The following is a 72089-nucleotide window of genomic DNA, read 5'->3' on the forward strand; positions in this document are numbered from 1 at the left end:
TCCACAGACACTGACTCTCACTGGGGTACAGTTCCACAGACACTGACTCTCACTGTGGTGCAGTTCCACAGACACTGACTCTCACTGGGGTACAGTTCCACAGACACTGACACTCACTGGGGTACAGTTCAACAGAGAATGACTCTCACTGGGGTACAGTTCCACAGACAATGACTCTCACTGGCGTACAGTTCCACAGACACTGACTCTCACTGGGGTACAGTTCCACAGGCAATGAATCTCACTGGGGTACAGTTCCACAGACACTGACTCTCACTGGGGTACAGTTCCACAGACACTGACTCTCACTGGGGTACAGTTCCACAGACACTGACTCTCACTGGGGTACAGTTCCACAGACACTGACTCTCACTGGGGTACAGTTCCACAGACACTGACTCTCACTGGGGTACAGTTCCACAGACACTGACTCTCACTGGGGTACAGTTCCACAGACACTGACTCTCACTGGGGTACAGTTCCACAGACACTGACTCTAACTGGGGTACAGTTCCACAGACACAGACTCTCACTGGGGTACAGTTCCACAGACATTGACTCTCACTGGGGTACAGTTCCACAGACACTGACTCTCACTGGGGTACAGTTCCACAGACACTGACTCTCACTGGGGTACAGTTCCACAGACACTGACTCTCACTGGGGTACAGTTCCACAGACACTGACTCTCACTGGGGCGCAGTTCCACAGACACTGACTCTCACTGGGGTACAGTTCCACAGACACTGACACTCACTGGGGTACAGTTCCACAGACACTGACTCTCACTGGGGTACAGTTCCACAGACACTGACTCTCACTGGGGTACAGTTCCACAGACACTGACTCTCACTGGGGTACAGTTCCACAGACACTGACTCTCACTGGGGTACAGTTCCACAGACACTGACTCTCACTGGGGTACAGTTCCACAGACACTGACTCTCACTGGGGTACAGTTCCACAGACACTGACTCTCACTGGGGTACAGTTCCACAGACACTGACTCTCACTGGGGTACAGTTCCACAGACACTGACTCTCATTGGGGTGCAGTTCCACAGACAGTGACTCTCACTGGGGTACAGTTCCACAGACACTGACTCTCACTGGGGTACAGGTCCACAGACACTGACTCTCACTGGGGTACAGTTCCACAGACACTGACTCTCACTGGGGTACAGTTCCACAGACACTGACTCTCACTGGGGTACAGTTCCACAGACACTGACTCTCACTGGGGTACAGTTCCACAGACACCAACTCTCACTGGCGTACAGTTCCACAGGCACTGACTCTCACTGGGGTACAGTTCCACAGACACTGACTCTCACTGGGGTACAGTTCCACAGACACTGACTCTCACTGGGGTACAGCTCCACAGACACTGACTCTCACTGGGGTACAGTTCAACAGACACTGGCTCTCACTGGGGTACAGTTCCACAGACAATGAATCCCAGTGTGGTACAGTTCCACAGACACTGACTCTCACTGGGGTACAGTTCCACAGACACTGACTCTCACTGGGGTACAGTTCCACAGACATTGACACTCACTGTGGTACAGTTCCACAGGCACTGACTCTCACTGGGGTACAGTTCCACACACACTGACTCTCACTGTGGTACAGTTCCACAGACACTGACACTCACTGGGGTACAGTTCCACAGACACTGACTCTCACTGGGGTACAGTTCCACAGACACTGACTCTCACTGGTGTGCAGTTCCACAGACACTGACTCTCACTGGGGTACAGTTCCAGAGACACTGACACTCACTGGGGCGCAGTTCCACAGACACTGACTCTCACTGGGGTACAGTTCCACAGACATTGACTCTCACTGGGGTACAGTTCCACAGACACTGACTCTCACTGGGGTACAGTTCCACAGACACTGACTCTCACTGGGGTACAGTTCCACAGACACTGACTCTCACTGGGGTACAGTTGCACAGACACTGATTCTCACTGGGGTACAGTTCCACAGACACTGACTCTCACTGGGGTACAGTTCCACAGACACTGACTCTCACTGGGGTACTGTTCCACAGACACGGACTCTCACTGGGGTACAGTTCCACAGACATTGACTCTCACTGGGGTACAGTTCCACAGACACTGACTCTCACTGGGGTACAGTTCCACAGACGCTGACTCTCACTGGGGTACAGTTCCACAGACGCTGACTCTCACTAGCGTACTGTTCCACAGGGACTGACTCTCACTGGGGTACAGTTCCACAGACACTGACTCTCACTGGGGTACAGTTCCACAGACACTGACTCTCACTGGGGTACAGTTCCACAGACACTGACTCTCACTGGGGTACAGTTCAACAGACACTGACTCTCACTGGGGTACAGTTCCACAGACAATGAATCCCAGTGGGGTACAGTTCCACAGACACTGACTCTCACTGGGGTACAGTTCCACAGACACTGTCTCTCACTGGGGTACAGTTCCACAGACACTGACTCTCACTGGGGCGCAGTTCCAGAGACACTGACTCTCACTGGGGTACAGTTCCACAGACACTGACTCTCACTGGGGTACAGTTCCACAGACACTGACTCACACTGGGGTACAGTTCCACAGACACTGACTCTCACTGCGGTACAGTTCCACAGACACTGACTCTCACTGGGGTACAGTTCCACAGACTCTCACTGGGGTACAGTTCCACAGACACCAACTCTCACTGGCGTACAGTTCCACAGGCACTGACTCTCACTGGGGTACAGTTCCACAGACACTGACTCTCACTGGGGTACAGCTCCACAGACACTGACTCTCACTGGGGTACAGTTCAACAGACACTGGCTCTCACTGGGGTACAGTTCCACAGACAATGAATCCCAGTGTGGTACAGTTCCACAGACACTGACTCTCACTGGGGTACAGTTCCACAGACACTGACTCTCACTGGGGTACAGTTCCACAGACATTGACACTCACTGGGGTACAGTTCCACAGGCACTGACTCTCACTGGGGTACAGTTCCACACACACTGACTCTCACTGTGGTACAGTTCCACAGACACTGACACTCACTGGGGTACAGTTCCACAGACACTGACTCTCACTGGGGTACAGTTCCGCAGACATTGACTCTCACTGGGGTACAGTTCCACAGACACTGACTCTCACTGGTGTGCAGTTCCACAGACACTGACTCTCACTGGGGTACAGTTCCACAGACACTGACACTCACTGGGGCGCAGTTCCACAGACACTGACTCTCACTGGGGTACAGTTCCACAGACATTGACTCTCACTGGGGCGCAGTTCCACAGACACTGACTCTCACTGGGATGCAGTTCCACAGACACTGACTCTCACTGGGGTACAGTTCCACAGACACTGACTCTCACTGGGGTACAGTTCCACAGACACTGACTCTCACTGGAGTACAGTTCCACAGACACTGACTCTCACTGAGGTACAGTTCCACAGACACTGATTCTCACTGGGGTACAGTTCCACAGACACTGACTCTCACTGGGGTACAGTTCCACAGACACTGACTCTCACTGGGGTACTGTTCCACAGACACTGACTCTCACTGGGGTACAGTTCCACAGACACTGACTCTCACTGGGGTACAGTTCCACAGACATTGACTCTCACTGGGGTACAGTTCCACAGACACTGACTCTCACTGGGGTACAGTTCCACAGACGCTGACTCTCACTGGGGTACAGTTCCACAGACACTGACTCTCACTAGCGTACTGTTCCACAGGGATTGACTCTCACTGGGGTACAGTTCCACAGACACTGACTCTCACTGGGGTACAGTTCCACAGACACTGACTCTCACTGGGGTACAGTTCCACAGACACTGACTCTCACTGGGGTACAGTTCCACAGATAGTGACTCTCACTGGGGTACACTTCCACAGACACTGACTCTCACTGGGGTACAGTTCCACAAACACTGACTCTCACTGGGGTACAGTTCCACAGACACTGACTCTCACTGGGCTACTGTTCCACAGGCACTGACTCTCACTGGGGTACAGTTCCACAGACACTGACTCTCACTGAGGTACTGTCCCACAGACACTGACTCTCACTGGGGTACAGTTCCACAGACACTGACTCTCACTGGGGTAAAGTTCCACAGACACTGACTCTCACTGGGGTACAGTTCCACAGACACTGACTCTCACTGTGGCACAGTTCCACAGACACTGACACTCACTGGGGTAAAGTTCCACAGACACTGACTCTCACTGGGGTATAGTTCCACAGACACTGACTCTCACTGGGGTATAGTTCCACAGACACTGACTCTCACTGGGGTACAGTTCCACAGACCCTGACTCTCACTGGGGCACAGTTCCACAGACACTGACTCTCACTGAGGTACAGTTCCACAGACACTGACTCTCACTGGGGTACAGTTCCACAGACACTGACTCTCACTGGGGTACAGTTCCACAGACACTGACTCTCACTGGGGTACAGTTCCACAGACACTGACTCTTACTGGGGCGCCGTCCCACAGACACTGACTCTCACTGGGATACAGTTCCACAGACACTGACTCTCACTGGGGTGCAGCTCCACAGACACTGACTCTCACTGGGGTACAGTTCCACAGACACTGACTCTCACTGGGGTACAGTTCAACAGACACTGACTCTCACTGGGGTACAGTTCCACAGGCACTGACTCTCACTGGGGTACAGTTCCACAGACACTGACTCTCACTTGGGTACAGTTCCACAGACACTGACTCTCACTGGGGTACAGTTCCACAGACACTGACTCTCACTGGGGTACAGTTCTACAGACACTGGCTCTCACTGGGGTACAGTTCCACTGACACTGACTCTCACTGGGGGACAGTTCCACAGACACTGACTCTCACTGGGGTACAGTTCCACAGACACTGACTCTCACTGGGGTACAGTTCCACAGACACTGACACTCACTGGGGCGCAGTTCCACAGACACTGACTCTCACTGGGGTACACTGGGGCACAGTTCCACAGACACTGACTCTCACTGGCTACAGTTCCACAGACACTGACTCTCACTGGGGTACAGTTCCACAGACACTGACTCTCACTGGGGTACAGTTCCACAGACACTGACTCTCACTGGGGTACAGTTCCACAGACACTGACACTCACTGGGGCGCAGTTCCACAGACACTGACTCTCACTGGGGTACAGTTCCACAGACACTGACTCTCACTGGGTTACACTTCCACAGACACTGACTCTCACTGGGGTACAGTTCCACAGACACTGGCTCTCACTGCGGTACAGTTCCACAGACACTGACTCTCACTGGCTTACAGTTCCACAGACACTGACTCTCACTGGGGTACAGTTCCACAGACTCTCACTGGGGTACAGTTCCACAGACACTGATTCTCACTGGGGTACAGTTCCACAGACACTGACTCTCACTGGGGTACAGGTCCACAGACACTGACTCTCACTGGGGTACAGTTCCACAGACTCTCACTGGGGTACAGTTCCACAGACACTGATTCTCACTGGGGTACAGTTCCACAGACACTGACTCTCACTGGGTTACAGTTCCACAGACACTGACTCTCACTGGGGTACAGTTCCACAGACTCTCACTGGGGTACAGTTCCACAGACACTGATTCTCACTGGGGTACAGTTCCACAGACACTGACTCTCACTGGGGTACAGGTCCACAGACACTGACTCTCACTGGGGTACAGTTCCACAGACACTGACTCTCACTGGGGTGCAGTTCCACAGACACTGACTCTCACTGGGGTACAGTTCCACAGACACTGACTCTCACTGGGGTACAGTTCCACAGACACTGACTCTCACTGGGGTACAGTTCCACAGACACTGACTCTCACTGGGGTACAGTTCCACAGACACTGACTCTCACTAGGGTACATTGCTGGGGGTAAATATTCACACAGTGCACCTGTCACTCACACAAATACGCACATATAAATACTCTCCATGTTGATACAGTTTCTGTATGAACCCTCAGTAAATAAAGACTTGTTTTTTGATTGCTATCGAATTGCTGTGTCTTTTTTCGACAGGGGACTGTTGCAGTTTGAGTTAAAAGCATCCAAAAAATCCGTCTCCCCGCTCTGTCCCAGACTGAGTGTCTGCCCTCGCTCAGTCTCCCTGCTCTGTCCCAGACTGAGTGTCTGCCCTCGCTCCGTCTCCCCGCTCTGTCCCAGACTCAGTGTCTGCCCTCGCTCCGTCTCCCTGCTCTGTCCCAGACTCAGTGTCTGCCCTCGCTCCGTCTCCCCGCTCTGTCCCAGACTGAGTGTCTGCCCTCGCTCCGTCTCCTCGCTCTGTCCCAGACTGAGTGTCTGCCCTCGCTCCGTCTCCCCGCTCTGTCCCAGACTGAGTGTCTGCCCTCGCTCCGTCTCCCCGCACTGCCCCAGACTGAGTGTCTGCCCTCGCTCCGTCTCCCCGCTCTGTCCCAGACTGAGTGTCTGCCCTCGCTCCGTCTCCCCGCTCTGTCCCAGACTCAGTGTCTGCCCTCGCTCCGTCTCCCCGCACTGCCCCAGAATGAGTGTCTGCCCTCGCTCCGTCTCCCCGCACTGCCCCAGACTGAGTGTCTGCCCTCGCTCCGTCTCCCCGCACTGCCCCAGAATGAGTGTCTGCCCTCGCTCTCTGTCCCTACCTGTGAGTTCCGTTGGGATTTAGTGCGTGGTCACGGAAGGTACCGGAGTTGCGATGCTGAGCCACGCTGTCATTTATCTTTTTTCTCCTCCGCAGACAATTTTGGTTTTTTTTACGCTTATTCACTCTCGGGATGTGGGCGTCACTGGCGAGGCCGGCACGTATTGCCCATCCCTAGTTGCCCTGAGAAGCTGGTGGTGAGCCGCCTTCTTGAACCGCGGGTTGTGCATTCGATACAAACTGAGTGATCACTTCAGAGGGCAGTTAAGAGTGAATTACGTTGGGTGAGAGGCGATCTTATCGAAACATATAAGATTGTGAGGGGGCTTGATCGGGTGGATGCGGTGAGGATGTTTCCACTGATGGGTGAGACTAGAACTAGGGGGCATAATCTTAGAATAAGGGGCTGCCCTTTCAAAACTGAGATGAGGAGAAACTTCTTCACTCAGAGGGTAGTAAATCTATGGAATTTGCTACCCCAGAGAGCTGTGGAAGCTGCGACATTAAATAAATTTAAAATGGAGATAGACAGTTTCCTAGCTGATAAGGGAATTAGGGGTTACGGGGAGAGGGCAGGGAAGTGGACGTGAGTCTAGATTCAGATCAGCCATGATCCTATTGAATGGCGGAGCAGGCCCGAGGGGCCGTATGGCCTACTCCTGCTCCGGCTTCTGATGTTCTTATGTGTGGGTCTGGAGTCACGTGTAGGCCCAGACCGGGTAAGGACGGCAGATTTCCTTTCCTAAAGGGTCATGAGTAAACCTGTTGGGTTTATCCGACCGATTCATGGTCACTTTTACTGAGATCAGCTTTTTATTTTCAGATTTTTTCCAAATTCACAAACGGCCGAGGGTGGGATTTGGACCCATGCTCCCTCGATTTTTAGTCCAGTTACAAAACCGCGACACTACGGAACTGAGGCTTCAGTCGCCTCCGAGCTTTGTGGCCACCAGGTGCCCCTCCTACCCTCTGACCTTTGACAGGGAGTTCACAGGACATCGGACCAGACAGAGCAATAGAGCCAAGCCAACCCAGCCCTCTCGATGCCCTGTCGGGGTCACTCAATGGTTTCAGGGGTTCAATTGTGAGGCCGGTTTGCAGAAACTTGATCTGTATTTCCTCGAGTTTAGAAGATTAAGGGGTGATCGTATCGAGGTGTTTAAGATGATTAAAGGAGTTGATGGGGTCGAGAGAGAGAAACTATTTCCTCTGGTGGGGGGAGTCCAGAACAAGGGGGCAGAACCTTAAAATTAGAGCCCGGCCGTTCAGGGGTGATGTCAGGAAGCACTTCTTCACACAAAGTGGGGTGGAAATCTGGAACTCTCTCCCCCAGAGAGCTGTTGAGGCTGGGGGTCAATTGAAGCTTTGAAGACTGAGATCGAGAGATTCTTGTTGGGTCAAGGGATCGAGGGATACGGAGCAAAGGCGGGTAAATGCGGTTAAGGGACAGATCAGTCATGGTCTGATTGAATGGTGGAGCAGGCTCGAGGGGCTGAATCACCTCCTCCTCTTCCTGTGTAACAGGCTCGAGGGGCTGAATGGCCTCCTCCTCTTCCTGTGTAACAGGCTCGAGGGGCTGAATGGCCTCTTCCTGTTCCTGTGTAACAGACTCGAGGGGCTGAATCACCTCCTCCTCTTCCTGTGTAACAGGCTCGAGGGGCTGAATGGCCTCCTCCTCTTACTGTGTAACAGGCTCGAGGGGCTGAATGGCCTCCTCCTCTTCCTGTGTAACAGGCTCGAGGGGCTGAATGGCCTCTTCCTGTTCCTGTGTAACAGACTCGAGGGGCCGAATGGCCTCCTCCTGTTCCTGTGTAACAGACTCGAGGGGCTGAATGGTCTCCTCCTGTTCCTGTGTAACAGGCTCGAGGGGCTGAACGGCCTCCTCCTGTTCCTGTGTAACAGGCTCGAGGGGCTGAATGGCCTCTTCCTGTTCCTGTGTAACAGACTCGAGGGGCTGAATGGCCTCCTCCTGTTCCTGTGTAACAGGCTCGAGGGGCTGAATGGCCTCCTCCTGTTCCTGTGTAACAGACTAGAGGGGCTGAATGGCCTCCTCCTCTTCCTGTGTAACAGGCTCAAGGGGCTGAATGGCCCCCTCCTGTTCCTGTGTAACAGATTCGAGGGGACTGAATGGCTTCCTCCTGTTCCTGTGTAACAGGCTCGAGGGGCTGAATGGCCTCCTCCTGTTCCTGTGTAACAGACTCAAGGGGCTGAATCACCTCCTCCTCTTCCTGTGCAACAGGCTTGAGGGGCTGAATGGCCTCCTCCTCTTCCTGTGTAACAGGCTCGAGGGGCTGAATGGCTTCTTCCTGTTCCTGTGTAACAGACTCGAGGGGCTGAATGGCCTCCTCCTCTTCCTGTGTAACAGGCTCGAGGGGCTGAATGGCCTCTTCCTGTTCCTGTGTAACAGACTCGAGGGGCTGAATGGCCTCCTCCTGTTCCTGTGTAACAGACTCGAGGGGCTGAATGGTCTCCTCCTGTTCCTGTGTAACAGGCTCGAGGGGCTGAACGGCCTCCTCCTGTTCCTGTGTAACAGGCTCGAGGGGCTGAATGGCCTCTTCCTGTTCCTGTGTAACAGACTCGAGGGGCTGAATGGCCTCCTCCTGTTCCTGTGTAACAGGCTCGAGGGGCTGAATGGCCTCCTCCTGTTCCTGTGTAACAGATTCGAGGGGACTGAATGGCTTCCTCCTGTTCCTGTGTAACAGGCTCGAGGGGCTGAATGGCCTCCTCCTGTTCCTGTGTAACAGACTCAAGGGGCTGAATCACCTCCTCCTCTTCCTGTGTAACAGGCTTGAGGGGCTGAATGGCCTCCTCCTCTTCCTGTGTAACAGGCTCGAGGGGCTGAATGGCTTCTTCCTGTTCCTGGGTAACAGACTCGAGGGGCTGAATGGCCTCCTCCTGTTCCTGTGTAACAGGCTCAAGGGGCTGAATGGCCCCCTCCTGTTCCTGTGTAACAGATTCGAGGGGACTGAATGGCTTCCTCCTGTTCCTGTGTAACAGGCTCGAGGGGCTGAATGGCCTCCTCCTGTTCCTGTGTAACAGACTCGAGGGGCTGAATGGCCTCCTCCTGTTCCTGTGTAACAGACTCGAGGGGGCTGAATGGCCTCCTCCTGTTCCTGTGTAACAGACTTGAGGGGCTGAATGGCCTCCTCCTGTTCCTGTGTAACAGGCTCGAGGGGCTGAATGGCCTCCTCCTGTTGCTGTGTAACAGTTTCGAGGGGCTGAATGGCCTCCTCCTGTTCCTGTGTAACAGACTCGAGGGGCTGAATGGCCTCCTCCTGTTCCTGTGTAACAGACTCGAGGGGGCTGAATGGCCTCCTCCTGTTCCTGTGTAACAGACTCGAGGGGACTGAATGGCCTCCTCCTGTTCCTGTGTAACAGGCTCGAGGGGCTGAATGGCCTCCTCCTGTTCCTGTGTAACAAGCTCGAGGGGCTGAATGACCTCCTCCTGTTCCTGTGTAACAAGCTCGAGGGGCTGAATGGCCTCCTCCTGTTCCGAATTACTCAGGGTATGGGTTTGATCAGGAATCTGGGGCAACAGGGATTGAAAACCTTGAACCCCAATAAAATTCCCCCAGCCAGTGACAGCAGGCAAAACACGCGCAGAATAAAGAAGGAAGGAGATTTTCATTGTGTATGCCGCTTTTAATCGTGAAGTACACCATTTAAGGACAATCGCCATGGATCACGATGAGGTACGAGTCAGAGGAACTCATGGAACAGCTGCTTCGATCAACAAAGAGCCTGGCCTGGAAAAGACAGATGTTCAGCACAACCTGAACTTAAATTCTGCTCCTAAACAAGGGAGCTGCTTCCCTTGGGAGCAGAGGAGACTTCGAGGTGATTACATTGCAAAATACGGGATATAGGGAGAAGGTGGGTAGGTGGGGTTGGGGGATATGGGGAGAAGGTGGGTAGGTGGGGTTGGGGATATGGGGAGAAGGTGGGTAGGTGGGGTTGGGGAATATGGGGAGAAGGTGGGCAGGTGGGGTTGGGGATATGGGGAGAAGGTGGGTAGGTGTGGTTGGGGGATATGGGGAGAAGGTCGGTAGGTGGGGTTGGGGATATGGGGAGAAGGTGGGTAGGTGGGGTTGGGGATATGGGGAGAAGGTGGGTAGGTGGGGTTGGGGATATGGGGAGAAGGTGGGTAGGTGGGGTTGGGGATATGGGGAGAAGGTGGGGTTGGGGGATATGGGGAGAAGGTGGGTAGGTGTGGTTGGGGATATGGGGAGAAGGTGGGTAGGTGGGGTTGGGGGATATGGGGAGAAGGTGGGTAGGTGGGGTTGGGGATATGGGGAGAAGGTGGGTGGGTGGGGTTGGGGATATGGGGAGAAGGTGGGTCGGTGGGGTTGAGGGATATGGGAAGAAGGTGGGTGGGTGGGGTTGGGGATATGGGGAGAAGGTGGGTAGGTGGGGTTGGGGATATGGGGAGAAGGTGGGTAGGTGGGGTTGGGGATATGGGGAGAAGGTGGGTAGGTGGGGTTGAGAGATATGAGGAGAAGGTGTGGGGTTGGGGATATGGGGAGAAGGTGGGTGGGTGGGGTTGGGGATATGGGGAGAAGGTGGGTAGGTGGCATTGGGGGATATGGGGAGAAGGTGGGTAGGTCAGGTTGGGGATATGGGGAGAAGGTGGGTGGGTGGGGTTGGGGATATGGGGAGAAGGTGGGTAGGTGGGGTTGAGGAATATCAGGAGAAGGTGTGGGGTTGGGGATATGGGGAGAAGGTGGGTGGGTGGGGTTGGGGATATGGGGAGAAGGTGGGTAGGTGGGGTTGGGGATATGGGGTGAAGGTGGGTAGGTGGGGTTGGGGGAAGTGGGGAGAAGGTGGGCAGGTGGGGTTGGGGATATGGGGAGAAGGTGGGTGGGTGGGGTTGGGGATATGGGGAGAAGGTGGGTAGGTGGGGTTGGGGATATGGGGAGAAGGTGGGTAGGTGGGGTTGGGGATATGGGGAGAAGGTGGGTAGGTGGGGTTGGGGATATGGGGAGAAGGTGGGTAGGTGGGGTTGGGGATATGGGGAGAAGGTGGGTGGGGTTGGGGATATGGGGAGAAGGTGGGTAGGTGGGGTTGGGGGATATGGGCAGAAGGTGGGCAGGTGGGGTTGGGGATACGGGGAGAAGGTGGGTGGGTGGGGTTGGGGATATGGGGAGAAGGTGGGTGAGGTTGGGGATATGGGGAGAAGGTGGGTGGGTGGGGTTGGGGATATGGGGAGAAGGTGGGCAGGTGGGGTTGGGGATATGGGGAGAAGGTGGGTAGGTGGGGTTGGGGGATATGGGGAGGTGGGCAGGTGGGGTTGGGGATACGGGGAGAAGTTGGGTGGGTGGGGTTGGGGATATGGGGAGAAGGTGGGTGAGGTTGGGGATAAGGGGAGAAGGTGGGTGGGAGGGTTGGGGATATGGGGAGAAGGTGGGTAGGTGGGGTTGGGGATATGGGGAGAAGGTGGGTGGGGTTGGGGATATGGGGAGAAGGTGGGTGGGTGGGGTTGGGGATATGGGGAGAAGGTGGGTAGGTGGGGTTGGGGATATGGGGAGAAGGTGGGTCGGTGGGGTTGAGGGATATGAGGAGAAGGTGTGGGGTTGGGGATATGGAGAGAAGGTGGGTGGGTGGGGTTGGGGATATGGGGAGAAGGTGGGTGGGTGGGGTTGGGGATATGGGGAGAAGGTGGGTGGGTGGGGTTGGGGATATGGGGAGAAGGTGGGTAGGTGGGGTTGGGGATATGGGGAGAAGGTGGGTAGGTGGGGTTGGGGATATGGGGAGAAGGTGGGTAGGTGGGGTTGGGGATATGGGGAGAAGGTGGGTAGGTGGGGTTGGGGATATGGGGAGAAGGTGGGTGGGGTTGGGGATATGGGGAGAAGGTGGGTAGGTGGGGTTGGGGGATATGGGCAGAAGGTGGGCAGGTGGGGTTGGGGATACGGGGAGAAGGTGGGTGGGTGGGGTTGGGGATATGGGGAGAAGGTGGGTGAGGTTGGGGATATGGGGAGAAGGTGGGTGGGTGGGGTTGGGGATATGGGGAGAAGGTGGGTAGGTGTGGTTGGGGATATGGGGAGAAGGTGGGTGGGTGGGGTTGGGGATATGGGGAGAAGGTGGGTGGGTGGGGTTGGGGATATGGGGAGAAGGTGGGTAGGTGGCATTGGGGGATATGGGGAGAAGGTGGGTAGGTGGGGTTGAGGGATATGGGGAGAAGGTGTGGGGTTGGGGATATGGGGAGAAGGTGGGTGGGTGGGGTTGGGGATATGGGGAGAAGGTGGGTAGGTGGGGTTGGGGATATGGGGAGAAGGTGGGTAGGTGGGGTTTGGGATATGGGGAGAAGGTGGGTAGGTGGGGTTGGGGATATGGGGAGAAGGTGGGTAGGTGGGGTTGGGGATATGGGGAGAAGGTGGGTGGGGTTGGGGATATGGGGAGAAGGTGGGTAGGTGGGGTTGGGGGATATGGGGAGAAGGTGGGCAGGTGGGGTTGGGGATACGGGGAGAAGGTGGGTGGGTGGGTTTGGGGATATGGGGAGAAGGTGGGTGGGTGGGGTTGGGGATATGGGGAGAAGGTGGGTAGGTGGCATTGGGGGATATGGGGAGAAGGTGGGTAGGTGGGGTTGAGGGATATGGGGAGAAGGTGTGGGGTTGGGGATATGGGGAGAAGGTGGGTGGGTGGGGTTGGGGATATGGGGAGAAGGTGGGTTGGTGGGGTTGGGGGATATGGGGAGAAGGTGGGCAGGTGGGGTTGGGGATACGGGGAGAAGGTGGGTGGGTGGGGTTGGGGATGTGGGGAGAAGGTGGGTGAGGTTGGAAATATGGGGAGAAGGTGGGTGGGTGGGTTGGGGATATGGGGAGAAGGTGGGTGGGTGGGTTGGGGATATGGGGAGAAGGTCGGTAGGTGGGGTTTGGGATATGGGGAGAAGGTGGGTAGGTGGGGTTGGGGATATGGGGAGAAGGTGGGTGGGGTTGGGGATATGGGGAGAAGGTGGGTAGGTGTGGTTGGGAATATGGGGAGAAGGTGGGTAGGTGGGGTTGAGGGATATGGGAAGAAGGTGGGTAGGTGGGGTTGGGGATATGGGGAGAAGGTGGGTGGGTGGGGTTGGAGGATATGGGGAGAAGGTGGGTAGGTGGGGTTGGGGATATGGGGAGAAGGAGGGTAGGTGGGGTTGGGGATATGGGGAGAAGATGGGTAGGTGGGGTTGAGGTATATGGGAAGAAGGTGGGTGGGTGGGGTTGGGGATATGGGAAGAAGGTGGGTGGGTGGGGTTGGGGATATGGGGAGAAGGTGGGTAGGTGGGGTTGGGGATATGGGGAGAAGGTGGGTAGGTGGGGTTGAGGGATATGAGGAGAAGGTGTGGGGTTGGGGATATGGGGAGAAGGTGGGTGGGTGGGGTTGGGGATATGGGGAGAAGGTGGCTAGGTGGCATTGGAGGATATGGGGAGAAGGTGGGTAGGTGGGGTTGAGGGATATGGGGAGAAGGTGTGGGGTTGGGGATATGGGGAGAAGGTGGTTGGGTGGGGTTGGGGATATGGGGAGAAGGTGGGTTGGTGGGGTTGGGGATATGGGGAGAAGGTGGGTAGGTGGGGTTGAGGGATATGGGGAGAAGGTGGGTGGCTGAGTTTGGGGGGAATGGGGAGAAGGTGGGTAGGTGGGGTTGAGGGATATGGGGAGAAGGTGCGGGGTTGGGGATATGGGGAGAAGGTGGGTAGGTGGAGTTGGGGGGTATGGGGAGAAGGTGGGTAGGTGTGGTTGGGGATATGGGGAGAAGGTGGGTAGGTGGAGTTGAGAGATATGGGGAGAAGGTGGGTAGGTGGGGTTGGGGATATGGGGAGAAGGTGGGTAGGTGGAGTTGGGGGATATGGGGAGAAGGTGGGCAGGTGATTTTGGGGATATGGGGAGAAGGTGGGTGGGTGGGGTTGGGGATATGGGGAGAAGGTGGATAGATGGCATTGGGGGATATGGGGAGAAGGTGGGTAGGTGGGGTTGAGGGATATGGGGAGAAGGTGTGGGGTTGGGGATATGGGGAGAAGGTGGGTGGGTGGGGTTGGAGATATGGGGAGAAGGTGGGTAGGTGGGGTTGGGGATATGGGGAGAAGGTGGGTAGGTGGGGTTGGGGATACGGGGAGAAGGTGGGCGGGTGGGGTTGGGGATATGGGGAGAAGGTGGGTGGGTGGGTTGGGGATATGGGGAGAAGGTCGGTCGGTGGGGTTGGGGATATGGGGAGAAGGTGGGTAGGTTGGGTTGGGGATATGGGGAGAAGGTGGGTGGGTGGGGTTGGGGATATGGGGAGAAGGTGGGTAGGTGATATGGGGAGAAGGTTGGTGGGGTTGGGGATATGGGGAGAAGGTGGGTGGGTGGGTTGGGGATGTGGGGAGAAGTTGGGTAGGTGGGGTTGGGGATATGGGGAGAAGGTGGGTAGGTGGGGTTGGGGATATGGGGAGAAGGTGGGTAGGTGGGGTTGAGGGATATGGGAAGAAGGTGGGTGGGTGGGGTTGGGGATATGGGGAGAAGGTGGGTAGGTGGGGTTGGGGGATATGGGGAGAAGGTGGGTAGGTGGGGTTGAGGGATATGGGGAGAAGGTGGGTAGGTGGGGTTGCGGATATGGGGACAAGGTGGGTAGGTGTGGTTGAGGGATATGAGGAGAAGGTGTGGGTTTGGGGATATGGGGAGAAGATGGGTAGGTGGCATTGGGGGATATGGGGAGAAGGTGGGTAGGTGGGGTTGAGGGATATGGGGAGAAGGTGTGGGGTTGGGGATATGGGGAGAAGGTGGGTGGGTGGGGTTGGGGATATGGGGAGAAGGTGGGTGGCTGAGTTTGGGGGATATGGGGAGAAGGTGGGTAGGTGGGGTTGAGGGATATGGGGAGAAGGTGTGTCGGTGGAGTTGGGGATATGGGGAGAAGGTGGGTAGGTGGAGTTGAGAGATATGTGGAGAAGGTGGGTAGGTGTGGTTGAGGGATATGGGGAGAAGGTGGGTAGGTGGAGTTGAGAGATATGGGGAGAAGGTGGGTAGGTGTGGTTGAGGGATATGGGGAGAAGGTGGGTAGGTGGGGTTGGGGGATATGGGGAGAAGGTGGGTAGGTGGGGTTGGGGATATGGGGAGAAGGTGGGTAGGTGGAGTTGAGAGATATGGGGAGAAGGTGGGTAGGTGGGGTTGGGGATATGGGGAGAAGGTGGGTAGGTGGGGTTGGGGATATGGGGAGAAGGTGGGTAGGTGGGGTTGGGGATATGGGGAGAAGGTGGGTAGGTGGGGTTGGGGATTTGGGGAGAAGGTGGCTGGGTGGGGTTGGGGATTTGGGGAGAAGGTGGGTAGGTGGGGTTGGGGATATGGGGAGAAGGTGGGTAGGTGGAGTTGGGGGATATGGGGAGAAGGTGGGCAGGTGGTTTTGGGGATATGGGGAGAAGGTGGGTAGGTAGGGTTGGGGATATGGGGAGAAGGTGGGTAGGTGGGGTTGGGGATATGGGGAGAAGGTGGGTAGGTGGGTTTGAGGGATATGGGGAGAAGGTGGGTAGGTGGGGTTGGGTGATATGGGGAGAAGGTGGGTAGGTGGTGTTGGGGATATGGGGAGAAGGTGGGTAGGTGGGGTTGGGGATTTGGGGAGAAGGTGGGTAGCTGGGGTTGAGGGATATGAGGAGAAGGTGTGGGGTTGGGGATATGGGGAGAAGGTGGGTGGGTGGGGTTGGGGATATGGGGAGAAGGTGGGTAGGTGGCATTGGGGGATATGGGGAGAAGGTGGGTAGGTGGGGTTGAGGGATATGGGGAGAAGGTGTGGGGTTGGGGACATGGGGAGAAGGTGGGTGGGTGGGGTTGGGGATATGGGGAGAAGGTGGGTAGGTGGGTTTGGGGATATGGGGAGAAGGTGGGTAGGTGGGGTTGAGGGATATGGGGAGAAGGTGGGTGGCTGAGTTTGGGGGGTATGGGGAGAAGGTGGGTAGGTGGGGTTGGGGATATGGGGAGAAGGTGGGTAGGTGGGGTTGAGGGATATGGGGAGAAGGTGTGGGGTTGGGGATATGGGGAGAAAGTGGGTAGGTGGCATTGGGGGATATGGGGAGAAGGAGGGTAGGTGGGGTTGAGGGATATGGGGAGAAGGTGTGGGGTTGGGGATATGGGGAGAAGGTGGGTGGGTGGGGTTGGGGATATGGGGAGAAGGTGGGTAGGTGGGGTTGTGGAATATGGTGAGAAGGTGAGTAGGTGGGGTTGGGGATATGGGGAGAAGGTGGGTAGGTGGAGTTGGGGGGTATGGGGAGAAGGTGGGTAGGTGTGGTTGGGGATATGGGGAGAAGGTGGGTAGGTGGAGTTGAGAGATATGGGGAGAAGGTGGGTAGGTGGGGTTGGGGATATGGGGAGAAGGTGGGTAGGTGGAGTTGGGGGATATGGGGAGAAGGTGGGCAGGTGGTTTTGGGGATATGGGGAGAAGGTGGGTGGGTGGGGTTGGGGATATGGGGAGAAGGTGGGTAGGTGGGTTTGAGGAATATGAGGAGAAGGTGTGGGGTTGGGGATATGGGGAGAAGGTGGGTAGGTGGGGTTGGGGATATGGGGAGAAGGTGGGTAGGTGGGGTTGGGGATATGGGGAGAAGGTGGGTGGGGTTGGGGATATGGGGAGAAGGTGGGTAGGTGGGGTTGGGGGATATGGGGAGCAGGTGGGCAGGTGGGGTTGGGGATACGGGGAGAAGGTGGGCGGGTGGGGTTGGGGATATGCGGAGAAGGTGGGTGGGTGGGTTGGGGATATGGGGAGAAGGTCGGTAGGTGGGGTTGGGGATATGGGGAGAAGGTGGGTGGGTGGGGTTGGGGATATGGGGAGAAGGTGGGTAGGTTGGGTTGGGGATATGGGGAGAAGGTGGGTGGGTGGGGTTGGGGATATGGGGAGAAGGTGGGTAGGTGGGGTAGGGGATATGGGGAGAAGGTTGGTGGGGTTGGGGATATGGGGAGAAGGTGGGTGGGTGGGTTGGGGATGTGGGGAGAAGGTGGGTAGGTGGGGTTGGGGATATGGGGAGAAGGTGGGTAGGTGGGGTTGGGGGATATGGGGAGAAGTTGGGTAGGTGGGGTTGGGGATATGGGGAGAAGGTGGGTAGGTGGGGTTGGGGATATGGGGAGAAGGTGGGTAGGTGGGGTTGAGGGATATGGGAAGAAGGTGGGTGGGTGGGGTTGGGGATATGGGGAGAAGGTGGGTAGGTGGGGTTGGGGGATATGGGGAGAAGGTGGGTAGGTGGGGTTGAGGGATATGGGGAGAAGGTGGGTAGGTGGGGTTGGGGATATGGGGACAAGGTGGGTAGGTGGGGTTGAGGGATATGAGGAGAAGGTGTGGGTTTGGGGATATGGGGAGAAGATGGGTAGGTGGCATTGGGGGATATGGGGAGAAGGTGGGTAGGTGGGGTTGAGGGATATGGGGAGAAGGTGTGGGGTTGGGGATATGGGGAGAAGGTGGGTGGGTGGGGTTGGGGATATGGGGAGAAGGTGGGTGGCTGAGTTTGGGGGATATGGGGAGAAGGTGAGTAGGTGGGGTTGGGGATATGGGGAGAAGGTGGGTAGGTGGGGTTGAGGGATATGGGGAGAAGGTGTGTCGGTGGAGTTGGGGATATGGGGAGAAGGTGGGTAGGTGGAGTTGAGAGATATGTGGAGAAGGTGGGTAGGTGTGGTTGAGGGATATGGGGAGAAGGTGGGTAGGTGGGGTTGGGGGATATGGGGAGAAGGTGGGTAGGTGGGGTTGGGGGATATGGGGAGAAGGTGGGTAGGTGGAGTTGAGAGATATGGGGAGAAGGTGGGTAGGTGTGGTTGAGGGATATGGGGAGAAGGTGGGTAGGTGGGGTTGGGGGATATGGGGAGAAGGTGGGTGGGTGGGGTTGGGGATATGGGGAGAAGGTGGGTAGGTGGGGTTCGGGATTTGGGGAGAAGGTGGCTGGGTGGGGTTGGGGATTTGGGGAGAAGGTGGGTAGGTGGGGTTGGGGATATGGGGAGAAGGTGGGTAGGTGGGGTTGGGGATATGGGGAGAAGGTGGGTAGGTGGGTTTGAGGGATATGGGGAGAAGGTGGGTAGGTGGGGTTGGGTGATATGGGGAGAAGGTGGGTAGGTGGACTTGGGGATATGGGGAGAAGGTGGGTAGGTGGGGTTGGGGATATGGGGAGAAGGTGGGTAGGTGGGGTTGGGGATATGGGGAGAAGGTGGGTAGGTGGGTTTGAGGGATATGGGGAGAAGGTGGGTAGGTGGGGTTGGGGATATGGGGAGAAGGTGGGTAGGTGGGGTTGGGGATTTGGGGAGAAGGTGGGTAGGTGGGGTTGAGGGACATGGGGAGAAGGTGTGCGGTTGGGGATATGGGGAGAAGGTGGGTGGGTGGGGTTGGGGATATGGGGAGAAGGTGGGTAGGTGGCATTGGGGGATATGGGGAGAAGGTGGGTAGGTGGGGTTGAGGGATATGGGGAGAAGGTGTGGGGTTGGGGATATGGGGAGAAGATGGGTGGTTGTGGTTGGGGATATGGGGAGAAGGTGGGTAGGTGGGTTTGGGGATATGGGGAGAAGGTGGGTAGGTGGAGTTGAGTGATATGGGGAGAAGGTGGGTGGCTGAGTTTGGGGGATATGGGGAGAAGGTGGGTAGGTGGGGTTGGGGATATGGGGAGAAGGTGGGTAGGTGGGGTTGAGGGATATGGGGAGAAGGTGTGGGGTTGGGGATATGGGGAGAAGGTGGGTAGGTGGCATTGGGGGATATGGGGAGAAGGTGGGTAGGTGGGGTTGAGGGATATGGGGAGAAGGTGTGGGGTTGGGGATATGGGGAGAAGGTGGGTGGGTGGGGTTGGGGATATGGGGAGAAGGTGGGTAGGTGGGGTTGTGGAATATGGTGAGATGGTGAGTAGGTGGGGTTGGGGATATGGGGAGAAGGTGGGTAGGTGGAGTTGGGGGGTATGGGGAGAAGGTGGGTAGGTGTGGTTGGGGATATGGGGAGAAGGTGGGTAGGTGGAGTTGAGAGATATGGGGAGAAGGTGGGTAGGTGGGGTTGGGGATATGGGGAGAAGGTGGGTAGGTGGAGTTGGGGGATATGGGGAGAAGGTGGGCAGGTGGTTTTGGGGATATGGGGAGAAGGTGGGTGGGTGGGGTTGGGGATATGGGGAGAAGGTGGGTAGGTGGGGTTGAGGAATATGAGGAGAAGGTGTGGGGTTGGGGATATGGGGAGAAGGTGGGTGGGTGGGTTTGGGGATATGGGGAGAAGGTGGGTAGATGGCATTGGGGGATATGGGGAGAAGGTGGGTAGGTGTGGTTGAGGGATATGGGGAGAAGGTGTGGGGTTGGGGATATGGGGAGAAGGTGGGTGGGTGGGGTTGGAGATATGGGGAGAAGGTGGGTAGGTGGGGTTGGGGATATGGCGAGAAGGTGGGTAGGTGGGGTTGGGGATATGGGGAGAAGGTGGGTAGGTGGGGTTGGGGATATGGGGAGAAGGTGGGTAGGTGGGGTTGGGGATATGGGGAGAAGGTGGGTAGGTGGGGTTGGGGGATATGGGGAGCAGGTGGGCAGGTGGGGTTGGGGATACGGGGAGAGGGTGAGCGGGTGGGGTTGGGGATATGGGGAGAAGGTGGGTGGGTGGGTTGGGGATATGGGGAGAAGGTCGGTAGGTGGGGTTGGGGATATGGGGAGAAGGTGGGTAGGTTGGGTTGGGGATATGGGGAGAAGGTGGGTGGGTGGGGTTGGGGATATGGGGAGAAGGTGAGTAGGTGGGGTAGGGGATATGGGGAGAAGGTTGGTGGGGTTGGGGATATGGGGAGAAGGTGGGTGGGTGGGTTGGGGATGTGGGGAGAAGGTGGGTAGGTGGGGTTGGGGATATGGGGAGAAGGTGGGTAGGTGGGGTTGGGGGATATGGGGAGAAGTTGGGTAGGTGGGGTTGGGGATATGGGGAGAAGGTGGGTAGGTGGGGTTGGGGATATGGGGAGAAGGTGGGTAGGTGGGGTTGAGGGATATGGGAGAAGGTGGGTGGGTGGGGTTGGGGATATGGGGAGAAGGTGGGTAGGTGGGGTTGGGGGATATGGGGAGAAGGTGGGTAGGTGGGGTTGAGGGATATGGGGAGAAGGTGGGTAGGTGGGGTTGGGGATATGGGGACAAGGTGGGTAGGTGGGGTTGAGGGATATGAGGAGAAGGTGTGGGTTTGGGGATATGGGGAGAAGATGGGTAGGTGGCATTGGGGGATATGGGGAGAAGGTGGGTAGGTGAGGTTGAGGGATATGGGGAGAAGGTGTGGGGTTGGGGATATGGGGAGAAGGTGGGTGGGTGGGGTTGGGGATATGGGGAGAAGGTGGGTGGCTGAGTTTGGGGGATATGGGGAGAAGGTGGGTAGGTGGGGTTGGAGATATGGGGAGAAGGTGGGTAGGTGGGGTTGAGGGATATGGGGAGAAGGTGTGTCGGTGGAGTTGGGGATATGGGGAGAAGGTGGGTAGGTGGAGTTGTGAGATATGTGGAGAAGGTGGGTAGGTGTGGTTGAGGGATATGGGGAGAAGGTGGGTAGGTGGGGTTGGGGGATATGGGGAGAAGGTGGGTAGGTGGAGTTGAGAGATATGGGGAGAAGGTGGGTAGGTGTGGTTGAGGGATATGGGGAGAAGGTGGGTAGGTGGGGTTGGGGGATATGGGGAGAAGGTGGGTAGGTGGGTTTGGGGATATGGGGAAGGTGGGTAGGTGGAGTTGAGAGATATGGGGAGAAGGTGGGTAGGTGGGGTTGGGGATTTGGGGAGAAGGTGGGGGTGGGGTTGGGGGTATGGGGAGAGGTGGGGTAGGTGGGGGTTGGGGATTTGGGGAGAAGGTGGGTGGGTGGGGTTGGGGATTTGGGGAGAAGGTGGGTAGGTGGGGTTGGGGATATGGGGAGAAGGTGGGTCGGTGGTGTTGGGGGGATATGGGGAGAAGGTGGGCAGGTGGTTTTGGGGATATGGGAGAAGGTGGGTAGGTGGGGTTGGGGATATGGGGAGAAGGTGGGTAGGTGGGGGTGGGGATATGGGGAGAAGGTGGGTAGGTGGGTTTGAGGGATATGGGGAGAGGTGGGTAGGTGGGGTTGGGTGATATGGGGAGAAGGTGGGTAGGTGGTGTTGGGGATATGGGGAGAAGGTGGGTAGGTGGGGTTGGGGATTTGGGGAGAAGGTGGGTAGGTGATGTTGGGGATTCGGGGGAATGTGGGTGGGTGGGTTTGGGGATATGGGGAGAAGGTGGGTGGGTGGGTGGGTTTGGGGATATGGGGGAGAAGGGTGGGTAGGTGGGGTTGGGGGTATGGGGAGAAGGTGGGTAGGTGGGGTTGGGGATATGGGGTGAAGATGGGTAGGTGGGGTTGGGGATATGAGGAGAAGGTGGGTAGGTGGGTTTGGGGATATGGGGAGAAGGGTGGGTAGGTGGGTTGAGGGATATGGGGAGAAGTTGGGTAGGTGGGGTTGGGGGATACGGGGAGAAGGTGGGTATGTGGGGTTGGGGATATGGGGAGAAGCTGGTAGGTGGGGTTGGGGATTTGGGGAGAATGTGGGTGGGTGGGTTTGGGGTTATGGGGAGAAGGTGGGTGGGTGGGGTTTGGGGATATGGGGAGAAGGTGGGTAGGTGGGTTTGGGGATATGGGAAGAAGGTGGGTAGGTGGGTTTGGGGATATGGGGAGAAGGTGGGTAGGTGGGTTTGGGGATATGGGGAGAAGGTGGGTTTGTGGGGTTGGGGATATGGGGTGAGGTGGGTAGGTGGGGTTGTGGATATGGGGAGAAGGTGGGTAGGGGGGTTGGGGATATGGGGAGAAGGTGGGTGGGTGGGGTTGGGGATTATGGGGAGAAGATGGGTAGATGGGGTTGGGGATATGGGAGAAGATGGGTAGGTGGGTTTGGGGATATTAAGAGAAGGTGGGTAGGTGGGGTTGGGATTTGGGGAGGAAGGTGGGTAGGTGGGGTTGGGGGTTATGAGGAGAAGGTGGGTAGGTGGGGTTGGGGATTTGGGGAGAAGGTGGGTGGGTGGGGGTTGGGGATATGAGGAGAAGGTGGGTAGGTGGGGTTGGGGATTTGGGGAGAGGTGGGTAGGTGGGGTTGGGGATTTGGGGAGAGGTGGGTGGGGTGGGGTTGGGGATATGGGGAGAAGGTGGGTAGGTGGGGTTGGGGATTTGGGGAGAAGGTGGGTGGGTGGGGTTGGGGATATGGGAGAAGGTGGGTAGGTGGGGGGTTGGGGATTTGGGGAGGAAGGTGGGTAGGTGGGGTTGGGGATATGGGGAGAAGGTGGGTGGTGGGGTTGGGGTATGGGGAGAGGTGGGTAGGTGGGGTTGGGGATTTGGGGAGAAGGTGGGTAGGTGGGGTTGGGGTATGGGGAGAAGGTGGGTAGGTGGGGTTGGGGATTTGGGGAGAAGGTGGGTGGGTGGGGTTGGGGATATGGGGAGAGGTGGGTAGGTGGGGGTTGGGGATATGGGGAGAAGGTGGTAGGTGGGGTTGGGGATTTGGGGGAGAGGTGGGTAGGTGGGGGTTGAGGATATGGGGAGAGGTGGGTGGTGGGGTTGGGGATATGGGGAGAAGGTGGGTAGGTGGGGTTGGGGATATGGGGAGAAGGTGGGTAGGTGGGGTTGGGGATATGGGGAGAGGTGGGTTGGTGGGGTTGGGGATATGGGGAGAGGTGGGTAGGTGGGTTGGGGATATGGGGGAGAGATGGGTAGGTGGGGTTGTGAGATACGGTGGGACGATGGGTAGGTGGGGTTGGGGATATGGGGAGAAGATGGGAGTATGTCTCTTAAGAAGAGTGGCTTGTTGGATGTGACGTGCTTTTCTACTGTCTATACACTCTTCGCTCTGCTATGCCTCTTCACCAGGATATGTCCTTATGGTCTATGCTAAACATTGAGATGTGAATGAGGTTAGACTTTGCAGGACAGGTGCCTCCATTGTCTTTATACCCAGCCCTGTGGATTCACACTCCGGCTCCTTCACTGAATCTTGCACCGAGGTCATGAATGAGCAGTTTGGCCGTCCGATGTTCCGCTCAGGGTTTGCACATCGCAGCCTTGTTGATGCCCTTCAGGTCAGGGTCATAGTGGGCTTTGGAAAAACAGTCCACCAGGTCTTTATCGCAGTTGCAAATTGATCGGCCGCAGGTTTCCTTGGGACCGGCTGGTGAGAGAGTGAGGGAAGGTGTTAGCGGTGCTGACCCACATCTGGGAAACCCTCATCCCTGCTTTAGTTACCTCCCAACTTGACTATTCCAATACATCCGGGCCGCTCTCCTGCCTTCCAACCTCTGTAAACTTCAGCTCATCCAACACTCTGTTGCTCGTATGGTTCTGATAGAGAAACTGTTTCCAGTGGCAGGAGGGTCGGTAACCAGAGGACACAGAGTGAAGGTGATCGGTAAAAGAACCAGAGGGGAGGTGAGGAGAATGTTTTTACGCAGCGAGTTGTTGTGATCTGGAATGCGCTGCCTGAAAGGGCGGTGGAAGCAGATTCAATAGTAACTTTCAAAAGGGAATTGGATAAATATTGAAAAGGAAAAATTTGCGGGGCTGTGGGGAAAGAGCAGGGGAGTGGGACAATGTTCCCTCTATTTTTCCCCCCTGCGCAGGCCCTTTAAGTTTGTTGCACAGCCGCTATTGCGCCGTATCGCTTGAAGCGGAACAGCTGGTGAGCGGTCTGCGCGGGACCGGGCGATCGGTTCGCAGCCACTCACCTTCAGGGGAACTTTGGAGCGGGACTAATCACAGAGCTCCAACAAAGAGCCGGCACAGGCACGATGGGCCGAATGGCCTCCTCCTGTGCGGTATCAGTCTATGATTCCATGTGTTTTATCATTGGAGCAGAGAAGGATGGGGTGGGTGGGCGGGAATCTAAAGGAGGTTTTCAGAATAGTGAAGATTGTTGCAGTGGCTGGGGAGTCAGTAACGAGAGGCGCCGGCTGAGGATTATCGCTGGGACAATGAAGAGGGAAGTTAGAAGGAATATTTCCACACAGAGGGTTCAGGGAATGCTTTCCACCAAGGAGCTGAGGCAGAGACTGTACCATCATTTACAAGGGAACTGGATAAGGATTTGAAAAGGAATAATATTAAAGTTGACGGGGAAAGGGCAGAGAGCTGGGATTAGAGTGGAGAGCTCCAGTTTGAAGAGCTAGTACAGGCATGCTGGGCCGAATGGCCTCCCGCAGTGCTGTAAACTCTCTGATTTAGCCACTGAGCCTTGGGGAGCTGTAGTTCAGGGAGGGTTTTCTGTTCAGCGAGAGGATACCCCGAATACACCGTGTTCACCAAACTAACTGAGCTCGGCAGCCACTGAACTCGCCACCTATTGTCATCCACTTACAGCAGCTCAGGAAACGGCCCCGGACACAGCTCCAGGTGTACTGGGTCCAGTATGGGTACTCATACCAGTGGCACTTGCCTTCCGACTCAAACTGCCCGTAGCAAACATCATGCTGCAAGCAACACCTAGGAGAGAAACAGGGATAGCTCGTCATAAATGGAGGCAAGGGACCGTCAGTCAATATAAAGAGCAAGGGACCGTCAGTCAATATAAAGAGCAAGAGAACGTCAGTCAATATAAAGAGCAAGGGACCGTCAATCAATATAAAGAGCAAGGGACCGTCAGTCAATATAAAGAGTAAGGGAATGTCAGTCAATATAAAGAGTAAGGGAATGTCAGTCAATATAAAGAGCAAGGGACCGTCAGTCAATATAAAGAGCAAGGGACCGTCAATCAATATAAAGAGCAAGGGACCGTCAGTCAATATAAAAAGCAAGGGACCGTCAGTCAATATAAAGAGTAAGGGACCGTCAGTCAATATAAAGAGCAAGGGACCATCAGTCAATATAAAGAGCAAGGGACCGTCAATCAATATAAAGAGCAAGGGACCGTCAGTCAATATAAAGAGCAAGGGACCGTCAGTCAATATAAAGAGCAAGGGACCGTCAGTCAATATAAAGAGCAAGGGACCGTCAGTCAATATAAAGAGCAAGGGACCATCAATCAATATAAAGAGTAAGGGAATGTCAGTCAATATAAAGAGCAAGGGACCGTCAATCAATATAAAGAGCAAGGGACCGTCAGTCAATATAAAGAGCAAGGGACCGTCAGTCAATATAAAGAGCAAGGGACCGTCGGTCAATATAAAGAGCAAGGGACCGTCAGTCAATATAAAGAGCAAGGGACCGTCAATCAATATAAAGAGCAAGGGACCGTCAGTCAATATAAAGAGTAAGGGACCGTCAGTCAATATAAAGAGCAAGGGACCGTCAGTCAATATAAAGAGCAAGGGACCGTCAATCAATATAAAGAGCAAGGGACCGTCAGTCAATATAAAGAGCAAGGGACCGTCAGTCAATATAAAGAGCAAGGGACCGTCAGTCAATATAAAGAGCAAGGGACCGTCAGTCAATATAAAGAGCAAGGGACCATCAATCAATATAAAGAGTAAGGGAATGTCAGTCAATATAAAGAGCAAGGGACCGTCAATCAATATAAAGAGCAAGGGACCGTCAGTCAATATAAAGAGCAAGGGACCGTCAATCAATATAAAGAGCAAGGGACCGTCAGTCAATATAAAGAGCAAGGGACTGTCAGTCAATATAAAGAGCAAGGGACCGTCAGTCAATATAAAGAGCAAGGGACCGTCAATCAATATAAAGAGTAAGGGAATGTCAGTCAATATAAAGAGCAAGGGACCATCAATCAATATAAAGAGTAAGGGAATGTCAGTCAATATAAAGAGCAAGGGACCGTCAGTCAATATAAAGAGCAAGGGACCGTCAGTCAATATGAAGAGCAAGGGACCGTCAGTCAATATAAAGAGCAAGGGACCGTCAGTCAATATAAAGAGCAAGGGACCGTCAGTCAATATAAAGAGCAAGGGACCGTCAGTCAATATAAAGAGCAAGGGACCGTCAGTCAATATAAAGAGCAAGGGACCGTCAATCAATATAAAGAGCAAGGGACCGTCAGTCAATATAAAGAGCAAGGGACTGTCAGTCAATATAAAGAGCAAGGGACCGTCAGTCAATATAAAGAGCAAGGGACCATCAATCAATATAAAGAGTAAGGGAATGTCAGTCAATATAAAGAGCAAGGGACCGTCAATCAATATAAAGAGCAAGGGACCGTCAGTCAATATAAAGAGCAAGGGACCGTCAATCAATATAAAGAGCAAGGGACCGTCAGTCAATATAAAGAGCAAGGGACTGTCAGTCAATATAAAGAGCAAGGGACCGTCAGTCAATATAAAGAGCAAGGGACCGTCAGTCAATATGAAGAGCAAGGGACCGTCAGTCAATATAAAGAGCAAGGGACCGTCAGTCAATATAAAGAGCAAGGGACCGTCAGTCAATATAAAGAGCAAGGGACCGTCAGTGTGGGAAATGGCACTAGTCAGTTAATGGGCTCTCCCATGGGTCGCTGGGTAAAACTCTCGCCTCTGAGTCAGAAGGTCGTGGGTACTGAGGGAGTGCTGCAGTGTCGGAGGGGCAGTACTGAGGGAGCGCTGCACTGTCGGAGGGGCAGTACTGAGGGAGCTCTGCAGTGTCGGAGGGGCAGTACTGAGGGAGCTCTGCAGTGTCGGAGGGGCAGTACTGAGGGAGCGCTGCACTGTCGGAGGGGCAGTACTGAGGGAGCTCTGCAGTGTCGGAGGGGCAGTACTGAGGGAGCGCTGCACTGTCGGAGGGGCAGTACTGAGGGAGCTCTGCAGTGTCGGAGGGGCAGTACTGAGGGAGCTCTGCACTGTCGGAGGGGCAGTACTGAGGGAGTGCTGCAGTGTCGGAGGGGCAGTACTGAGGGAGCGCTGCACTGTCGGAAGGGCAGTACTGAGGGAGCCCTGCACTGTCGGAGGGGCAGTACTGAGGGAGCGCTGCACTGTCGGAGGGGCAGTACTGAGGGAGTGGTGCACTGTTGGAGGGTCAGTACTGAGGGAATGCTGCACTGTCGGAGGGTCAGTACTGAGGGAATGCCGCACTGTCGGAGGGGCAGTACTGAGGGAGCGCTGCACTGTCGGAGGGGCAGTACTGAGGGAGTGCTGCACTGTCGGAGGGACAGTACTGAGGGAGTGCTGCACTGTCGGAGGGACGGTACTGAGGGAGCGCTGCACTGTCGGAGGGACGGTACTGAGGGTGTGCTGCACCGTCGGAGGGGCGGTACTGAGGGTGTGCTGCACTGTCGGAGGGGCAGTACTGAGGGAGCTCTGCAGTGTCGGAGGGGCAGTACTGAGGGAGCGCTGCACTGTCGGAGGGGCAGTACTGAGGGAGCTCTGCAGTGTCGGAGGGGCAGTACTGAGGGAGCTCTGCACTGTCGGAGGGGCAGTACTGAGGGAGTGCTGCAGTGTCGGAGGGGCAGTACTGAGGGAGCGCTGCACTGTCGGAAGGGCAGTACTGAGGGAGCCCTGCACTGTCGGAGGGGCAGTACTGAGGGAGTGCTGCAGTGTCGGAGGGGCAGTACTGAGGGAGCGCTGCACTGTCGGAAGGGCAGTACTGAGGGAGCCCTGCACTGTCGGAGGGGCAGTACTGAGGGAGCGCTGCACTGTCGGAGGGGCAGTACTGAGGGAGTGGTGCACTGTTGGAGGGTCAGTACTGAGGGAATGCTGCACTGTCGGAGGGTCAGTACTGAGGGAATGCCGCACTGTCGGAGGGGCAGTACTGAGGGAGCGCTGCACTGTCGGAGGGGCAGTACTGAGGGAGTGCTGCACTGTCGGAGGGACAGTACTGAGGGAGTGCTGCACTGTCGGAGGGACGGTACTGAGGGAGCGCTGCACTGTCGGAGGGACGGTACTGAGGGTGTGCTGCACCGTCGGAGGGGCGGTACTGAGGGTGTGCTGCACTGTCAGAGGGGCAGTACTGAGGGAGTGCCGCACTGTCGGAGGGGCAGTACTGAGGGCGCTCTGCACTGTCGGAAGGGCAGTACTGAGGGCGCTCTGCACTGTCGGAGGGGCAGTACTGAGGGCGCTCTGCAATGTCGGAGGGGCAGTACTGAGGGTGCTCTGCACTGTCGGAAGGGCAGTACTGAGGGCGCTCTGCACTGTCGGAGGGGCAGTACTGAGGGTGCGCTGCACTGTCGGAAGGGCAGTACTGAGGGCGCTCTGCACTGTCGGAGGGGCAGTACCGAGGGCGCTCTGCACTGTCGGAGGGGCAGTACTGAGGGTGCTCTGCACTGTCGGAAGGGCAGTACTGAGGGAGCGCTGCACTGTCAGAGGGGCAATACTGAGGGAGCGCTGCACTGTCGGAGGGGCAGTACTGAGGGAGCGCGGCACTGTCGGAGGGGCAGTACTGAGGGAGTGCTGCACTATCGGAGGGGCAGTACTGAGGGTGCTCTGCACTGTCGGACGGGCAGTACTGAGGGTCTGCTGCACTGTCGGAGGGGCAATACTGAGGGAGCGCTGCACTGTCGGAGGGGCAGTACTGAGGGAGTGCTGCACTGTCGGAGGGGCAGTACTGAGGGAGCGCTGCACTGTCAGAGGGGCAATACTGAGGGAGCGCTGCACTGTCGGAGGGGCAGTACTGAGGGAGCGCGGCACTGTCGGAGGGGCAGTACTGAGGGAGTGCTGCACTATCGGAGGGGCAGTACTGAGGGTGCTCTGCACTGTCGGACGGGCAGTACTGAGGGTGTGCTGCACTGTCGGAGGGGCAATACTGAGGGAGCGCTGCACTGTCGGAGGGGCAGTACTGAGGGAGTGCCACACTGTCAGAGGGGCAGTACTGAGGGAGCGCTGCACTGTCGGAGGGGCAGTACTGAGGGAGTGCTGCACTGTCGGAGGGGCAGTACTGAGGGAGTGCTGCACTGTCGGAGGGGCAGTACTGAGGGAGTGCCACACTGTCAGAGGGGCAGTACTGAGGGAGCGCTGCACTGTCGGAGGGGCAGTACTGAGGGAGCGCCGCACTGTCAGAGGGTCAGTACTGAGGGAGCGCCGCACTGTCGGAGGGGCAGTACTGAGGGAGCTCTGCAGTGTCGGAGGGGCAGTACTGAGGGAGCGCTGCACTGTCGGAGGGGCAGTACTGAGGGAGCTCTGCAGTGTCGGAGGGGCAGTACTGAGGGAGCTCTGCACTGTCGGAGGGGCAGTACTGAGGGAGTGCTGCAGTGTCGGAGGGGCAGTACTGAGGGAGCGCTGCACTGTCGGAAGGGCAGTACTGAGGGAGCCCTGCACTGTCGGAGGGGCAGTACTGAGGGAGTGCTGCAGTGTCGGAGGGGCAGTACTGAGGGAGCGCTGCACTGTCGGAAGGGCAGTACTGAGGGAGCCCTGCACTGTCGGAGGGGCAGTACTGAGGGAGCGCTGCACTGTCGGAGGGGCAGTACTGAGGGAGTGGTGCACTGTTGGAGGGTCAGTACTGAGGGAATGCTGCACTGTCGGAGGGTCAGTACTGAGGGAATGCCGCACTGTCGGAGGGGCAGTACTGAGGGAGCGCTGCACTGTCGGAGGGGCAGTACTGAGGGAGTGCTGCACTGTCGGAGGGACAGTACTGAGGGAGTGCTGCACTGTCGGAGGGACGGTACTGAGGGAGCGCTGCACTGTCGGAGGGACGGTACTGAGGGTGTGCTGCACCGTCGGAGGGGCGGTACTGAGGGTGTGCTGCACTGTCAGAGGGGCAGTACTGAGGGAGTGCCGCACTGTCGGAGGGGCAGTACTGAGGGCGCTCTGCACTGTCGGAAGGGCAGTACTGAGGGCGCTCTGCACTGTCGGAGGGGCAGTACTGAGGGCGCTCTGCAATGTCGGAGGGGCAGTACTGAGGGTGCTCTGCACTGTCGGAAGGGCAGTACTGAGGGCGCTCTGCACTGTCGGAGGGGCAGTACTGAGGGTGCGCTGCACTGTCGGAAGGGCAGTACTGAGGGCGCTCTGCACTGTCGGAGGGGCAGTACCGAGGGCGCTCTGCACTGTCGGAGGGGCAGTACTGAGGGTGCTCTGCACTGTCGGAAGGGCAGTACTGAGGGAGCGCTGCACTGTCAGAGGGGCAATACTGAGGGAGCGCTGCACTGTCGGAGGGGCAGTACTGAGGGAGCGCGGCACTGTCGGAGGGGCAGTACTGAGGGAGTGCTGCACTATCGGAGGGGCAGTACTGAGGGTGCTCTGCACTGTCGGACGGGCAGTACTGAGGGTCTGCTGCACTGTCGGAGGGGCAATACTGAGGGAGCGCTGCACTGTCGGAGGGGCAGTACTGAGGGAGTGCTGCACTGTCGGAGGGGCAGTACTGAGGGAGCGCTGCACTGTCAGAGGGGCAATACTGAGGGAGCGCTGCACTGTCGGAGGGGCAGTACTGAGGGAGCGCGGCACTGTCGGAGGGGCAGTACTGAGGGAGTGCTGCACTATCGGAGGGGCAGTACTGAGGGTGCTCTGCACTGTCGGACGGGCAGTACTGAGGGTGTGCTGCACTGTCGGAGGGGCAATACTGAGGGAGCGCTGCACTGTCGGAGGGGCAGTACTGAGGGAGTGCCACACTGTCAGAGGGGCAGTACTGAGGGAGCGCTGCACTGTCGGAGGGGCAGTACTGAGGGAGTGCTGCACTGTCGGAGGGGCAGTACTGAGGGAGTGCTGCACTGTCGGAGGGGCAGTACTGAGGGAGTGCCACACTGTCAGAGGGGCAGTACTGAGGGAGCGCTGCACTGTCGGAGGGGCAGTACTGAGGGAGCGCCGCACTGTCAGAGGGTCAGTACTGAGGGAGCGCCGCACTGTCAGAGGGGCAGTACTGAGGGAGCGCCGCACTGTCAGAGGGGCAGTACTGAGGGAGCGCTGCACTGTCGGAGGGGCAGTACTGAGGGAGCGCCGCACTGTCAGAGGGTCAGTACTGAGGGAACGCTGCACTGTCGGAGGGGCAGTACTGAGGGAGCACCGCACTGTCGGAGGGGCAGTACTGAGGGAGCGTCGCACTGTCAGAGGGGCAGTACTGAGGGAGCGCTGCACTGTCGGAGGGGCAGTACTGAGGGAGCGCCGCACTGTCGGAGGGTCAGTACTGAGGGAGCGCTGCACTGTCGGAGGGGCAGTACTGAGGGAGTGCTGCACTGTCGGAGGGGCAGTACTGAGGGAGCACTGCACTGTCGGAGGGTCAGTACTGAGGGAGTGCCACACTGTCAGAGGGGCAGTACTGAGGGAGCGCTGCACTGTCGGAGGAGCAGTACTGAGGGAGCGCTGCACTGTCGGAGGGGCAGTACTGAGGGAGCACTGCACTGTCGGAGGGTCAGTACTGAGGGAGTGCCACACTGTCAGAGGGGCAGTACTGAGGGAGCGCTGCACTGTCGGAGGGTCAGTACTGAGGGAGTGCCACACTGTCAGAGGGGCAGTACTGAGGGAGCACTGCACTGTCGGAGGGGCTGTCTTTCACATGAGACGTTAAACCGAGGCTCTGCCTGCTCTCTCAGGTGGATGTAAAAGATCCCATGGCTCTATTTTGAAAGAAAAGCCGGGGAGTTCTCCCTGGTGTCCTGGCCAATATTTATCCCTCAACCAACTACACTAAAAACAGTTTATTCGGTTGTTATCACATTGCTGTGGGATCTTGCTGTGGCCAAATAGGTTTCCAACAGTCCAAAAGTACTTCACTGGCTGTGAAGCTCGGTGGGACATCGGCGCTTTGGAGGTGCAGAGTCCCTCTTAACTCAGGGGTATTACTGTATCTAGTTCTGTTCCAGCTGCCTCACCCATCCCCCAGAGGCACAGGACTCTCACTGGCGTCCCCCGCCCCATGCTCTACTGCCCCTCAGCCAATCCAATCCGTGAGCCAAGGGGGTATCAGCAAGATATTCAGTCTTGGGGCGACCACAGCCAGTGGAGACCTCACTAACATCTCAGCTAATGTCCCTCCATAAAGACTGCTCTTTGCTGTTCTTTTGGGAAGGGGCTCTACAGAGGTTGCAAATTCCCTTGGCAGAGAAATGGAGAGAAGTAGGATAGCAATAAAAGGCAAGGTCACCCAGTGCAACCCCCTGGAAACCAGACAACAGAAGCATTCAACTCAGCCACTTAACAGTGCAGACACTGCCCCCGTCAGAGCAGCACATGATACTGCAGTGCTTTCAATATGTTCATTCACAGCACAGGAAGAGCCCAGTCCCACAGGGCACCGGGGGAAGGGCCCAGTCCCACAGTGCACCAGGGGAAGAGCCCAGTCCCACAGTGCACCAGGGGAAGGGCCCAGCCCCACAGGGCCCCAGGGGAAGGGCCCAGTCCCACAGGGCACCAGGGGAAGGGCCCAGTCCCACAGTGCACCAGGGGAAGGGCCCAGTCCCACAGTGCACCAGGGGAAGGGCCCAGTCCCACAGGGCACCGGGGGAAGGGCCCAGTCCCACAGTGCACCAGGGGAAGGGCCCAGTCCCACAGGGCACCGGGGGAAGGGCCCAGTCCCACAGGGCACCAGGGGAAGGGCCCAGTCCCACAGGGCAGGGCACCGGGGGAAGGGCCCAGTCCCACAGGGCACCAGGGGAAAGGCCCAGTCCCACAGGGCACCAGGGGAAGAGCCCAGTCCCACAGTGCAGGACACCAGAGGAAGGGCCCAGTCCCTAAAGGGCTAATCAATAATCTTGTGGTAAAGGGGCCTTTAGGGACAAGTGACCATAATATGATTGAATTTTACATTAAGTTTGAGAGTGATGTAGTCCAATCTGAAACTATGGTCTTCAATCTAAACAGAGGAAACTACAAGGGTATGAGGGACAATTTGGCCATGGTAGATTGGGAGACTACACTAGAAGGTATGAAGGTGGACATACAATGGCTAACATTCAAGGAAATAATGCATAACTTGCAAAAAACATATATTCCTCCAGGGCATAAAAGACCAAAAGGAAAAGTGATCTGTTTGGACACCATTTACACCTTTGATTGCTGTGATTATCTCTCTGCCGAGGTGTGATAAATGGCAGTTAGAAAGGTTACCTGTAAACATCTGACATGATTCTCTGACTATATAAGCTGTGTTTTTATGCATCTCTCCACTTCACCTGACGAAGGAACAGCGCTCCGAAAGCTTGTGATTTCAAATAAAGCTGTTGGACTATAACCTGGTGTTGTGTGATTTCTTACATTTGTCCACCCCAGTCCAACACCGGCATCTCCACACCATAAGTCAAAGGAGGAAGCTTATAAAGTTGCCAGAAAAAGCGGTCAGCCTGAGGATTGGGAGCTTTTTAGAAATCAGCAAAGGGGGACCAAGAAATTGATAAAGAAAGGGAAAATGGAATATGAGCACAAACTAGCGAAAAATATAAAAACGGATTGTAAAATCTTCTAGAGGTATGTGAAAAGGAAAAGACTGGCGAAGGTAAATGTAGGTCCTTTACAGTCAGAGACAGGAGAATTTATAATGGGGAATGAGGAAATGGCTAAGAAATTAAATAAATACTTTGGCCTAGAAATTCAGTATAGCCACGTTCGGGGCGCTACAGTCGGGCGGCCGCTAAAGTTTGCGCCCGGCGCAAGTTCACGCCACCTTCGCCGATATTCAGTCGCATCGCCCCAAGAGGTTGCTGCTGCGCTAAAACATGCGATGCACGACTATCATTAGGCGCTAAGCTGGCGGTCCGGGGCGATACCCCCGAGGGCGGGCGCAGCGCAGGTGCGGCGAGTTGCTGATTGACGGCAGACACTCTGGCGCCAGTCAGCTCTTAAAGGGGGAGGGTGGACTTGTCTGGCTGCCATGCCCTGCGCACTGCAGCCCTGAAGCAAGGCCTGACCAATGCTGGTTCATCAGTTCTACGCCCTGGACCATGGGGAAGCCCGCTATTCTTCCAAATCCCATTGTACGCTCTTGCTGCTTGTCCAGGGTCATGGGGAAGGAGATGTACTGACGTCTCCTTCTGAAAAGGGCATTGTTCACCTGTCGGATGCAGCAATGTACCGCGAACTGGGAGATGTTGGCAATGTCCCCAGTAGCGGATTGGAAGGAGCCGGTGGCATAGAAGTTGAGAGCCACCGTCACCTTCACTGCCACCGACAGAGACGTCCTGCTCCTCAGCTGTGGCTGCAGATCTCTGCGAAGCAGGTGGCAGATCTCAGTGACCACCTCCCTTCTGAATCGCAGCCTCCGAACACACTGCTCCTTAGGCATGTTCAGATATGAGAACTGCTGGCGGTATACCCTGGGTGGGTAAGGTCTCCTGTGCCGACACCTGTTGGCCCTTCTCCGTCTGGCCATGACTGGCACTCTTTCACGGCGTCTCTGATCCCTTTGAATGCAATGCAGAAAGCCAATGTTTCCACCCATTGTAGCCCCCATTACAGTATATGTGGCGACTCAAGGCTATGGCACTGAAAGTGAAATCCAAGTGCAAAGCTCTGGCCTGAAGCCAGAAGTACCTGTGCGAGTGCTGAGTCAAAGCAGAAAGCTCTCTGCCTTTGTCTCTCACACAGAAGGATTGGCACAAAATGGCTGTCACTTATAATGCAGGGGGAGTCCCCTTTAAATAGCGCCCCCCACACCCCGCAGCAACTGGGAACCATTCCCCTCTACCAGTCGCTGGGGTCGCCAGGCGCAAAGAAGGGCGGCGCCACTGAAGTTCCGGTTTGGGGCGCACAAAGGGCGTTGCACGATGAAATGACGTCAGGATCTGCGCGCGCAGCTGAGCGCGCGCAAAGACTTTGCGCCGACGCTAAATCTCTAGTGAAGTTGGGGAGAGGCGCAGATCGCGTTGCGCCCGGCCGCTAGCCGCCTAGCGCCCAACATCTCCTCCTCCTAAGGCGCTACCGGCTGGCGCAAGCAACTGAATTTCTAGGCCTTTGTTTCTGTCTTCACGGAGGAAGACTCAAAAAAACTCCCAGAAATACGAGAAAACCAAGGGTGTGACAAGAATGAGGAACTTAAAGAAATTAATATTAGTAAAAAAACAGTACTAGCAAAATTAATGGGACTAAAAGTCAAGAAATCCCAAGGACCGGATGACCTACATCCTAGGGTTTTGAAAGAGGTGGCCATTGGAATAGTGGACACATTGGTTGTCATCTTCCAAAATTCCATAGATTCTGGAACGGTTCCTGCAGATTGGAGGATAGCAAATGTAACCCCGCTATTTAAGAAAGGAGGGAGAGAGAAAACGGGGAACTACAGACCGGTTAGCCTCACATCAATAGTTGGGAAAATGCTGGAATCTATTATAAAGGATGCAATAACTGGGCACTTAGAAACTAATAGTAAGATTGGGCAGAGTCAACCTGGATTTATGAAAGGGAAATCCTGTTTGACAAACCTATTGGAGTTCTTTGAGGATGTAACTAGTGGAGTAGACAAAGGGGAACCGGTAGATGTGGTGTATTTGGATTTTCAGAAGGCCTTCGATAAGGTCCCACACAAGAGGTTGGTGAACAAAATTAGGGCACATGGAATTGGGGGTAATATTCTAGCATGGATTGAGAATTGGTTAACAGACAGAAAACAAAGAGTAGGGATAAACGGGTCTTTTTCAGGATGGCAGGCTGTGACTAGTGGGGTACCGCAAGGATCGGTGCTTGGGCCCCAGCTATTCACAATCTATATCAATGATGTGGATGAGGGGACTAAATGTAACATTTCCAAATTTGCTGATGATACAAAGCTAGGTGGCAGGGTCAGTTACAAAGAGGATGTGAAGAGGCTTCAAGGGGACCTCGACAGGCTCAGTGAGTGGGCGAGAACATGGCAGATGGATTATAATGTGGATAAATGTGAAGTTATCCACTTTGGTAGAAAAAACAGAAAGGCAGAGTATTTCCTAAATGGTGAAAGATTGGGGAATGCAGATGCTCAAAGGGACCTGGGTGTCCTTGTACATGAGTCACTGAAAGTGAATGTGCAGGTGCAACAAGTCATTAGGAAGGCAAATGGTATGCTGGCCTTCATTACAAGAGGATTTGAGTACAGGAGTAAAGAAGTTTTACTCCAATTATATAGGGCCTTGGTGAGACCACACCTGGAGTACTGTGTACAATTTTGGTCTCCTTACCTAAGGAAGGATATACTTGCCATAGAGGGAGTGCAACAAAGGTTCACGAGATTGATTCCTGGGATGGCGGGACTGTCGTATGAGAAGAGATTGAGTAAACTAGGCCTGTATTCTCTTGAATTCAGAAGAATGAGAGGGGATCTCATTGAAGCATACAAAATTATTACAGGGCTTGATAGGGTGGATGCTGGGAGAATGTTTCCCTTGGCTGGGGAGTCTAGAACCAGGGGCCACAGCCTCAGGATAAAGGGTCGGCCATTCAGGACTGAGATGAGAAGAAATTTCTTCACACAGAGGGCGGTGAATCTTTGGAATTCTCTACCCCAGAGGGCTGTGGAGACTCAGTCATTGGGTATATTCAAAACAGAAGTGGATAGATTTCTGACTAGTGAGGGCATCAAGGGATATGGCGATAGGGCCGGTGAATGGAGTTGAGGCAGAAGATCAGCCATGATCTCATTGAATGGCGGAGCAGGCTCGAAGGGCCGAATGGCCGACTCCTGCTCCTATTTCTTATGTTCTTATGCACCAGGGGAAGGGCCCAGTCCCACAGTGCACCAGGGGATGGGCATTCTATATGCCCCATCACACATTCCCCCACACGCACACACACACTCTCACATTTCCCCGCAGGGTAACTGTGCTATCCGGGGTAGTTGCTTTGATCTTGCGGAGCGCAGTGCAAGCCTAGAGCCCTGGTCCCTCCTGCTGACGGCACAGTCTGTCGCTGGGCAATGAGTGCATTTACCCAGGAGCAGGGTCGCCGTCTCTGGCCGGACATATTCCCAGAGGTTTCATCACGAGACCTCCCACATCTAACTGCCCCACCAGGTCAAACAGCCATTCCCCCCACCCCTCCCCACCCCTCCAATATTTTCATAACTAATAAAGAAATGTGGTCGAAGAAAATGAAACAAAAACATAATGGGGGACAAATTGGGTATCGCCCTATTTGGGGCGCAATTATCGGCCGGGCACAAAGTTTAGCACCCAGCGCTAATTATCGCCTCCGACTGCAAAATTGGCTTCTATCGCTCCTGGAGGTGATTGGAGCGCTGAATCAGGCGTTTCACAACTCTCTTAAGGCGCTAAGGCCGAGGAGCGAGGCGCAACCTCAGAGCGCTGGCGAAGCTTAGGCGATGCAGTTACCATGGAAGTCAGACAGACTGGCGCCAGCCAGTTCTTAAAGGGGAGGGGCCATCTTGCTGGCCAGCCACTCCCTGCTCACTGCAGCCTGGAATCTCAGCCTGGAGAGACCTCGAAAGCAATTGTGTTGGAAGCTCTAATGGAGAGGTCCAGGGAAAGAGCTCGGCGCTTAGGAACCTCAAAAGTTGCGCTGAGGGCCAAAACTCCGTACGCCAGCGTTAAAACCAAACATATTGCCGCTAAGGCAGGGGGCGCGACTCAATGTCCGGTCTGGGGCGCTACCGGGCCATTGCACGCTTGACTGATGTCACGATCTGAGGGCGCAGGAGACTGTGGCGGGAGTGTTTAGCGCCGCCGCAAAACAACTGGTCAATTTCGCGAGCGGCGCAAACATTGCCGCGCCCGGGCGCTAAGTTCCTAGCGCCCCCTGGAGGCGCTAAAGGGAGGTGCTAACCAACCAAATTTTTCCCCCAATCTGTTTTAAAGCCTTTTTGATTTTTGTCCTGGAGACTAAACTTTAATTTCTGGAGACTCCCGGCCAATCCTGGAATGTTGGCGAACTTCCCCGTGAGCCTCAGTGTCACAATGGTCAGAAGTCAGTGCAGGGGCAGGAGCTGTGAGTTACTGTGAGTTACTGTGAGTTACTGTGTGTTACTGTGTGTTACTGTGAGTTACTGTGTGTTACTGTGAGTTACTGTGAGTTACTGTGTGTTACTGTGAGTTACTGTGTGTTACTGTGTGTTACTGTGTGTTACTGTGAGTTACTCTGTGTTACTGTGAGTTATTGTGTGTTATAGTGAGTTACTGTGAGTTACTGTGTGTTACTGTGTGTTACTGTGAGTTACTGTGTGTTACTCTGTGTTACTGTGTGTTACTCTGTGTTACTGTGTGTTACTGTGTGTTACTGTGAGTTACTGTGTGTTACTGTGTTACTGTGTGTTACTGTGTGTTACTGTGTGTTACTGTGAGTTACTGTGTGTTACTGTGAGTTACTGTGTGTTACTGTGTGTTACTGTGTGTTACTCTGTGTTACTGTGAGTTACTGTGTGTTACTGTGTGTTACTGTGTGTTACTCTGTGTTACTGTGAGTTACTGTGTGTTACTGTGAGTTACTGTGTGTTACTGTGAGTTACTGTGTGTTACTGTGTGTTACTGTGAGTTACTGTGTGTTACTGTGTGTTACTCTGTGTTACTGTGAGTTACTGTGTGTTACTGTGTGTTACTGTGAGTTACTGTGTGTTACTGTGAGTTACTGTGTGTTACTCTGTGTTACTGTGTGTTACTGTGAGTTACTGTGTGTTACTGTGAGTTACTGTGTGTTACTCTGTGTTACTGTGTGTTACTGTGAGTTACTGTGTGTTACTGTGTGTTACTGTGAGTTACTGTATGTTACTGTGTGTTACTCTGTGTTACTGTGAGTTACTGCGAGTTACTGTGTGTTACTGTGAGTTACTGTGTGTTACTGTGTGTTACTGTGAGTTAATGTAAGTTACTGTGTGTTACTGTGAGTTACTGTGTGTTACTGTAAGTTACTCTGTGTTACTGTTACTGTGAGTTACTCTGTGTTACTGTGTGTTACTGTGAGTTACTGTGTGTTACTGTGTGTTACTGTGTGTTACTGTGAGTTACTGTGAGTTACTGTGTGTTACTGTGAGTTACTGTGTGTTACTGTGTGTTACTCTGTGTTACTGTGTGTTACTGTGAGTTACTGTGTGTTACTGTGTGTTACTGTGAGTTGCTGTGTGTTACTGTGTGTTACTGTGTGTTACTGTGAGTTACTGTGAGTTACTGTGTGTTACTCTGTGTTACTCTGTGTTACTCTGTGTGTGTTACTGTGTGTTACTGTGTGTTACTGTGTGTTACTGTGAGTTACTGTGTGTTACTGGGTGTTACTATGAGTTACTGTGTGTTACTGTGTGTTACTGTGAGTTACTGTGTGTTAGTCTGTGTTACTGTGTGTTACTGTGTGTTACTGTGAGTTGCTGTGTGTTACTGTGAGTTACTGTGTGTTACTGTGAGTTACTGTGTGTTACTGTGAGTTACTGTGAGTTACTGTGTGTTACTGGGTGTTACTGTGAGTTATTGTGAGTTACTGTGAGTTACTGTGAGTTACTCTGTGTTACTGTGTGTTACTGTGAGTTACTGTGTGTTACTGTGTGTTACTGTGTGTTACTGTGAGTTACTGTGAGTTACTGTGTGTTACTGTGAGTTACTGTGTGTTACTGTGTGTTACTCTGTGTTACTGTGTGTTACTGTGAGTTACTGTGTGTTACTGTGTGTTACTGTGAGTTGCTGTGTGTTACTGTGTGTTACTGTGTGTTACTGTGAGTTACTGTGAGTTACTGTGTGTTACTGTGAGTTACTGTGTGTTGCAGTGTGTTACTTTGAGTTACTGTGTGTTACTGTGAGTTACTGTATGTTACTGTGTGCTACTGTGTGTTACTGTGAGTTACTGTGAGTTACTGTGTGTTACTCTGTGTTACTGTGAGTTACTGTGTGTTACTGTATTTTACTCTGAGTTACTGTGAGTTACTGTGAGTTACTGTGTGTTACTGGGTGTCACTGTGTGTTACTGTGAGTTAATGTGTGTTACTGTGAGTTACTGTGTGTTACTGTGAGTTACTGTGTGTTACTGTGAGTTACTGTGAGTTACTGTGTGTTACTGTAAGTTACTCTGTGTTACTGTGAGTTACTGTGAGTTACTCTGTGTTACTGTGTGTTACTGTGAGTTACTGTGTGTTACTGTGTGTTACTGCGAGTTACTGTGAGTTACTGTGTGTTACTGTGTGTTACTCTGTGTTACTGTGTGTTACTGTGAGTTACTGTGTGTTACTGTGTGTTACTGTGAGTTGCTGTGTGTTACTGTGAGTTACTGTGTGTTACTGTGAGTTACTGTGAGTTACTGTGAGTTACTCTTTGTTACTGTGTGTTACTGTGTGTTACTGTGTGTTACTGTGAGTTACTTTGAGTTACTGTGAGTTACTCTGTGTTACTCTGTGTTACTCTGTGTTACTCTGTGTGTGTTACTGTGTGTTACTGTGAGTTACTGTGTGTTACTGTGTGTTACTGTAAGTTACTCTGTGTTACTGTGAGTTACTGTGAGTTACTGTGTGTTACTGTGAGTTACTGTGTGTTACTGTGAGTTACTGTGAGTTACTGTGTGTTACTGTGTGTTACTGTGAGTTACTGTGTGTTACTCTGTGTTACTGTGAGTTACTGTGAGTTACTGTGTGTTACTGTGAGTTACTGTAAGTTACTTTGTGTTACTCTGTGTGTTACTGTGAGTTACTGTGAGTTACTGTGTGTTACTCTGTGTTACTGTGTGTTACTGTGAGTTACTGTGTGTTACTCTGTGTTACTGTGTGTTACTGTGAGTTACTGTGAGTTACTGTGTGTTACTGTGAGTTACTGTGTGTTACTGTGGGTTAATCTGTGTTACTGTGATTTACTGTGTGTTACTGTGTGTTACTGTGAGTTACTGTGAGTTACTGTGAGTTACTGTGTGTTACTGTGAGTTACTGTGAGTTACTGTGTGTTACTGTGTGTTACTGTGAGTTACTGTGAGTTACTCTGTGTTACTGTGAGTTACTGTGTGTTATTGTGTGTTACTGTGAGTTACTGTGAGTTACTCTGTGTGTGTTACTGTGAGTTACTGTGTGTTACTGTGTGTTACTGTGTGTTACTGTGTGTTACTGTGAGTTACTCTGTGTGTGTTACTGTGTGTTACTGTGAGTTACTGTGTGTTACTGTGAGTTACTCTGTGTGTGTTACTGTGAGTTACGGTGTGTTACTCTGTCTTACTGTGTGTTACTGTGTGTTACTGTGTGTTACTCTGTGAGTTACTGTGTGTTACTGTGAGTTACTGTGTGTTACTCTGTGTGTTACTGTGGGTTACTGTGTATTACTCTGTCTTACTGTGTGTTACTGTGTGTTACTGTGTGTTACTCTGTGTGTTACTGTGTGTTACTGTGTGTTACTGTGAGTTACTGTGTGTTACTCTGTGTGTTACTGTGGGTTACTGTGTGTTACTGTGTGTTACTGTGGGTTACTGTGAGTTACTGTGAGTTACTGTGTGTTACTGTGAGTTACTGTGTGTTACTCTGTGTGTTACTGTGTGTTACTCTGTCTTACTGTGTGTTACTGTGTGTTACTCTGTGTTACTCTGTGTGTTACTGTGTGTTACTGTGTGTTACTGTATGTTACTGTGAGTTACTGTGAGTTACTGTGCGTTACTGTGTGTTACTGTGTGTTACTGTGAGTTACTGTGTGTTACTGTGTGTTACTGTGAGTTACTGTGTGTTACTGTGTGTTACTGTGAGTTACTCTGTGTTACTGTGAGTTACTGTGAGTTACTGTGTGTTACTGTGTGTTACTGTGAGTTACTGTGTGTTACTGTGTGTTACTCTGAATTACTGTGTGTTAATGTGTGTTACTGTGAGTTACTGTGTGTTACTGTGTGTTACTGTGAGTTACTCTGTGCTACTGTGTGTTACTGTGAGTTACTGTGTGTTACTGTGTGTTACTCTGTGTGTGTTACTGTGTGTTACTCTGAGTTACTGTGTGTTACTGTGAGTTACTGTGAGTTACTGTGTGTTACTGTGTGTTACTGGGTGTTACTGAGTGTTACTGGGTGTTAGTGTGAGTTACTGTGTGTTACTGTGTGTTACTGTGAGTTACTGTGAGTTACTGTGTGTTACTGTGTGTTACTGTGTGTTACTGTGAGTTACTGTGTGTTACTGTGAGTTACTCTGTGTTACTGTGAGTTACTGTGTGTTACTGTGTGTTACTGTGAGTTTCTCTGTGTTACTGTGAGTTACTCTGTGTTACTGTGTATTACTGTGAGTACTGTGAGTTACTGTGTGTTACTGTGTGTTACTGTGAGTTACTCTGTGTTACTGTGTGTTACTGTGAGTTACTGTGTGTTACTGTGTGTTGCTGTGAGTTACTCTGTGTTACTGTGTGTTACTGTGAGTTACTGTGAGTTACTGTTTGTTACTGTGAGTTACTCTGTTACTGTGAGTTACTGTGTGTTGCTGTGTGTTACTGTGAGTTACTGTGAGTTACTCTGTGTTACTGTGAGTTACTGTGTGTTACTGTGTTACTGTGAGTTACTCTGTGTTACTGTGTGTTACTGTGTGTTACTGTGAGTTACTGTGAGTTACTGTGAGTTACTCTGTGTTACTGTGAGTTACTGTGTGTTACTGTGAGTTACTGAGTGTTACTGTGTGTTACTGTATGTTACTGTGAGTTACTCTGTGTCACTGTATGTCACTGTGAGTTACTCTGTGTTACTCTGTGTGTGTTACTGTGAGTTACTGTGTGTTACTGTGAGTTACTGTGTGTTACTGTGTTTTACTGTGAGTTACTGTGAGTTACTGTGTGTTACTCTGTGTTGCTGTGAGTTACTCTGTGTTACTGTGAGTTACTGTGTGTTACTGTGTGTTACTGTGTGTTACTCTGTGTTGCTGTGAGTTACTGTGTGTTACTGTGAGTTACTGTGTGTTACTGTGTGTTACTGTGTGTTACTGTGTGTTGCTGTGATTTACTCTCTGTTACTGTGAGTTACTCTGTGTTACTGTGTGTTACTGTGATTTACTCTGTGTTACTGTGAGTTACTGTGTGTTACTGTGTGTTACTGTGTGTTACTCTGTGTTACTGTGAGTTACTCTGTGTTACTGTGAGTTACTGTGAGTTACTGTGTGTTACTGTGAGTTACTGTGTGTTACTGTGTGTTACTGTGTGTTACTGTGATTTACTCTGTGTTACTGTGAGTTACTGTGAGTTACTCTGTGTTACTGTGTGTTACTGTGTGTTACTGTGTGTTACTCTGTGTTGCTGTGAGTTACTCTGTGTTACTGTGAGTTACTGTGTGTTACTGTGTGTTACTGTGTGTTACTCTGTGTTGCTGTGAGTTACTGTGTGTTACTGTGAGTTACTGTGTGTTACTGTGAGTTACTGTGTATTACTGTGTGTTACTCTGTGTTACTGTGAGTTACTGTGAGTTACTGTGTGTTACTGTGAGTTACTGTGTGTTACTGTGAGTTACTGTGTGTTACTGTGTGTTACTGTGAGTTACTGTGAGTTACTGTGTGTTACTGTGTTTTACTGTGAGTTACTGTGAGTTACTGTGTGTTACTGTGAGTTACTGTGAGTTACTGTGTGTTACTGTGAGTTACTGTGTGTTACTGTGTGTTACTGTGAGTTACTGTGTGTTACTGTGTGTTACTGTGAGTTACTTTGTGTTACTGTGTGTTACTGTGTGTTACTGTGAGTTACTGTGTGTTACTGTGTGTTACTGTGAGTTACTGTGAGTTACTGTGTGTTACTGTGAGTTACTGTGTGTTACTGTGAGTTACTGTGTGTTACTGTGAGTTACTGTGTGTTACTGTGAGTTACTGTGAGTTACTGTGTGTTACTGTGAGTTACTGTGTGTTACTAAGGAGGTGGTACTCGGTAAGATAATGGGACTAAAGGCGGATAAATCCCCCGGACCTGATGGCTTACATCCTAGGGTCTTGAGAGAAGTGGCGGTGGGGATTGCGGATCCATTAGTGGTAATTTTCCAGAACTCCCTGGATTCCCTGGATTCAGGTAAGGTCCCAGCAGATTGGAAAACTGCTAATGTAACGCCCTTATTTAAAAAGGGAAATAGACAAAAGGCTGGAAACTATAGACCAGTTAGCCTAACATCTGTGGTTGGTAAATTGTTGGAGTCCATGATTAAGGAAGCAGTAACAGGACATTTGGATAAGCATAATTTAATCGGACAGAGTCAGCATGGTTTTATGAAGGGGAACTCATGTTTGACAAATTTGCTCGAATTCTTTGAGGACGTAACAAATAGGGTGGATAAAGGGGAACCAGTGGATGTAGTGTATTTGGACTTCCAAAAGGCATTTGACAAGGTGCCACACAAAAGATTACTGCACAAGATAATAAACCATGGGATTGGGGGTAATATATTGGCATGGGTGGAAGATTGGCTATCTAACAGAAAACAGAGAGTTGGGATAAATGGTTCATTCTCGGGTTGGCAATCTGTGACTAGTGGTGTTCCGCAGGGGTCAGTGCTGGGACCCCAACTCTTTACAATCTATATTAACGATTTGGAGGAAGGGACCGAGTGCAACATATCCAAGTTTGCCGACGATACAAAGATGGGAGGGAAAGCAGTGAGTGAGGAGGACATAAAAAACCTGCAAAAGGACATAGACAGGCTAAGTGAGTGGGCAGAAATTTGGCAGATGGAATATAATGTTGGAAAGTGTGAGGTTATGCACTTTGGCAGAAAAAATCAAAGAGCAAGTTATTATCTAAATGGAGAGAAACTGCAAAGTGCTACAGTACAAAGGGATCTGGGGGTCCTGGTACATGAAACACAGAAGGTTAGTATGCAGGTACAGCAGGTGATCAGGAAGGTCAATGGAATCTTGGCTTTTATTGCAAAAGGGATGGAGTATAAAAACAGGGCAGTCTTGCTGCAGTTATACAGGGTACTGGTGAGGCCACACCTGGAATACTGCGTGCAGTTTTGGTTTCCATATTTAAGAAAAGATATACTTGCTCTCGAGGCAGTTCAGAGAAGGTTCACTCGGTTGATTCCGGAGATGATGGGATTGACTTATGAGGAAAGGTTGAGTAGGTTGGGCCTCTACTCATTGGAATTCAGAAGAATGAGAGGCGATCTTATCGAAACATATAAGATTGGGAGGGGGATTGATCGGGTGGATGCGGGGAGGATGTTTCCACTGATGGGTGAGACGAGAACTAGGGGGCATAATCTTAGAATAAGGGGCTGCCGTTTCAAAACTGAGATGAGGAGAAACTTCTTCACTCAGAGGGTAGTAAATCTGTGGAATTTGCTGCCCCAGAGATCTGTGGAAGCTGCGACATTAAATAAATTTAAAACGGAGATAGACAGTTTCCTAGCAGATAAGGGAATTAGGGGTTACAGGGAGCGGGCAGGGAAGTGGACGTGAGTCTAGGTTCGGATCAGCCATGATCCTATTGAATGGCGGAGCAGGCCCGAGGGGCCGTATGGCCTACTCCTGCTCCTACTTCTTATGTTATGTTTATGTACTGTGAGTTACTGTGTGTTACTGTGAGTTACTGTGTGTTACTGTGAGTTACTGTGTGCTGCTCTCTCCAGCTTTAATCTCACCGATCGACAGCATCGAGTGGACTGCCTCCACCACCGAAGCCACAGTAACATCCGTAGTCAAAGTAATCCAAGCGAGAGAACCAGCGGCCATCACCCACTCTGCACTCGATCATACTCCCCAACTGGTCCAGGTGCCGCTTCGAGCGGGTGTGAGCGACACTAGCCAGCACCAGACCTGCAGGATATAAACAGCACTATTAGAGATAGAGAGCTATGAGAGAGAGAGAGAGAAAGAGAGAGAGAGAGAGAGATAGGGACAGAGAGAGAGAGAGAGAGAGAGAGAGCTACGAGAGAGAGAGAGATAGGGACAGAGAGAGAGAGAGACACAGAGAGAGAGAGACAGAGAGTCAGAGAGAGAGAGAGAGAGAGAGACAGAGAGAGAGTCAGAGAGAGAGAGAGACAGAGAGAGAGAGAGAGATAGGGACAGAGAGAGAGAGAGACAGAGAGAGAGTCAGAGAGAGAGAGAGAGATAGGGACAGAGAGAGAGAGTCAGAGAGAGAGAGAGTCAGAGAGAGAGAGAGACAGAGAGAGAGTCAGAGAGAGAGAGAGAGACAGAGAGAGAGAGAGACAGAGAGAGAAAGGGGTTAAACAGTGAGAGGGAGAAAGAGAGGCAGAGAGAGAAAGGGGTTAGAGAGAGAGAAAAAACAGGATACACACAGTTTGTCACTAGTTTTATTTTCTCCTCTGCCCCCCTCCCTCCTCCTGTTTAAAACGCCGAGCACCCACAGGCGTTCTACACAGAACGACCCCTCGCTAACTCTACAAACTGTCACTGGAAGGTGTCTCAACCTGCGAGGAGGCAACCTAATCCCTTTTACTTATCAACTCCGTCTAGACCAGAGCAGCGCCTTTGAAATTCTGCCAGCCTTTAAGCTTCACTAATTCTGCGCCTTGCGGAGGTTGCACACTTCCAAAGGCGTGAGAACAGAGAGTTTGTGTCAGCAGCAGGACTCGGTCACAGCCTCACTGTAAACCTCCAGCTCTGTGGCCCACCCAGGGTCAGTACGAGGGGCAGCTGTGGGGCACCGACACCCCACAAGCTCCAAAATGGGAACTAAAGAAAGACTTGTATTTCTCCAGCGCCTTTCACCGCCTCAGGACGTCCCAAAGCGCTTTACAGCCAATGAAGTACTTTTTGAAGTGTGGTCGCTGTTGTAATGTAGGAAACATGGCAGCCAATTTGTGCACAGCAAGCTCCCACAAACAGCAATGGGAAAAATGATCAGATCATAGAATAGTACAGCACAGAACGAGGCCATTCGGCCCATCGAGTCTGCGCCGGCTCGTTCGAAGAGCGATCCAGTCAGTCCCACTCCCCCGCTCGTTCCCCCTATCCCTGCTGTTTTTTCTCCTTCAAGTATTTATCCAATTCCCTTTTGAAAGCTCCGATTGAATCTGTATCCACCGCCCTATCAGGCAGTGCATTCCAGATCCTAACCACTAAATCCTAAGGGGGAAAAATTCAGTTGGTTTGCGCCTCCCGTTAACGCCCTAAGGGCGCAAAGCAACTAGTGCCCGGACACGGCGCTGTTTGCACCAGGGGTGGGGGCGGGGACGGGGGTGGGGTGGGGGCGGGGGACGGGGGTGGGGTGGGGGCGGGGGACGGGGGGGAGCAGAAGTGGGGGGGTGCGGGTGGTGGGGGATGGGGGCGGGGGACGGGGTGGCGGGAGCGGGGGGGGTGGGGGATGGGGTGGGGGGTGGGGAACGGGGGGGGTGGGGGTGGGGAGGACAGGGGTGGGGGTGGGGACGGGGGGTGGGGACGGGTCGGGGGGGAATTGGGGAACGGGGGGGGGGAGGGGGGAATGGGATTACTGAATTCCTTTCCGGCCCCGATCTGACCGATTACAATTTGAAATGGCAGGCGACAAGACGACCCATCCTCCAGTCAGCGAGCTCCTCTTTCACTGAGCAGATGATGTAATCTTTCTGCCGAAATTGTTATTTTTAAGGGGTAGGCAGTAAACGCCGGCCTTGCCAACGACGTCCACATTCTGAGCATTAATTTAAACACAGGCCCAGACCGGGTACGGGCGGCACCTTCCCTTCCTTGAAGGATATTCGTGAACCAATTGGGTTTTTGCGACAGTTGGTTTTTTTCCTGATGCCAATCCACAAATGACCAGATTTAATTGAATTCAGTTTCACAAGTTGCCCTGGTAGGGGTTTGAATGCACGGCCTGTGGGTTGCTGATCCGTGCAATCTGCCCCTGTGTAACCAAAGGGAGCCTTAAACCTGACCCACCCCTCCACCCCCCCTACACACACCCCCCAACAGGGTAAACTGGATCTGGGCAGGTTGTCCCTCCCTTAACCAGGTGCACTAAAGGCCAATTAGGAGCATCGGAACAGGAGGAGGCCATTCAGCCCATCAAATCTATCCCACCATTCATGTCTGATCTGTACCCGCACTCCATCCACCCACCTTGGTTCCATATCCCTTGACACCCTTACCCAACAAAAATCTATCGATCGCAGCCTTTGGGGGGACAGAGTTCCAGATTTCCACTACCCTCTATGCGAAAAAGTGCTTCCTGATTTCCCTCCCAAGTAGCCTCACTCTAATTTTAAGATTCTGTTTTTTTTATTCATTCCTGGGATGTGGATGTCGCTGGCAATTCCAGCATTTATTGCCCATCCCTAGTTGCCCCTTGAGAAGGTGGTGGTGAGCCGCCTTCTTGAACCGCTGCAGTCCGTGTGGTGAAGGTGCTCCCACAGTGCTGTTAGGGAGGGAGTTCCAGGATTTTGATCCAGCGACGATGAAGGAACGGCGATATATTTCCAAGTCAGGATGGTGTATGACTTGGAGGGGAACTTGGAGGTGGTGGTGTTCCCATGTGCCTGCTGCCCTTGTCCTTCTTGGTGGAAGAGGTCGTGGGTTTGGGAGGTGTTCCCGAAGAAGCCTTGGCGAGTTGCTGCAGTGCATCTTGTAGATGGTACACACTGCAGCCACGGTGCGCCGGTGGTGGAGGGAGTTAATGTTTAAGGTGGTGGATGGGGTGCCAATCAAGCGGGCTGTTCCCAGTTATAGTCCCCAGCCATGATTAGTACATATCGGTTTCAAACTCGCTTTATGACTTCACCCCACAGTGATTTTGCTTCAAACTAATTATCTTTGACATGTTTTGAAATCGTTCTGACAGACTCAATAAGGCAATGTGCGTAAATGGTCTTTCATCCTTTCCAAACCTACCAAGCTTTCTCCTACCCCATGTTTGGTGTCTCCAAAACCATATATTTGACAGAATGAAAATTGTGGGGCATGAGATCAGTAACTGTGTTCCACAATGCAATTACACCAACTCTCTTCACAGGCCAAGGTTCATAGGAGCAGGAGGAGGCCATTCAGCCCCTCGAGTCTGTTGCACCATTCAATGAGATCATGGCTGATCTGTTCCTTGACTCCATTTACCCGCCTTGGCTCCATATCCCTCGATACCCTCACCCAACAAAAACCTACAGATCGTGAAAGCTCCAATCGAACCCCAGCCTCAATTGCCCTGGTCACTCATGCACAAATGACCCATTATCAATTGCCTCTCTCTGAACTTCTCCCTTTCTTGGTGAGGTGAGGAGACACACAGAAACCTCGCCTCATCTTCGCAGTGAGGAGCGCGTGAGCTGGCGAGAGGCCACGCCGCCTTGGCATTGAGCAGTTGAGTGAGTGGAAGACAGATTTTGGAAAATAAACAGCTCTTCCTGAAAGAAATGCCCCTTTAAACTAACGAAAACCCACACGCCGCAGAGAAAAAATAAAAAATGACCAAGCGAGCTTCGAGAAAGAAAAAATGTTGACGTTACCATGTAGGACGGCCAGCGACAGCGGGAAGGTTGTCTTCATGGCAGCGTGGAGATGGGCTGTGTATATCTGGACGCAGACTGGCTCTCTGGGCTGTTATTTCAACTTCTTTGAACCTGTTGGGTTGATGGGTGGTGCAGCAGTGGGTGCTGGGAGATGTAGTCCAAGTGCCCAATGGGTCAATTCCCTGGCAGCATCTCTCCAAAGGGTGACTACAACACCCAGGGTGCTTTGAGGCTACAATACGCTCACATTCTCCCTGGGAACCATGGCAACCATCCCTTGTTATCAACCTAACCTCATGAGGCGGGATGAGAGGAATGTGCAGTTGCCTCTAATCCTCGTTAGATGACACAAACAGCTGGAGCTGTGAACAAGCCAGGTCTTGCTGCTTGTTGGCGTGTCTCGCTCTGTGCGGTCAATGTCTTACCGTACAATTAGTTCCCATGACTTTTACAACATTATTCCAGATCAGGCACCTTGCACCAGAATCTAGTGTTCCCGGGGCAGGGACCGCACAGGTTAGACACAGAGTAAAGCTCCCTCTACATTGAACCCATCAAACACTCCCAGGGCAGGTACAGCACGGGTTAGATACAGAGTAAAGCTCCCTCTACACTGCCCCATCAAACACTCCCAGGGCAGGTACAGCACGGTTTAGATACAGAGTAAAGCTCCCTCTACACTGCCCCATCAAACACTCCCAGGGCAGGTACAGCACAGGTTAGATACAGAGTAAAGCTCCCTCTACATTGAACCCATCAAACACTCCCAGGGCAGGTACAGCACGGGTTAGATACAGAGTAAAGCTCCCTCTACACTGTCCCATCAAACACTCCCAGGGCAGGTACAGCACGGGTTAGATACAGAGTAAAGCTCCCTCTACACTGTCCCATCAAACACTCCCAGGGCAGGTACAGCATGGGTTAGATACAGAGTAAAGCTCCCTCTACACTGTCCCATCAAACACTCCCAGGGCAGGTACAGCACGGGTTAGATACAGAGTAAAGCTCCCTCTACACTGTCCCATCAAACACTCCCAGGGCAGGTACAGCACGGGTTAGATACAGAGTAAAGCTCCCTCTACACTGTCCCATCAAACACTCCCAGGGCAGGTACAGCACGGGTTAGATACAGAGTAAAGCTCCCTCTACACTGTCCCATCAAACACTCCCAGGGCAGGTACAGCCCGGGTTAGATACAGAGTAAAGCACCCTCTACACTGTTTCCATATTAACCCATCTTTTTCACTGTAGATGATTAAGGGGTGATCTAATTGAGGTATTTGAGGAAAGGATTTGATAGAATTCGTAGAATCAATAGAAACTTACAGCACAGAAGGAGGCCATTCGGCCCGTCGTCCCTGTGCCGGCTCTTTGAAAGATCAGTCGTGCTCAGTCACACACTCCCGCGTATTGTCCGTAACCCTGTGAGTTCCTCATCCTCGAGAACCCGTCCAACTCCCTTTTAAAATTCTTGATGGAATCAGCTCCCACCACCTGTTCCGGTCGAGCGTTCCCGATCCCGACAACTCTCTGAGTGAAAACATTTCTCCTCATCGCCCCTCGAGATCTGTCGCCAGTGATTTTGAATCTCTGACCTCTGGTTATTGACCCACTCGCCAGAGTGAGTAGTTTTTCTCTATTTACTCCATCAAAACCTCATCATCCTGAAAACCTCCATTAGCTCACCTCTTAACCTTCTCTGTTCCAAGGAGAACAGTCCGAACTTTTCCAACCTCGCCCCATAACTGAAGTCCCTCATCCTGCTGCCTTTTATAATACACTGTTTTTCCATATCAGTGCACCCAAAGTGCATCAATTCACACTTCTCCACATTAAACTCCATCTGCCATACTTCCGCCCATTTCACCATCCTGTCTGTCATCCTGAAGTCTACAACTATCCTTATCATGGTCTACTACTTTGTCAAGTTTTGTATCATCTGCAAACTTTATAATGCTGCTCCCTACACCCGAGTCTAGATCATTCATTAAAATTGCAACGAGTAATGGACCCAAACCTGACCCTTGGGAACACCAGTGCAAACCGGCTATTTCTACCTTTGTTTCTTTCGACAACCTAGGATGCCTGCCATCTGGACCAGGTGACTGACCAACTTTCAGTAATGCTAATCTTTTTAAGAACATTACATAAGAACAAAAGAAATAGGAGCAGGAGTCGGCCATTCGACCCTCGAGTCTGCTCCGCCATTCAATAAGATCATGGCTGATCTTCTACCTCATCTCCACTTTCCTGCACTATCCCCATATCCCTTGATTCCCTTAATATCCAAAAATCTATCGATCTCTGTCTTGAATATACTCAACAACTGAGGCTCCACAGCCCTCTGGGGTGGAGAATTCCAAAGATTCACCACCCTCCGAGTGAAGAAATTTCTCCTCATCTCAGTCCTAAATGGCCGCTCCTTATTCTGAGACTGTGACCCCTGGTTCTAGACTCCCCAGCCAGGGGAAACATCCTCCCTGCATCTACCCTGTCAAGCCCTGTAAGAATTTTGTATGTTTCAATGAGCTCACCTCTCATTCTTCTAAACTCTAGAGAATATAGGCCAAGTCTACTCCAATTCCAATTCCAATTAAAATGCTTTATTGGCATGAAAGTTTACAGAGAACCATATTGCCAAAGCTTACATAGCAAAAAGGTACAGTTTTCCAACATTCTGTAGGTGTCAATCGATTTGACATTTGTTGGGTACATACAATATTACTTTTAAACAATATTAATTTTAAACAGTCTTTGTACTTCATTTGGTACGTTCAATATTAATTTTAAACAGTCTTAATTTTAAACAGTCCTCAGGTTAAACAGTCTACTCAATCTCTCCTCATAGGACAATCCCCCCATCCCAGGAATCAGTCTGGTGAACCTTCGTTGCACTCCCTCTATGGCAAGTATATCCTTCCTTAGGTAAGGAGACCAAAACTGTACACAATACTCCAGGTGTGGTCTCACCAGGGCCCTATATAATTGCAGTAAGACGTCTTTACTCTTATACTCAAATCCTCTTGTAATAAAGGCCAACATACCATTTGTTTTCCTAATTGCTTGCTGTACCTGCATGTTAACTTTCAGTGATTCGTGTACAAGGACACCCAGGTCCCTCTGAACACCAACATTTCCCAATCTCTCACCATTTAAAAAATACTCTGCTTTTCTATTTTTCCTACCAAAGTGGATAACTTCACATTTCTCCATATTATATTCCATTTGCCATGTTCTTGCCCACTCACTTAGCCTGTCTATATCCCCTTGAAGCCTCCTTACATCCTCCTCACAACTTACATCCCACCCAGCTTTGTATCATCAGCAAACTTGGATATATTACATTTGGTCCCCTCATGTGGTATACATGGATTTCAGTAAGGCTTTCGATAAAGTCCCGCACAGGAGACTGGTCAAGAAGGTAAGAGCCCATGGGATCCAGGGTGCCTTGGCACATTGGATCCAAAACTGGCTTAGTGGCAGAAGGCAGAGGGTGATGGTCGAAGGTTATTTTTGTGACTGGAAGCCTGTGTCCAGTGGGGTACCGCAGGGATCGGTGCTGGGTCCCTTGCTGTTTGTGGTCTACATTGATTTGGATGTGAATGTAAAAGGTATGATCAGTAAGTTCGCAGATGACACGAAAATTGGTGAGGTGGTAAATGGCGAGGAGGGTAGCCTCAGTCTGCAGGACGATATAGATGGGTTGGTCAGATGGGCGGAACAGTGGCAAATGGAATTTAACCTTGAAAAGTGTGAGATGATGCATTTTGGAGGAACTAACAAGGCAAGGGAATACACAATGAATGGTAAGGCCCTAGGAAGGACAGAGGATCAGAGGGACCTTGGTGTGCATGTACATAGATCCCTGAAGGCAGCAGAACAGGTGGATAAGGTAGTTAAAAAGGCATATGGGATGCTTGCCTTCATTAGCTGAGGCATAGAATATAAGAGCAGGGAGGTTATGATGGAGCTGTACAAAACGCTGGTTAGGCCACACCTGGAATACTGTGTGCATAAGAACATAAGAACATAAGAAATAGGAGCAGGAGTAGGCCAATCGGCCCCTCGAGCCTGCTCCGCCATTCAATAAGATCATGGCTGATCTGATCCTAACCGGCAATCTACTATCACAGAACCACCTCCTGAATCTAACAGAATTAAACACACGAAATAGGAGCAGGATCAGGCTACACGGCCCCTGGGCCCGCTCCGCTACCCACAGGGCCATGTCTGATCCGAACCTAGACTCATGTCCAAATTCCTGCCCGCTCCCCGTAACCCTTAATTCCCTTTACTTCTAGGAAACTGTCTATTTCTGTTTTAAATGTATGTAATGATGTAGCTTCTACAGCTTTTTGGGGCAGCATATTCCATGGACCTACCACCCTCTGAGTGAAGTAGTTCCTCCTCATCTCAGTTTTGAAAGAGCAGCCCCCTAGTTCTAGTTTCACCCATCATCGGGAACATCCTCCCCGCATCCACCCGATCCAACCCCTTCACAATCTTATGTTTCAATAAGATCGCCTCTCATTCTTCTGAACTCCAATGAGTAGAGTCCCAATCTACTCAACCTCTCCTCATATGTCCATCCCCTCATCCCCGGGATTAACCGAGTGAACCTTCTTTGTACTGACTCGCCACACTATAGGAAGGATGTGATTGCTTTGGAGAGGGTGTAGAGGAGATTCACCAGGATGTTACCTGGGCTGGAGCGCTTCAGCTATGAAGAAAGACTGGACAGGCTGGGGTTGTTTTCCTTGGAGCAGAGAAGGCTGAGGGGGGACCTGATTGAGGTGTACAAAATTACGAGGGGCATAGATAGGGTAGATAGAAAGGAACTTTTTCCCTTAGTAGAGGGGTCAATAACAAGGGGGCATAGATTCAAGGTAAGGGGCAGAAGGTTTAGAGGGGATTTGAGGAAGAACTTTTTCACCCAGAGGGTGGTTGGAATCTGGAACTCACTGCCTGAAAGGGTGGTAGAGGCAGGAACCCTCACAACATTCAAGAAGCATTTAGATGAGCACTTGAAATGCCATAGCATACAAGGCTACGGACCAAATGCTGGAAAATGGGATTAGATTAGACAGGGCTTGATGGCCGGCGCGGACGCGATGGGCCGAAGGGCCTCTTTCTGTGCTGTATAACTCTATGACTCTGACTCTATGACTCATCCAAATCATTGATGTAGATTGTAAATAGCTGAGGCCCAAACACTGATCCTTGCGGTGCCCCACTAGTTACAGCCTGCCAGCCCGAAAGTGACCTGTTTATTGCTACACTCTGTTTTCTGTCTTTGAAACAATCCTCAATCCCATGAGCCCTGTTGTGTATGTAATATGTGTGCTACTTTGAACCTATGGACAGGACTGCACTACTTGTTGGGCGTAGTGATACGCAGTACCACTCCTGGCCATAGGGGTATAAATAGTACTGTGGGTACTGATCTCCCCTCAGTTCCCGCCTGTGGGCATGAAGTAAAGAGCTACGTGTAGTCCCTACCTCCAACCAGTAAAGACCTGTTTTATTGTTACTGATTAAGTCTGAGTATTAATTACTTGAACAACTCACAGATTTAACACTGGCGACGAGTCTGATTCGGACCCTGCGGCAGTCACTCCACGGCAGCTTCGTCCACAGCCAGGACGTTGCAGAGAGGTTTCCACCCTCTCCACCCCACTGGAAGACATCCTGACCTCGGAGCCTCCATCGGCGACCGTCAGCTTCTTCTCCAGCTTGGTGGTGGGTAAGCCGTTGTCTGAGCCGGGCAGCGACGCGACAGGCAGTCGACCGCGTTGGCCGCACGAACGGGGCTGGGGGAGCTGGAGGAATAGGGCGCGAGAGCCGCTTCGAGCGGGAGGCGTTTCAACGGAGCGATCGCATCCCTGATAAGAGCCGCGGTGAAACGCGCGAGCGGGTAAGCCAGAGCCCGGGAGGGAGCGAGCAAGAGCCGCTTCGGTCGGGAGCCACTTCGCGATCCAGCGATCGCATCCGCTGATAAGGGCCGCACTCGAGGGCTGAAGGGAGACGGCGTCGGGGGACGGGTGAAGACCGCCAAGCGCGGGAAAACCGCCATTTTGTGGGCGGAGGACGACGGCAAGAGCGGGAAGCCGCCATCTTTGATAACAAGTAAAGAAAATAAAATCTGAGAAATTGCAAATCTACAATGCCTAAACACGGGAATATTAGCACCTTTGATAGTGACCTCGAAGATTGGGCCATATATGTTGAAAGAGTAAAAAATTATTGTAAGGCCAATAAAATTCGTGACCAAGATAAAGCTCTAACATTATTAAATTTAATGGGTGCGAAGACATACGGGCAATTGAAACACCTGTTATCACCAGATGAACCGGCGGATAAGACGTTCGATGAGATTGTTACTGTCCTGAAAGATCATCTAAACCCCACGCCGCTGATGCTAGCGGAACGATTTAAATTTTACGACAGAAGGCAGCTACAGCATGAAAGCAATGCTGATTATTTGCTGGAATTGCGTAAATTAGCGAAATATTGCCAGTTTGGAACGGGACTGACAGAGGCACTTCGAGACAAATTTGTGTGTGGTTTATTTAAACAGGATACACAAAAGCGACTGCTCGAGGAGAATGAGCTGACGCTTGAGAAGGCGGTCACTATGGCAGCAGCACACGAAGCCGCAGCGAGAGGCACGGCAGTAATGCAGCTACGGTCACCGGAGCTCAGTGCACACAAATTGGGTGTGAGTTCTGGCAAATGTTATCGTTGTGGAAAGACAACGCATGATCAGAACCAGTGTTGGTTTAAAAACCAAGAATGTAGAACTTGTGGTAGGCTTGGACATATAGCTAGAGTATGCAGGTCAGCGAAGAAGACCAGCAACAAGAAGTCACCGCAAGGAAAATACGCAAAGGTACACAAGGTGACCGAACAGGAGTCCGATTCAGACGCTAGCAGTAATGAACTGGCTAGCTTAAGAGTACTCAACGCTGGTAAGGGTGCAGACCTCCAGACAATTTGGGTCACTCTTCAGATAGAAGGAGTCCAAGTAAAACTGGAATTGGACACTGGATCGGCATTGACGGTCATAAATAAGAAAGATTACGGAAAGTTATTCCAACATATTCCCCTACAGGATACGGGGATTATATTGGAAACATACACGGGGCAAAGAGTGTACCCCATCGGGAAAATAGAGGTTGCAGTGGTCCACAAGGGCGAAGACAGTCAAATAATGGACTTATATGTGATATCTGAAGGAGGTCCTCCACTACTAGGACGGGAGTGGATTAGGAAAATGAATATGGACTGGCATTTCCTACAAACAATAACGAGTGAGAACTCGGTGAAGATAGTCGGCCCAGACTCTGGAACGGATGATGGTAAGCCCAACTCAGGTGCAAAAGACAAAGTTTCAGCACAGAATTCCACTGAGCAACAACAACATAGTTTAACTGTGGATTCTGAGTCTGGCAAGTCTACTGATGTGCCCATTTCTGAGGGACACCGGGCTCGAACTCAACTCCATTTCAAACTACAACAGCAATTAGAACAAATGCTTCGCTGTTGTGAGCAAGAGTTGAATGCAACGAAAGAGTTCTTTGATATAGAGTTGGAGAATCTGGAAAGACAACAGAAGCAGCTGATGGAGAAAATGGAACAGGAGCACACAAAACGTCTGATGTCAGAGGAGTTAACGGTCAGCCAACTCCTGCATATGCTGAAGGACAGGACTCTGAAATGGGAAAAACTTGAACACGAACTTCAATATTCAAACGAAAGGGGTTCGGAGCTCTCAAAGGTTACTGGAAGAGCTGAGGTGGCAACACAGACTGAGATGACTGCAACAGAGCAGCCCTTGGATGCCAAAAGTACGCTGACTCACGTCAACGTAGAACAACAGACCGCTGAAACAGCTGCTCCGGTAGAGGGATTGCATAGTCCGATCAATCAATCTCCAAAGGAAGTTGAAGTATTAAAATCACAAATGAGGTCACTAGTAAACGACTTGCTGAAAGCCCAGAAAAAGCTGGATGCAGAGGTACACATGAAGAAGTCTCTTCAGGAAAGATGTCTGGATTTGGAACAAGAGCTGGCTAACGTCCAGCTGGGTATGGAGGAAATAGACGACCCTCTCACTGGTCTAGCTCAGGACGACACCGAATATTACTATGACCTGGTGGACGACACCGAATATTACGATGTCCTGTCCTGCCCAGCTTGTAACTTCGACTCCCAAAGTGCAGAAATCATGGAGGAGCACCAAAAGTCTACGGAACATCGGGAGAAGCTGGCTCTACGACGGAAACAGGAGGAAGAGAAGGAGGAACTGCGCATGCAGCTGGCAGCTGTGGCAGCTGACAATGGAGCCCAGAGAGTCTCCAAGAAGCAGAAAAGGAAAAGTAAAAACAGAAGATGACCCATCTGAACCATTATCACCTCTACCAGATCACACACGTGGTCCCTCCGAACGGAGCCAATTCAGTTCGGAAGTTCAAACTGTTAAATCCATGGAAGGACTATTGAATGAGTCACTCCAGCAACGTGAACCGACTCCACCACAGAGATTGAATCTGTGAACTGTTTTCCGCAGAGACTGAATCTGTGATCTGTTTTGACATGAAGTTATCTATGTATCTATGTTATTCTGTTATGTAAACCTGAAGTTATATATGTATATATGTTATTACGTTATGTTAAATGGGGAGATGACTGTAAAGCTAGGAAGGGAGGAATGTTGTATATGTAATATGTGTGCTACTTTGAACCTATGGACAGGACTGCACTACTTGTTGGGCGTAGTGATACGCAGTACCACTCCTGGCCATAGGGGTATAAATAGTACTGTGGGTACTGATCTCCCCTCAGTTCCCGCCTGTGGGCATGAAGTAAAGAGCTACGTGTAGTCCCTACCTCCAACCAGTAAAGACCTGTTTTATTGTTACTGATTAAGTCTGAGTATTAATTACTTGAACAACTCACAGATTTAACAAGCCCTAATTTTGTTTAATAACCTCTTGTGTAGCACCTTATCGAATAAGGTGGCAGATGGAGTATAATGTGGAGAAATGTGAGGTTATTCACTTTGGTAGAAAGAATAGAAAAACTGAATATTTTATAAATGGTGAGAAAATTTGAAATGTTGGTCTTGGTGTTCAGAGAGATTTAGGTGCCCTCATATAGGAAACACAGAAGGTTAGCATGTAGGTACAGCAAGAAATTAGGTAGACAAATGGCACGTTGGCCTTTATTGCAAGGGGCCTGGAGTATAAGAGTAAGGAAGTCTTGCTCCAAGTGTACAGGGCCTTGGTGAGACCACACCTGGAGTACTGGGCACAGTTTTGGTCTCCTTATCTAAGGAAGGATATACTTGCCTTGGAGGCGGTGCAACGAAGGTTCACTAGATTGATTCCTGGGATGAGAGGGCTGTCCTATGATGAGAGATTGTGTAGAATGGGCCGATACTCTCTGGAGTTTAGAAGAATGAGAGGTGATCTCATTGAAACATACAAGATTCTGAGGGGGATTGACAGGGTGGATGCTGAGAGGCTGTTTACCCTCGTGGGGGTATCTAGAACTAGGGGGCATATTTTCAGAATAAGGGGTCGCCCACTTAAGACGGAGATGTGCGAGTTGGGTAGGATTGATTGGGGAATGTCACTCAAAGGGTTGACGGTGGATGGCAAACATTCAAAGATCGCATGGATGAACTACAGAATTTGATCATCCCAGTTTGGCATAAAAATAAAACAAAAAAGGTGACTCAACCGTGGCTAACAAGGGAAATTAGGGATAGCATAAGATCCAAGGAGAGGCCATATAAATTGGCCAGAAAAAGCAGTAAACCTGAGGATTGGGAGCAGTTTAGGATTCAACAAAGGAGGGCAAAGGGATTAATTAAGAAGGGGAAAATAGAGTATGAGAGTAAGCTTGCAGGGAACATAAAAACTGACTGTAAAAGCTTTTATAGATATGTGAAGAGAAAAAGATTGGTGAAGTCAAGTGTAGGTCCTTTGCAGTCAGAATCAGGGGAATTTATAATGGGGAACAAAGAAATGGCAAACCAATTAAATACATACTTTGGTTCTGTTTTCACAAAGGAGGACACAAATAACCTCCCAGAGATGTCGGGGAACATAGGGTCTAATGAGAGGGAGGAACTGAAAGAAATCAGTATTTGTAGGGAAATGGTGTTAGGGAAATTGACGGGATTGAAGGCCGATAAATCCCCAGGGCCTAATAATCTACATCCTAGGGTACTTAAGGAAGTGGCCCTAGAAATAGTAGATGCACTTTGGACAGGTTGGGTGATTGGACAAAAGCATGGCAGATGCAATATAACATGGATAAATGCGAGGTTATCCACTTTGGTGGCAAAAACAGGAAGGCAGATTATTATCTGAATGGCAATAGATTGGGAGAAGGGGAAGTGCAATGAGACCTGGGCGTCCTTGTGCACCAGTCGCTGAAGGTAAGCATGCAGGTGCAGCAGGCGGTAAAGAAGGCAAATGGTATGTTGGCCTTCGTAGCAAGAGGGTTCGAGTACAGGAACAAGGATGTCTTGCTGCAGTTGTACAGGGCCTTGGTGAGACCACATCTTGAGTATTGTGTGCAGTTTTGGTCGCCTTATCTGAGGAAGGATGTTCTTGCCATGGAAGGAGTTCAGCGAAGATTCACTAGGCTGATACCTGGGATGGCAGGAATGACGTATGAGGAGAGATTGGGACGATTGGGCTTGTACTCGCTGGAGTTTAGAAGAATGAGAGGGGATCTCATTGAAACGTATAAAATTCTGACAGGACTGGACAGACTAGATGCAGGGAGGTTGTTCCCGATGGTCGGGGTGTCCAGAACCAGGGGTCACAGTCTAAGGATAAGGGGTAAGCTATTTAGGACAGAAATGAGGAGGAATTTCTTCACCCAGAGAGTGGTGAACCTGTGGAATTCTCTACCACAGAAGGCAGTAGAGGCCAATACATTAAATATATTCAAGAAGGAGTTGGATATGTTTCTTAAGGCTAAAGGGATCAAGGGGTATGGGGAGAAAGCAGGGACAGGGTACTGAACTTGGATGATCAGCCATGATCGCATTGAATGGCGGAGCAGGCTCAAGGGGCCGAATGGCCTACTCCTGCTCCTGTTTCTTATGTTCTTATAGCAATGATATCGTACTTCCACGTGTCTATCTGTGCTCTCAGCTCCTCTGCCTTATTCACTAGACCCCTTGCTTTGAAGTATATACCATTTAGCATGGCCAAACTCCTTTGTTGACTATTTTCCAGCCTTTGCTTCCTCTGCCTTCCAAATTCACTTTCTACTTTTTTGATTTCCATTTCCAGCTTTGCTTCTCTCCCTTCTGAATCTATTCTCAGGTTCCCACTCCCTGCCAAGCTAGTTTAAACCCTCCCCAACAGCACTAGCACACCTCCCCACAAAGATATTGGTCCCGGCTCTGTTGAGGTGCTAACCATCCCACTTGTACAGTTACCACCTCCCCCAGAACCGGTTCCAATGCCTCCAGATTCTAAAGCCCTCCCTCCTGCACCATCTCTTCAGCCATGCATTTATCTGCTCTATCCCCCTATTCCTGTACTCACTAGCACGTGGCACCAGGAGTAATCTGGAGATTACTACCTTTGAGGTCATGCTTTTTAATCTCTTTCCTAGCTCCCTATAGTCTGCCTGCAGGACCTCATCCTTCTTTCTACCTATGTCGTTGATACCAATATGGACCACGACCTCTGGCTGTTCACCCTTGCTCCTCAAAATGTCCTGCAGCCGCTCAGTGACATCCTTAACCCTGGCACCAGGGAGGTAACATACCATCCTGGAATCAGATCTGCGGCTGCAGAAATGCCAGTCTGTTCCCCTAACTATTGAAACCCGTACCACTATTGCCTGCTCGATTTCTTCCTACCCCACTGTACAGCTGAGCCACCCGTGATGCCGTGAACTTGGCTCTGGCTGTACTCCACAGAGGAACCATCGCCCTCACCCGTAAACCGGTTAGAGAGCGAGATGCACTCAGGGAACTCTTGCACTACCTGCCTGGTCCTCCTCGTCTGTCTGACGGTCACCCATTCCCTCTCTGCCTGCACACTCCTTAGCTGCGGGGTGACCACCTCCTGAAACGTACTGTCCACGAAGATCTCAGCCTCACAGGTGCACCACAGTGACGTCAGCTGCTGCTCAATGTCCGAAACCCAGAGCTCGAGCTCCTCCAGCTGACGACACTTCCTGCACAGGTTGTCCAGGACACGGGAAGCGTCCTGGAGTTCCCACATGGCACAGGATGCACATTCCACAAGACTGAGCTGCCCTGCCCTGCCTCCATTTATTAGACAATGATCTAAACTTCTTAGTTTAACCCAATGACCTAACTTCAGAGAGAATAAAGACAAAGGTAATACTCACTAACCAGCCACCTAGCCACTGTCCTGTGACTTGCGCTTGATTTATTTGTTGTTTCTTGGTTTGGCCGCTTATATCCTGCCTCCTCCACAGCTCGTGGCTTCAGTCTAACCCAAGATCCAACAGAGCTTCCAATGAAATCACTGATGTAAAAGGCTTTGTTCATGTTTATATAAAATATATAAAATAAATCCCCTTCACATTCCCTCGCAGGGGCTCAGCCCATCCAGACAACAACTTGTATTTATATAGCGCCTTTAACGTTGTGACGGTGTGGCACTTATTTTATGTTTTATAAACTTCAGAAACACATTAAGCTGAGAGAGAGGAGAGAGAGTGCCTTTCTTCATTGTAATGTGAGTTTATTTTTCATAGAAATTAGCTGAGTTTTGAAGAAAACAGCCTCTAATTACCACCTGATGGTCACGCGCGTTCTGCTGACAGTGAGAACAACCTATATTTACCATTTGATTATCGCTTGTGTTACATTAACAGTTAGGACAAGCTGTAATTATCATCTGATTAGTACTTGTGTTCTGCTGATGTTAGTAATTTAAATGTTTAGATAGTCTTAGAGCCGGGAGAGAGAGGGGGACATGGAGAGACAGAGAGAGAGAGACAGGGAAAGGGATAGAGGAAGTAGAGAGAGAGAGAGAGGCACACACACAGAGACAGATAGAGAAACATAGAGAGGAAGAGAGAGGGATAGAGACAGAGAGACAGAGATTGAGAGAGACAGAGGGAGTGATAGAGACAGAGATCTCTATCAAATATGTAACAACATGTCACAACCTGAGGACTGTTTAAAATTAAGACTGTTTAAAATTAATATTGAACGTACCAAATGAAGTACAAAGACTGTTTAAAATTAATATTGTTTAATAGTAATATTGTATGTACCCAACAAATGTCAAATCGATTGACACCTACAGAATGTTGGAAAATGTACCTTTTTGCTATGTAAGCTTTGGCAATATGGTTCTCTGTAAACTTTCATGCCAATAAAGCATTTGAACTTGAATTTGAATTTGAATTTGATCGAGATATATAGAAAGAGACAGAGAGAGACATAGGCAAAGAGATACAGATGGAGAGACACTGAGAGCGTGTTGTGTCTATCGCTGTCTCCATCTGTGTAAATGTCTCTCTCTGTCTGTCTCTATATCTGTCTCTCATTCTCTGACTGTGTCTCTCTCTCTGTTTGTCTCTATATCTGTCTCTCATTCTCTGTCTGTGTCTCTCTCTCTGTCTGTCTCTATATCTGTCTCTCATTCTCTGACTGTGTGTCTCTCTCTGTCTCTATATCTGTCTCTCATTCTCTGTCTGTGTCTCTCTCTCTGTCTGTCTCTATATCTGTCTCTCATTCTCTGACTGTGTGTCTCTCTCTGTCTGTCTCTATATCTGTCTCTCATTCTCTGACTGTGTCTCTCTCTCTGTCTGTCTCTATATCTGTCTCTCATTCTCTGACTGTGCCTCTCTCTCTGTCTGTCTCTATATCTGTCTCTCATTCTCTGTCTGTCTCTCTCTGTCTGTCTCTATATCTGTCTCTCATTCTCTGACTGTGTCTCTCTCTCTGTCTGTCTCTACATCTGTCTCTCATTCTCTGTCTGTCTCTCTCTGTCTGTCGCTATATCTGTCTCTCATTCTCTGACTGTGTCTCTCTCTCTGTCTGTCTCTATATCTGCCTCTCATTCTCTGACTGTGTCTCTCTCTCTGTCTGTCTCTATATCTGCCTCTCATTCTCTGTCTGTGTGTCTCTCTCTGTCTGTCTCTATACCTGTCTCTCATTCTCTGTCTGTCTCTCTCTGTCTGTCTCTATATCTGTCTCTCATTCTCTGACTGTGTGTCTCTCTGTCTGTCTCTATATCTGTCTCTCATTCTCTCTCTGTCTGTCTCTATATCTGTCTCTCATTCTCTGACTGTGTGTCTCTCTCTGTCTGTCTCTATATCTGTCTCTCATTCTCTGTCTCTCTCTCTCTGTCTGTCTCTATATCTGTCTCTCATTCTCTGACTGTCTCTCTCTCTCTGTCTGTCTCTATATCTGTCTCTCATTCTCTGTCTGTCTCTCTCTGTCTGTCTCTATATCTGTCTCTCATTCTCTGACTGTCTCTCTCTCTGTCTGTCTCTATATCTGCCTCTCATTCTCTGACTGTGTCTCTCTCTGTCTGTCTCTATATCTGTCTCTCATTCTCTGACTGTCTCTCTCTCTCTGTCTGTCTCTATATCTGTCTCTCATTCTCTGACTGTGTCTCTCTCTGTCTGTCTGTCTCTATATCTGTCTCTCATTCTCTGTCTGTGTCTTTCTCTCTGTCTGTCTCTATATCTGTCTCTCATTCTCTGTCTGTGTCTCTCTCTCTGTCTGTCTCTATATCTGTCTCTCATTCTCTGACCGTGTCTCTCTCTCTGTCTGTCTCTATATCTGTCTCTCATTCTCTGACTGTGTGTCTCTCTCTGTCTGTCTCTATATCTGTCTCTCATTCTCTGTCTGTGTCTCTCTCCAATTCCAATTCCAATTCAAATGCTTTATTGGCATGAAAGTTTACAGAGAACCATATTGCCAAAGCTTACATAGCAAAAAGGTACAGTTTTCCAACATTCTGTAGGTGTCAATCGATTTGACATTTGTTGGTTACATACAATATTACTTTTAAACAATATTAATTTTAAACAGTCTTTGTACTTCATTTGGTACGTTCAATATTAATTTTAAACAGTCTTAATTTTAAACAGTCCTCAGGTTGTGACATGTTGTTACATATTTGGCCCCAAAGTATGGTCTGTCTCCTTCTCCTAGGACTAATCTCAGTTTTGACAGGTCATCCAATTCCTTGAAATCTGGGGTTGTTTGGCTTAGCTTGTTGAATAATATGTTTCTTGATGTGTTGAATTTTTCGCATTTTAGGAGGAAATGCATCTCTGTTTCAACCTCGCCGGCCAGACATTGATCGCATATTCTATCCTCTCTAGGCTGCCAGGATTTCTTGTATCTGCCTTTTTCAATTTCCAGTTGGTGGTCGCTTAGTCTGTACCTGGTGAGGGTCTGTCTCTGTTTTGTGTCTCTGATGGTCGAGAGGTAGTCTGCCAGTTTATATTCTCTTTTTAGGGCCCGGTAACATTCTAATCTGCTTTGGCTTTCGGTTATTTTGTTCCAATGTTCCAGGTAGGTTTCTTTGCATTTTTTAATGATTTGGTTCACTCGGATTGGTGTTTGGACGGCTGTGTTGGTCTGGGGCTGGTCAGGGTCCGGCTGAGTACTTAGTTTCAGTAGCAGCTGACTCAGGGGACTCTTTTCTGGGTTTAGCTCTTGGGTCTGAAAGGCTTTGAAATGAAGGGTGTCTGGGGAGCTAGATTTGAGGTGATTTAGGAAGTTTAGTGCTCGTTTTTGGATGTTTATTATCAGTGGGTATCTGCCTAGTTCGGCTCTGCATGCATTTGTTGCCGTTTTTCTTTGGGTGCGAAGGATGCTTCGGCAGAATTCTGCATGTAGGGCTTCTATTGTGTGTTTTTCCCATTTAGTGTAGCTTTGGTGATCTCTCTCTGTCTGTCTCTATATCTGTCTCTCATTCTCTCTCTGTCTGTCTCTATATCTGTCTCTCATTCTCTCTCTGTCTGTCTCTATATCTGTCTCTCATTCTCTGACTGTGTGTCTCTCTCTGTCTGTCTCTATATCTGTCTCTCATTCTCTGTCTGTGTCTCTCTCTCTGTCTGTCTCTATATCTGTCTCTCATTCTCTCTCTGTCTGTCTCTATATCTGTCTCTCATTCTCTCTCTGTCTGTCTCTATATCTGTCTCTCATTCTCTGACTGTGTGTCTCTCTCTGTCTGTCTCTATATCTGTCTCTCATTCTCTGACTGTCTCTCTCTGTCTGTCTCTATATCTGTCTCTCATTCTCTGACTGTGTGTCTCTCTCTGTCTGTCTCTATATCTGTCTCTCATTCTCTGACTGTGTGTCTCTCTCTGTCTGTCTCTATATCTGTCTCTCATTCTCTGACTGTGTGTCTCTATATCTGTCTCTCATTCTCTGTCTGTGTCTCTCTGTCTGTCTCTATATCTGTCTCTCATTCTCTGACTGTGTCTCTCACTCTGTCTGTCTCTATATCTGTCTCTCATTCTCTGACTGTGTCTCTCTCTCTGTCTGTCTCTACATCTCTCTCTCTCTCTCTCACTCCCTTTCAAACGTTGCCCTCACAGAGTAACTCCAAGTCCACATATTTTCGCAGCCTGACTCGCCCTATGATGAAGCTCAGTTCTAGTTTCTTCTCCCAACGCATTATCACCCAGCACATTAATCATTGGTGGAGCAAAAACATTCTGTACAAAACAGGGTGTTAGTGAAATCAAAACGTGTGGAGTGTGAACGGATGCTGGGGAGAGGCAGAGCGAGACATGGTGAGCGAGAGATTAACAGAACGGTGGAGGGCTAGATTCTCTCTTACATAGGATTACACAGGATATACGGCACAGAAACAGGCCATTCGGCCCAACCAGTCCATGCCGGCGTTTATGCTCCACTCGAGCCTCCTCCTGTCTTTCCTCATCTAAATCTATCAGCGTAACCCTCGATTCCCTTCTCCCTCATGTGTTTATCCAGCCTCCCCTTAAATGCATCTACTATTCGCCTCAACCACTCCCTGTGGTTAGTGAAATCAAAACGTGTGGAGTGTGAACGGATGCTGGGGAGAGGCAGAGCGAGACATGGTGAGCGAGAGATTAACAGAACGGTGGAGGGCTAGTTCCACATTCTCACCACCCTCTGGGTAAAGAAGTTTCTCCTGAATTCCCTATTTGATATCTTGGTGACTATCTTATATTGATGGCCTCTAGTTATGCTCTTCCCCACAAGTGGAAACATTCTCTCTGTATCTAATCTATCAAAACCTTCCATAATTATAAAGACCTCTATTAGGTCACCCCTCAGCCTTCTTCTTTCAAGAGGAAAGAGACCCAGCCTGTTCATCCTTTCCTGATAGGTATACCCTCGCATTTCTGGTATCATCCTTGTAAATCTTCTCTGCACCCTCTCCAGTGCCTCTGTATCCTTTTTATAATATGGCGACCAGAACTGTACGCAGTGCTCCAAGTGTGGTCTAACCAAGGTTCGATACAGGTTTAGCATAACTTCCCTACTTTTCAGTTCAATCCCTCTAGAAATAAACCCTAGTGCTTGGTTTGCTTTTTTTATGGCCTTGTTAACCTGTGTCGCTACTTTTAGTGATTTGTGTATTTGTACTCCGAGATCCCTTTGTTCCTCTACCCCACCTAGACTCACACCCTCCCAGTGATAAGTGACCTCCCTATTCTTCCTACCAAAATGTAATCCCTCACATTTATCTGTGTTGAACTTCATTTGCCAATTATATGCCCATTCTGCAAGTTTATTAATGTCCTCCTGTAATTTGTTGCTGTCCTCCTCAGTATTGACTATCCTCCTCAAACTGGTGTCATCCGCAAATTTAGAAATTGTGTTTTTGATTCCAAAGTCTAAATCGTTACTGTAAATTGTGAACAGCAGTGGTCCCAGCACTGATCCTTGTGGAACACCACCACCCACCTTCTGCCCCTGTGAATAGCTACCCTTTACTCCCACTCTCTGCTTTCTGTCCTGAAGCCAGCCAGCAATCCATTCTGCTACTTGTCCCCTGACTCCACATTCTCTGACCTTGTTCATCAGTCTATTATGGGGTACCATACTGAAAGCCTATAGATAAATTACATCTACTACATTACCCTTGTCTACTCTCTCTGTTACCTCTTCAAAAAATTCAATGAGGTTGGTCAAGCAAGATTTTCCCTTTTGAAATCCATGCTGACTATTCATTATTATATTTTGGGTTTCCAGATGTTCTTCTATTTTCTCTTTTAGTAGGGATTCCATTATTTTTCCTCTTTACATTGTTGGGTTTTTAAAAACTTTTTTAACTGCAGAATCATTCAGCAGTTTCCTGGCCCAGACTCGGAGCTGCGCAGACAGCACATGGTTAATCACATGGCAGGAACTAGGAGGTGGAATTGGTCAGAGGCCCTCATTGTCATGAGATGGTGGGGCTGCCAGCTCCCGCTGTTGATTGGCAGCTCACCTGATTACGGGGTGGGAGTATTGGGGGTCGCTCATGCTTTTTAAAGTCAGCCTACATCTCTTAAAGGGGAGGTGCACATTGGCTTCAAAGAACAGGAAGGCAACTTCAGAAGGTGGCAGGCCAGGGAAGGCTTCAAGGGTCCCCCCGCCCCCGAGCACCAACACCCTCCCCCGAACACCCTCCCCATCCCCCGAACATCCTCCCCTCCCCCAAACACCCTCCCCTCCCCCTCCCCCCGCCCCCGAGCACCAACACCCTCCCCCGAGCACCAACACCCTCCCCCGAACACCCTCCCCATCCCCCGAACATCCTCCCCTCCCCCAAACACCCTCCCCTCCCCCTCCCCCTCCTCCGAACCCCAACACCCTCCCCTCCCCCTCCCCCCGCCCCCGAGCACCAACACCCTCCCCTCCCCCTCCCCCCGCCCCCGAGCACCAACACCCTCCCCTCCCCCTCCCCCCGCCCCCGAGCACCAACACCCTCCCCTCCCCCTCCCCCCGCCCCCGAGCACCAACACCCTCCCCTCCCCCTCCCCCCGCCCCCGAGCACCAACACCCTCCCCCGAACACCCTCCCCATCCCCCGAACATCCTCCCCTCCCCCAAACACCCTCCCCTCCCCCTCCCCCTCCTCCGAACCCCAACACCCTCCCCTCCCCCTCCCCCTCCTCCGAGCTCCAGCACCCTCCTGTGATTGTATTCCCTCGAGTTTAGAAGATTAAGGGGTGATCTGATCAAGGTGTTTAAGATGATTAAAGGAGTTGATCGGGTCGAGAGAGAGAAACTATTTCCTCTGGTGGGGGGAGTCCAGAACAAGGGGGCAGAACCTTCAAATTAGAGCCAGGCCGTTCAGGGGTGATGTCAGGAAGCACTTCTTCACACAAAGGGGGGTGGAAATCTGGAACTCTCTCCCCCAGAGAGCTGTTGATGCTGGGGGTGAATTGGAAACTTCAAAACTGAGATCGATAGATTTTTGTTGGGTAAGGGGATCGAGGGATACGGAGTAAAGGCGGGTAAATGGGGTAACACAGAAACCTAGAAACATAGAAGATAGGAGCAGGAGTAGGCCATTCAGCCCCTCGAGCCTGCTCCACCATTCAATGCGATCATGACTGATCATCCAAATTCAGTACCCTGTCCCTGCCTTCTCCCCATATCCCTTGATCCCTTTAGCCTTAAGAAATATATCCAACTCCTTCTTGAATATATTTAAAGAATTGGCCTCTACTGCCTTTTGTGGTAGAGAATTCCACAGGTTCACCACTCTCTGGGTGAAGAAATTTCTCCTCATTTCTGTCCTAAATGGCTTACCCCTTATCCTTAGACTGTGACCCCTGGTTCTGGACTCCCCGACCATCGGGAACATCCTTCCTGCATCTAGTCTGTCCAGTCCTGTCAGAATTTTATAAGTTTCAATGAGATCCCCTCTCATTCTTCTAAACTCCAGCGAGTACAAGCCCAATCGACCCAATCTCTCCTCATACGTCATTCCTGCCATCCCAGGTATCAGCCTGGTGAATCTTCGCTGAACTCCTTCCATGGCAAGAACATCCTTCCTCAGATAAGGCGACCAAAACTGCACACAATACTCAAGATGTGGTCTCACCAAGGCCCTGTACAACTGCAGCAGGACATCCTTGTTCCTGTACTCAAACCCTCTCGCTACGAAGGCCAACATGCCATTTGCCTTCTTAACTGCCTGCTGCACCTGCATGCTTACCTTCAGCGACTGGTGCACAAGGACACCCAGGTCTCATTGCACTTCCCCTTCTCCCAATCTATTGCCGTTCAGATAAAATCTGCCTTCCTGTTTTTGCCACCAAAGTGGATAACCTCGCATTTATCCACATTATATATTGCATCTGCCATGCTTTTGTCCAATCACCCAACCTGTACAAATCATCCTGGAGTTTCTCGGCATCCTCCTCACAGCACACACGCCCACCCAGCTTTGTGTTGTCTGCAAATTTGGAGATATTACATCTAGTTCCCTTGTCTAGATCATTAATATATATTGTGAATAGCTGGGGTCCTAGCACCGATCCCTGCGGTACCCCACTCGTCACTGCCTGCCACTCGGAAAAAGACCCGTTTATTCCAACTCTTTGCTTTCTGTCTGCCAACCAGTTCTCTATCCAAGTCAATAACTTGCCCCCAATCCCATGTGCCTTAACTTTACACGCTAATCTCTTATGCGGGACCTTATCGAAAGCCTTCTGAAAGTCTAAATACACCACATCCACTGGTTCTCCCTTATCTATTTTACCAGTTACATCCTCAAAAAATTCCAGTAGATTAGTCAAGCACGATTTACCTTTTGTAAATCCATGTTGACTTTCTCCGATCCTGTCACTGTTTTCCAAGTGCTCTGCTATTACATCTTTTATAATGGACTTTAGCATTTTCCCCACTACCGATGTCAGGCTTACCGGTCTGTAATTCGCCGTTTTCTCTCTACCACCTTTTTTGAATAGTGGGGTAACATTAGCTACCCTCCAATCCATGGGTACTGTTCCAGATTCCATCGAATGCTGGAAGATGATCAGCAAAGCATCAACTATTTCTAGGGCCACTTCCTTAAGTACCCTAGGATGTAGATTATCAGGCCCTGGGGATTTATCGGCCTTCAATCCCATCAGTTTCCCCAACACCATTTCCCTACAAATACTGATTTCTTTCAGTTCCTCCCTTTCATCAGACCCTATGTTCCCCGACATCTCTGGGAGGTTATTTGTGCAGATCAGCCATGACCTGATTGAATGATGGAACAGGCTCGAGGGGCTGAATGGCCTCCTCCTGTTCCCGTGTAACAGGCTCGAGGGGCTGAATGGCCTCCTCCTGTTCCTGTGTAACAGGCTCGAGGGGCTGAACGGCCTCCTCCTGTTCCTGTGTAACAGGCTCGAGGGGCTGAATGGCCTCCTCCTGTTCCTGTGTAACAGGCTCAAGGGGCTGAACGGCCTCCTCCTGTTTCTGTGTAACAGGCTCGAGGGGCTGAATGGCCTCCTCCTGTCCCTGTGTAACAGGCTCGAGGGGCTGAACGGCCTCCTCCTGTTCCTGTGTAACAGGCTCAAGGGGCTGAACGGCCTCCTCCTGTTTCTGTGTAACAGGCTCAAGGGGCTGAACGGCCTCCTCCTGTTTCTGTGTTCCTACTCCATTCACTGCAGCTCACTTCACTTGGGCTGGGTGGTGTCAGGGGCACGGCGAGTGAGCAGACAGCCTGCCGGGTTCTTTCACTCTGTCCCTTCTGACTGAAATCTCACTCTCACACACTGCGCCTGACAAACAGCCACTGCTGCCAGCCAATCCTCTCTGCTAATCATTCACACCAAACACCGACATTTCCTTCCCTGTGGACAGAGCGAAGCAGGACAAGAGTCCGCGAGGCTTCGCAAGGAATGACAGGCTTCCCCAGGGCACCAAGTGCTATAGTCAGAGCCCACATTGCCTTGCGTGCTGCCTATCACAAGGGATTCGACTCCCTCGACGTACAGCTGGTTTGTGACCACAGGCAGCCCAATACTTTAATCATCTTAAACACCTCGATCAGATCACCCCTTAATCTTCTAAACTCGAGGGAATACAAGCCCAGTCTGTGCAACCTGTCCTCGTAATTTAACCCTTTCAACCCCGGTATCATTCTGGTGAATCTGCGCTGCCCCCCCTCCGAGGCCGATATATCCTTCCTGAGGGGCGGGGCCCAGGACGGGGCGCAGTCGCTCCAGACAAGGGTCTGACCAGAGCTTTCTATAAACTGGAACATCACTTCCTCCTCTTTGTATTCCAGCCCCTGAGATAAAGGCCAACATCCCATTCGCCTTTATAATTATTTTTTGTTCCTGTCCACTAGCTTTTAGTGATTTCTGTACATGGACTCCTCAATCCCTTTGCTCCCCCACAGTTCCCAGTCTCACAGCATTGAAAAAATTTAAGGCACTGGGCAAGCAGAGGGAGGAAGCGCTGGGTCCTAGCACCTGCTGGATTAGGTGCCGGCAGATCGAAGGATGGTTGCACAGTGTCAGGATCACATAGAAAATCCCAGTCAAGATTAACTATTTTAGTTTTCTGTCTA

The sequence above is a fragment of the Somniosus microcephalus genome, chromosome 4 (genome assembly GCF_052327205.1).
Source record: "Somniosus microcephalus isolate GS21.2 chromosome 4, FLI_Smic_1.0, whole genome shotgun sequence".
Lineage (NCBI taxonomy): Eukaryota > Metazoa > Chordata > Chondrichthyes > Squaliformes > Somniosidae > Somniosus > Somniosus microcephalus.